The sequence below is a fragment of the Corylus avellana genome, chromosome 10 (genome assembly GCF_965113065.1).
Source record: "Corylus avellana chromosome 10, dhCorAvel1.hap1.2, whole genome shotgun sequence".
NCBI lineage: Eukaryota > Viridiplantae > Streptophyta > Magnoliopsida > Fagales > Betulaceae > Corylus > Corylus avellana.
Genome location: NC_142499.1, coordinates 16,156,737 through 16,227,749, shown reverse-complemented (window position 1 = coordinate 16,227,749; position 71,013 = coordinate 16,156,737). Strand labels below are relative to the sequence as shown.

The following is a 71,013-nucleotide window of genomic DNA, read 5'->3' as shown; positions in this document are numbered from 1 at the left end:
CCTTATTTCTCTTACCCAATTTTAAAAAAATAATATCTATCTAGGATCAGGATAACATCAAAAGAACACTAGGAAAACATCTAACGTTTCATTTATATGTGTTACAATGTGAGACTCTCTGATGAGAGCACTAGCAGCAGACTCTCTATACCCCATTCCCTTCCCAATGTTTAAGAAAAATGTCAAAAAATACCCACATCAGAAGCCTTAAATATAACCAATATCAAAGAACATCTATAATGTTTCCCAATGTATTAGGAAATACGGTAGATACTCAATGCATTATTAAATTATAAAAAACTAATTCTCTCTCATCTCTCTTTCATATGTCCCAACAATTCTCTCTCATCTCTCCTTCTCATTGGTTGCAATGGTAAAAAGAAATAGTATTTAATTCATATAGGAAAAAATAAGAAAATTTTTTGTGAAGTGTTTTTTTTTATAAGGAATCAAAAAGTAGTTTTATTCTCTAAATTGAAGGAAAATAGCTAGAAAGTTGCTGCTAGTACTATGAGATGGAAGTATATGATATGATCAAATAACAAGGCCTGGCCCTTGCCATACGAGGGAAAACGATGCATGAAAATGCCAAAAGGAGAAACATCACACGTTTTATGGATGTTATATATCTTTTTAATGTGATTTGTTTACAAGTCATCATCTGATGGTTATTGAAGTGATTAAACAAGCGACAGATCAACCAAGAAAGCACTGATTTGAAATCCTTGTTTAGTTGTTCGTTTTCATTGCAACTTCTGGTGGGTGAGATCTCCAAAGAGATTTACCTTTGATGCTTGATCTCATAATGCCATGCTATGAACAATTTCCCTCTTCACCAATCAGGGTCCCTGGAAGGAAACCTCAAATTTCCACCAGTAATTCTTCTTCTGCAGAAGAATCAACAGCTACCAGCTCTACATCTTAGGAAAAAAAAAAAAAAAACTAAATAGGTTTATTCTCTTCTTATTTAACCTAAGGTTTCCTGTTCATTACTCTCGGCCTTTCTATAAATAGCGACAATTGTTGAAAATTGGCTTGCAAGAAAAAAATAGTGTTTAAAAATTTATATACACATGGTTAAGATTAGACCTAACTTTTATAGGACACAACGATTGTAACATAATAACACTTCAATATATTTAAGATGTAGCCTAATGGTTTTTGTTGATCTCTTTTTCTCTAAGCTTTCGCTTCTTTTTTTTTTTTTTTTTCGTTTTTTGTGTAGTTTTTGTTTGAATATAATACAATTGATGAAGCATGAAAGAGTGAATTATGCAGGGCATGTGAAACAAAGTAGAGGGCAAACAAGTCAAGGCAAGGACCAAGGGAGAGTGAAATGAATGGAGCCTGAACAAGTTAGTTAAAATGTCTAATTGAGGACCAAGGATTAAAAAGCTGAAAAGATTGGACAAAGTTTTCAAACATCTCACTCTATCAGAAGAAAAAAAAGGTTGCCGGGTAGTACTGGTGCATGTGCTCAGCTGAATTATTAAGTTACATATATAGGGTGGCATGTCAAAATCTTTGGAGGAGATGGGAAGTCTCCAAACAAATTTAAAAGCACTTGGACCCCATTCTAAAGGTTTTTGTGATGAATTTATTTACCAGTCTCTTTGGCAAATCATTCTATTTTTTGTTTTTCTCAAATAGTAAGAAGATTTGATTGATCCATATGAACGTGAAAAGTGTTTCGAATTTTTTTTTTTTTTTTTTTTTTTTTAAAAAAAGGTAAAAGAAAGTTGTTTGGTAACCGAGAAAAAAAAATTTGTTGAGAAAAAATAAAAATATTTTGATGCAATCATTAACGCAGAAGATAATTGAGAGTACTTAGCTTTTAGGGCTGAGCATCATCTGGGTTGGCTTGCCAACACTTTTGTTGTGCATTGGGCTGCCGACAGTGACCCCTCACAAGTATAGGCCTGCGCGAAAAAGACCAATAATTATAACAAATTCTGAGTCCGTAAGCCGTGCCAGAAAATGTCGATTTAACTAAAAAAAAATATAAAAGAATAGTTACTTAAAATACGCTATATTAATTATTGGTGTGAAATTGGTCGGCTATAATTATGAAGAGTCGTTCGAATATTTTAGAAATAATTGATAATTTATTTTAACTATTCTATATATTCAAGGATTTATGAGCGGTTAAAGGTAAAGCTTTTCTTGAAGAGTAATGTTACGGACATATTGGGTGTGTTTGCGTATGGCACTGTTTCAGAGCCTCCCTCAATCCCAAAAAAAAAAAAAAATTTCACCTCAAAATTAATCTCAACATCTCTACTTTTTATACCACATCAATCAGTTTTATTATTATTATTTAAATAAAAAAAATCTCTACAAAACAAATTTTTTACATTTTTCCATATAAAAAATATATTTTTTTTCACTTTTCCCCACAAAACCTTTTCACTAAAACCAATCAAACACTTATTCATAAAAAAAGGCTACAATACCGGCCTTGGAACAATACCGTTCCAGGGCCATTCAACTTTTGTTATACTCTCATTCCACAAACTAATGGGTATGGTCATATCAATCTAATGGGATGAGAGTCGAGAATTTAGAATTACTTAATTTTTAAACTCTCAAAGTTCTTCTCAGTCAATTGAATCCCAAATAACTTCATTATAAAAATTGAAAGTTTCTATCTACCATTGTAATTAAGTTGAGTTGAATTGAGATTTTTAAGTTTGATTTGTTTGTTTGTTTTGTTTTTGTTTTTGTTTGTTTTGTTTTTTTTTTTTTAATGAGTCGTGCTTGAACTCATCATGGAACTATATTTAGAAGCATTATAGAGAGCCTCGTCCTAATGTGATTGGTTTAGACATGCAACCGAGAGCTCTATCATCAAGAAATAGATGGTTCAAAGGACTTACAAAATGTGCCATCACTAAGACGCCATGAGGCGAGGACTTCTAGAGCTCCGTCAACATGTCTAAACGCCTCAAAATATACTATTGAGACACAATAAACCTGAGAGGCATTCTAACGGGGTCAATAATGCATCAGGACGCCTCTACTTGATTTACATGAGTTTAAAGGTTTCAACATGCAATTTTTAACCTTAATCTATATAAGGATAATCTAGCACGATTTTTGGGAGCGGAAGCCATTAGAGCCATCCTAATATTAAGTGCTTCACCTCATTGTTCCATTGTGTGCCAAGAGATATCTTTTTTAATTTGTTGCGAACTTCTGTTGATTAATCTCTTGTAATAGATTTGTTCAAACCACATGCTTCGCCATAAACAAACTAAGGTCTAATCAGAGTTCCAGTTAAGGAGATAAGATAGAATAATTGTCCGAAGATTTTGGGAAAACTATTGTGATAATGTGCAAGTAAGTCACTTGTTTAGTAAAATAGAGTTATCTAGAAAGGTTTTGTGAGTATGATCTTATTATAAAGTTCTTATTCTTCTATGGAAAAAGTACACTTTACCCCCCAAAGTTTGGGACGATTTTCAATTCGACCTTCAATGTTTCAATTTTTGCAATGCGCCCTCTCAAACTTGCAAATTTTTTTCAATTCAACCAATGTCATCCCAAAATTCCCATATTGCTCCTAATTTATTTTTTTATTTTTTATAAAAAAAAATAAAAAACAATATTCGGGGTGGCCGTAGCCACCCCTTTGGCCATTTGGCCATTTTTGCACCCCCCAATTTTTTTATTTTTTTTTATAAAAAATAAAAAAATAAAAAATTAGGGGCAATATGGAAATTTTGGGATGATATTGGTCGAATTGAAAAACATTTGCAAGTTTAGAAGGGTGCATTGCAAAAATTGAAACATTGGTGGTCGAATTGAAAATCGCCCCTAACTTTGTGGGGGCTAATGTGTAATTTTCCCTTCTTCTATAGTAAAACTAGTTTTTTTGGTTTGGCTGCCTTGAAATGTTTTACTTTTGAAGAGTTTCATTTCGTCAACAAAAATTATTGTGTTGACGTGTGATTGTCTATTATCATTGTGGTGGTTTGATATTTGATGTTGCATAAATTTTAATTTAATATTTATTGTTGTACATTAAATGCGCCATTCTTTAAAATACATTAAATGGATTAAAATACCCAACTATAAAATACCCCTCTAGGTGAGTGCTTGGGGGTCTAAACTTGGTTTTCAAGGACATGTACACATTTGGGGTTGTCAAGCGAGGCTAGGCTATAGCTAGTGGCTAGTGTGTGCAACCCATAGAAGAAAAAGTTGGACCCAAGAACCATAAGTGATTATTTAAATGGGTATCGGAAAAATCACAGAATATAAGTTTTATTGTCCTGATTATTCATTACAGAGTATTGAGACTAGGAATACCAAGTTTCTTGAAAGTGACCAAATCAGCCTTACAAGATTGTTTTTGAGGATGATCAAACTCCGTATGTTGTTGAGAAACTTTATTATGGGACTAAAGGTTGTGGACTATATTTCGAGGCCCATAAATATGTTATGTGATAATCAAGCAACACTGTGCTCAATAAATAATGACAAGGTATTTTAATGGAGAAATGTAATGAGCATAATTTTTCAATAGAGTTCGGAGAAATTGTTATCATGGGACTGTTTATGCCATTCATAGATATACCTCTATGATGGTTCATATTATCATTCTTTGGTAACCAAGTATAAAGTTTGGCCCAAAATTATATCAAGATAGTTTTGATAAAAAGTGCATGTATAGTTATATTTTAAATTTACTAAGTCCAAGTGTTTCACTATTATTAGTGAGAGAGAATGTTAGAACTTAATTATTAATTGGGCTATATATGGATGACATTTGACAAGAACGCACTTGGTCTTGGGCTAAAGAGTTGCGATATTTAAAGTCAAAATTAATTAGTGGGCCTAAATAGGTGTTTTAATTTAAAGGGTATCAATGAAATAATGTCTTTGATATAAAGTAACATTTCATAAAAAGCTGAAAAAAAAATATAATAATATATATGCCTCAGAAACCCATCTAAGGATCATATGTTATCTTAAAGCATAAAGCATTCTTACAATCCAAATATGATTAGTAAAATTTCTTAATCGCTTCCGTTAATTTCATTAACCACCTAGGTGGTTCAACGACGTCATTTATATGGTAATATGTTAATATTCTACTATATATGACATCATTTCTAAATTTTTATATATATTTAAACACAGAAAAGATGTCGTTTCATGTATATATATAGGGATTAATGCAAATGGTCCATGTGGTTAGCCTAAATTACCAATCACTCCCTGTAGTATAAAATATAATTTATAGATCCCTGTATTTGACCTAAATTACAAATCATTCTATTTGGTATGAAAAATAATTGATAAGTCCTTAAGGTAGGCCGAAATAACAGTTTATTCCCTAAAATCAATTTTCGTTAAGTAACTTATCAAAATCTGTTACTTTGTCACGTCATACTGCTACAATAAATTAACCTAATCTCTATCCCTGAAATTTTAACCCTCGCTCATTTCGTCTTCCTCGCCACGATTTAGGAGCATTTTGCAAGAATTTGACCGTCCCATTTTGTGAAGTAGCTGAGGAAGATGAAGACGAGGGAGGGTTACGCTCGGGGTCAAATTTTGGAGATATAAGAAATTAGATTAATTTACTATAGCAATATTAGGTTAATTTACTATAGCAGTATGAGGTGTAGTGAGGGCTGCTGTGTAATCTTACCAGGCGTCGTAAAATGATGTGAAAAATTCTAATTGTTATTTTTGAAGTGATAAATTAATAATAACATGTGTTGCCTTTTTATTGGATATGACGTGGCAAAGTGGCATATTTTGTTAATTACTTAATGGAAACTGATTTCATGAAGTAAACTGTTATTTTCGCATACCTTGAAGACCTATAAATTGTTTCTTATACCATAGCGAGTGATTTGTAATTTAGGTGAGCTATAAGGACTTCTAAATTATTTTTTGGGTTAAATATTTTTTTGCCTTTATGGTTTAACAACTTTATTTTTTGTCCCTTAGGGTTTAGTTTTTATCACATGAGGTACCTCGGGTATACATAAAGACGAAGATGGTACCTTCGTCTAACTTCCGTCCAAAATTTGATGGAAATCCACATCTCCTAAAAACTCGACACGTGTCCTTATGCCTATATATATATATATATATATATATATATATATATATATATTAAAAAGAAAAACAAAGAAAGTTTGGAAAAGGGGAGGCCGCCCACCCCTAGCCGTTTTGGGTAGTTCGGCCGCCCCAAGTTGCAAAATGGGGGTGGCCGAAACCAAGGTTGTTGAGCCACCCCCATTTGGCCTGGGGTGGTTTTGCCTGCCCCAAATCGGTGTGGGGGTGGCCGAACCACCCTCAGGGCCAACCCTATATATATATATATTATTGGCCTTTTGGGGTGGCCGAACCACCAAGGTTAGCCGAAACCACCCCGGGCCAAATGGGAGTGGCTGGGGTGGCATCCGGCCACACCTTTTCCAAACAATTTTTTTTTTTTTTTTTTTTAAATTTAATTTAATTTAATTTTTTTAATTTAAAAAATATATATATTATTTTTATTTTTAATTAGGTATATGGATACGTGTTGAGATTTTAGGGGCGTTAATGTAGATTTCCGTCAAATTTTGGATGAAAGTTAGACGGATGTATCATATCTATCTTTTTTATATACACATAAGGTACCTCTTGTGATAAAAACTAAACCCTAAATGCAAAAATAAAGTTGCTAAACCATAGGGGCAATAAGGTATTTAACCCTATTTTGTTATATCACATGCAGTGATTTGTAATTTAGGCCAACTACAATGACCAATTTACATTTATCCCATATAAATATAATATATATTATATAATATACATAAAGACGGTTAGCGGTTAGCGTTTTTTTCAAAACCTAAAACCGTTAACCATAATCGCTTAGGAAGTTAACGGTTTTTCCTAATCTTTTTCAAAAGCGGTTAGCAATTAGTGCGGTTAGCGGTTAACGGTTAGTGCGGTTGGCGGTTAGCCATAAATGCTAAGTAATTTTCTAGTGTTTTCTCAATTAGGTGAATATTATTTTTTAAGAAAGCAAAAAAAAAATGTGGCCCTTATTTTTCTAACTCGATTTTTAGAAACTAATATTCACTTGGGACTGGAAGAACATCAAGAGAATATTTAACATTTCTCATACGTTAAATCTCTTTATAGGAATGAGAAATGCTATGTGCTTGCTTGTTGTTCTCCTAATTTTAAGTAAAAATTATTTTCTAAAAATTAGGTAAAAAAAATAAGGATCAATTTCCTTTTTAACTTTTTTATAAATTAATATTCACCTAAAATCAACAAAAACACCTTACATTAGTCAATCAGTCTCTAACCATAATACAAAAAGGAGGCAGACTTTGGTCTATACCTATTTGCACGAGTTGTAAAAAGGCCCTTGAAAATGTGAAAAGAAGCAAAGTTAGAATGGACAAGACGAGGGGTATCTTTCTAATGGGATCGAGCAGCTGAGCTATGTCACCCATGTCTGCGAATCTTCATCTTCTTCTTCGTCTGCCACAGCTGAAAGTAGTGGTAGGCAGAATTGTACAAGTGTGTCAGAGTATAATTGGATCTTCTGCTCCCTCTCTCGTAACTCTTCATTTCAGTTATTCTTCACCCGACATTCACCAGCTTTTTCTTGTCGACAATTATTATTCCCTTGCCCTTCTGCTATACACTCTGTAAATATTATTCATTTTTCTTTTTCTGTATTGATGAGAGCAATCAGTTTAAAATCAGTCAGTCAACGGCCAAAAAAAAAAAAAGGAAAGGATTTTTTTTTTTTTTAAAGGTTAATTACTCTTTTAGAACTTAGGTTTTATATATATATATATATATATATATATATATATATAATTTTTCACCTAAGTTTTAATTAGTATTATACATGATATTTGACTTATGAGTAAATACAAATTTAATATCTCTGTTACCATTCTGCCAATCAAACTAACGGACACCTATTAAACAGTATCGAGGGTCACAGGAGGTGGCTAAACCACTCTTAAGGTCTTTGGGAGTGGTTCGGCTACTCCAATGGCCAAAAACAGGTGGTCGAACCACCCCATTGGAGGTGACTGAGCCACATTCAGAGGCCATGAGAGTGGTCGAATCACCTCTAGATCGGCCGCAGGGGTGGTCGAAACGATTACCCCCATTGCAGTCCGCTAGTTTAGTTGATAGAATGATGACATAAGTACTAAATTAGTATTTACCCATAAGTCAAGTAACATCTAACATGTATAATACGAATTAAAACCTAAGTAAGAAAAAAATAAAAATGTGAAACTGAGGTATTAAAATGATAATTAACTATTTTTTTATTGGCTTAAAATTTTAAAATAAGAGCAATGGTTGCCAGAAAAAAGTGCTGTTAGCCTTAAAGTAATTAGTGATTTAAATCGTATCATAGTGAAAAAGTTTTGACGTAAAACCTTTTTTACTTCATTTATTTATCATAGTGAAAAAGTTTTGACTTAAAACCTTTTTTACGTCATTTATTTATTCTAGTATTAAAATATTAATTAAATAATTGAATTTATAATTTATATTAACTTAAATTATTAAAATAATTGGTGGATTATCATATCGAAACAATATACGTGTATTTTTGGATGTGGTTGTATATAGCACCGAATTGAGTGAGCTTTCTTCATTTGCTTGTAAGCACGTCTTAGCCCATAAACCCAGTTCGTTCATTTGCTTGTAAGACCTTTGTAGTCAGATCTATGTTGGTGCCTCTCTCTTAAGCAATTCTTGATTCGGACTTTGACATTGTTTTTACCATTTCAGCTTCCTTCTAGTGATTGTTGTTGTTTTCAAGTGGAGGTTTGGATTGGTTCGCTATAATCCATACCTATTTTGCTTCCGCTTTATGTGGCCATATTGAGAAGATTGAGTCACTTATTTGTCTTATTTTCTGCTGTTTGTTTGTATTTCTGCATTGTTGTTTTAGATTTGGGTCTATTGTTAGAGAACCCACCTCTTTTTCGATTTTTTATTGTTTAAGATCTTCAATTTTCTCTTCCTTTCAGATTAAGAACGATAATTGCATCTCTCATGGTACCCGCATAAACTACTTACAATTCAAATAGATAATTGCCATGAATTTCAATTTGCATGAGGACAAAAAGGAAGGGCGACATTGATGGTGTGGGTAGTGTAGGGGGAGAGAGAAGTGTTAACATGAGTAATTCTATTCATCAATCTCTCAAAACTTATGTGGTATAATTTAACCAAAAAATCAATCTGTATGCACCAAATGTTATGAGAAAGCACGCCATATAGACTTTAAGAAATATAAGAGAGAGACGAGAGGATAATGTATAGCATTACCCGTGTTAACAGTTTATACTTTTTTAAAAAAACATAAGCCGTCTTGGACACAGTCCAGCACCCATTGAGATTTAAATATAAGCCCAAACCCTTTCAATGAAAAGGGGCTCCTCCCTAGCCCACGGTGTCAAGTCCATTTCGAGGGACCCCCATTAGACCTGTAACTACAAGTTCAATAATTATCAATTTGAAAAAATGAAAAAGGAAAAGAAAAGAAAAGAAAAGAAAAAATCATTTAATTCGAGCTTAAAATAAACTTTTAATACTTAAAAAATTGTGCTAAAAAAAAAAAAAGTTGAAATATTTGATAAAAAAAATCCAAAAACATTTCTATAACTTTTTTACTCAAAAAATGGACAATGCACTTTTGAGTATATATATATATATATATATTTCTAAAAATTTATTTTTTGTTTTAAAAATTATATTTTCAAACACAATTCTAAACATGTTTTCAGCTATCAAAAGTGTATTGATTAGCTCAGTCGGAAGTACCAACTAGGAAAAAGGAGAGGACGTTTGTGTCATCTTAACCCGAAATTTTGAATGTTATATATATGCTATACATTGCATATTTGATCTTAATTTCAGTGTTTGCAATTGGTAGGAAATTTTTTCAAATAAATACATGAATCTCAATTCATATAATTCATTTGTTAAAGACAAGCGTGACCTTTTCTAACACTTGAAGGGACATGACCCTCTTATATAGCTCTCACTGGATAGATACTACTATAATAATGCTCACATATAATGAATTCAATTGGTTTCTCCTGTCTGTCTTATTTGCTCAAAAGAACAAAAAAATAAAAAAAAATAAATAAAGGGGCAGGGGGATGACCTTTCTGAGCTTAGTAGGAATAATAGAAGCTTGGTATCTTATATTTTGGATCGGAGTTTCTCTATGAGCTCTCTTCTTGAAATCTTTCCTGAAGCTGTCTTTGGAACACTTTTTACAAAAGTTACTGCTCTTAATCTTTTGTATGGCGCCACCTGTAGAGGTAAAAGTAACTGATCAAATTTCTGGAAATGTCCGAGCCTATTCAGCAAGTGAATACAATGCATGCATTCATTAAGATTGCAATTAAGCATCATAAGTAGAAGCAGAAACAGCAGTAGAAAAAAAAAAAAAAAATTATATGATTAGGATTGCATTATATTAGATTAGTAGTTGAATTAGAATAGAATTTCAATTAATTAGGATTAGATTTATTTGAATATTATCTGATAAGCGCCGAATGTTGCATATTCAAGCCCCTTAATTTGCATATGTTAATTTCTTAGCGTTGTTATTTGTTTGATTTTGTTTTGTGTTTATTGTTTTTAGGTTATAAATAAAGATGCAATTAATTCCATTGATTTTGGACTTAAAAGCACACTTTGAGAAGACCTAGAAAATATGATTAAGCTTAACCAATCATTGTTAAGTTTAATCAAATAAAGGAAGGGATTAATTCGGAATTTCTCAAATTGGAGTCAAAATTAGGTGTGATCGGAGCATTGACTCTATGATGGCAATGCTTTGTCACCATGCAAACACACACCTGTGGGAACACTCAAGTATGGTTATGTAAATCCAAGATGTTTCCATAATGGCCTTATAGAAGCATGCAGCTAGCATTCAATCCAAATATCAACAGAGTATTGTCTCTGTATAAAATCATTTGGTATGGTGTTGAGCATCTCACTAAATGATCAAACATGCAGGAACATTCATTTGGTAAGTCATTGACTAGAGATGATTGCATTTCCCTGGACAGGAATATAACCCAAAACGATACTGCATCCTTGATTTCTCTAAGATCAAAATAACCATAGAAAGATGCCTTCTTTGGGGTGTTTTTCTTTCTTGTCTAAAGAATGATGCATTGCAGTCTGCAGATCCCCTTACCTGCTTGGCAATAAATTGCAGAACATCTTCTTCTGTTAGCAAGCTGTTTGGCGAGCGAACAACATAAGCAATTGGGACCTCACCAGCTTTACTGTCAGGGAATCTACAAATCGAAATTAACAAAAACTTACATAATCGAAATTAGGCAATAGAAGGAGCCTTGTATGACTGCTCATAAAGCATGGAAAAAAGTATGGTATTCAAACTTACGGTAACACAGCAGCATCTAATATTTCATTATGAGAAAGAAGCAGCCCTTCAAGCTCTGCAGGTGCCACCTAAAGAACATTCATACTCATGTTTGAGACTGGATTCCTCCACAGGCGTAGAAGAGTCAACAAAGTTTTGCCATCATTTCAATGGAATCCCAACACTGGAAATTAGATGATAGTAGAAATATAGAAGAAACAAGAATCTAAATATTCCCCACAATAAATGGTTAGCAAATATCAAGGCTATATTCATCTGCGTAATATTACAACTAATTAACAAAAATGCCAAGTGACCTGGAAAGCATAACACTTGATGAGCTCTTTAATTCGATCTACAACAAATAATTGTCCCTCTTCATTGAAGTATCCAAGATCTCCTGTGTGTACCCATCCTTTTCCATCTATAGTTAGCTTTGTGGCTTCTGGATTGTTGAGATAACCTGATGAAAGGATTTTCATACTTGCAAATATGAAAGCTATAAGATAAGGAAGAATAAACTGAATGATATAAAATTATATCAGAAAAGAGCGAAACTAAGCCTTCTTTTGAGTTTAAGTTTCTCCTACTCAAATCGCTAGACCGCTGCTAGAGTTCGTCGGACTTCCGTTGGAGGTTGTCCGAAGTTGCCAACCATTTTTTTGCCGAAAATGCTTAAAATAATTTCGTTGAAAATGTTTTCAATACGTGGAAACAAACTGAGACTAAATCAGAGACATCAAACAAAAACTCTACCTTGCATGATATTAGGTCCTCGAACCCAAATTTCTCCCAATTGATTAGGTGGAAGAGATTTTAATGTATCTGTGCAAACTATCTGGGATTCAACTCCTGAAACAAGTGTTCCAGTTGATCCAGAGAGGGGAGATTGTTCCAATGAAACGAAACCACAAGTTTCTGTCATGCCATATCCCTGCCAGAATACAACGACATCAAGCACTTCCAAGTCAAAACAGAGCAAAACAGAGCCATATAACTGCAATTACCTGACAAATCTCAGCATGAGGGATGTTCTTTGCACACTTCTCCGTCACCTCTTTCCCCAGAGGTGCCCCACCATACACAATTTGCTTCAACGACGACAAATCATGCTTCTTCACCGCAATGTGTTGATTCGCCAGCAAAAGCATCACCGGCGGAACAATGAATAGATGGGTCACCCTGTATTTCTCCACCGCTCCCAACACCTTCTCAAGTTCAAACTTCCCCATCGAAACCACCGTGTTCCCCCTCCGAAGCTGCGAATACGAGATCACCGACAGCCCGTACGTGTGAAACATCGGCATGAAACACAAAAACATGTTCCTCGGCTCGCCGTGTTGGTCCTGATCAGCTGTCATCATAAGCGACGTCGCGATGAAGTTCTTATGAGTTAGAATCACCCCCTTGCTCGTCCCGGTCGTGCCGGATGAGTACAGAAGGGCGGCTGCATCGCTCTGCCTCACATTCTTAGTTGAGAAATCACATGCTGGGTTCGATCTTATCAATTTAGAGTAGAACCAAATTCTCGAATTTGACGTTATTTTGATGGAGTTTGAGGAACTTAACATTATGGAAGGTAAATTGAATTCTTTGATTTTGTGCCAGAGTTCAGGAACGGTGATGATGAGCTTTGGGTTACAGTCCGAGACTTGCTTGGAGAGTTCGGAAATGGTGTAAGAAGGATTACAGGTTGAAACGACGGCGCCGAGGGCGGCGACGGCGAGGAAGCATACGGGGAAGTAGATTGAGTTGGGGGCAATAATAAGGACGACGTCGTGTTTGTCGATGCTGAGCTGGAGCAAAGAGTGTGCGAGCTTGGAGACGTGGAGTTTGAGCTGGTGGAAGGTCAGCGTTTCACCGGTGTCAGCGTCGATGAGAGCGACGGTTTGAGGAAAAGAGGAGGTGCTTTGGAAGAGGAAGGAGGTGAGGGAGAGGTTGGGGTTGGCGGGGAGGTGGATGGGCGGTCGTGGAGATGAGTAGGTTTGTGTCTTGGGATTGAAGGTTTTTGCCATGCATGGGTGTTTGGGGAGTGAGAAAGAGTGGGAAACGTCCGAACTTGAAGTGGCCGGGGGAACGTCTTTATTACTATCGACGAAAGCAGTTATTTTCTTAGGTGGATATTATTTTGTTAAAAAAAAAAAAAATCTTTATTTCTCTCTCGGGGTTAAATACATCAGACCTCTTTGGGGTTTGTCAATTTTATTTTTTCTTCCTTGGGTTTCATTTTTATCACATGAGGTCCTGTGGTTTTGATAATAGACAAAGTTAGTCCTCTGTCAGTTGACCGTTAGTTGACTTAACGGAATTCCATGTGTACCAATCAAATGTTGACTCATAGCACATATTTAATTTTTTTTTTTAAAATTAAAAACAAATGTATTTTTCAAAAAAAACAAAAAAGAAAAGAAAAACAATTGGGGGTAGCCGAGCCACCCCCTTTGGCCATGGGGGTGGCCTGGCCACCCCCATCTGGCCCACTGGGGGTGGCCGAAGCCACCCCCTTGGGCCGAAGCCACCCCCATGGAGCCTAGGGGGTGGCTGAAACCACCCCCAATGGTGTTTGGGGGTGGCTCTTGGTGCCAAGGGGGTGGCCGAAACCACCCCCAGTGAGTCCTGGGGGTGGCTCGGGCGCTCGGCCACCCCCTTGGGCACCAAGGGGTGGCTCAGCCAATTGTTTTTTTTTTTTTTTTTTTTTTTTTTTTCTAAAATACTTTTTTTTTTTAATTTTAAAAAAAAATTTTAAATAGGTGCCACGTGTCAACATTTGATTGGTCCACGTGGAATTTCGTTAAGTCAACTAACGGTCAACTGATGGAGGACTAACTTGGTCTATTATCAAAACCACAGAGACATCCTGTGATAAAAATGAAATTCCAGAGGGGGAAAAATAAAGTTGGCAAACCCCAGGGAAGTATGTGGTATTTAACCCTTTAGAAAATAATGTCTACTTAAGATTAGGAAAACAATAAAAAAATACATAGCATTTCTCATTCCTACAAGGAGTTCAACGTACGAAAATGCTATGCGTTTTTCTAATCTTAAGTGTATATTATTTTCTCAAAATCGAGCGAGAGAAATAAAGGCAATTTTTTTTTTTAAAAAAAATGATATTAACTTACGACTCCAAGAACTAAAGTAGCACCTAATATTTTCTTTAACGTATCCTCATTTACCATTTTTGGATTGTAAGAATGCTTTATGCTTTAAGATAACAGATGATCCTTAGATGGGTTTCTGAGGCATGTATACTATTTTTTTTTTTTTTTTTTTTTTTTTTTTCAGCTTTTTATGAAATGTTTTTTTTTTTTTTTTTTTTTTTTTTTTTGAAGCAATGAAATGTTACTTTATATCAAAGACATTATTTCATTGATACCCTTTAAATTAAAACACCTATTTAGGCCCACTAATTAATTTTGACTTTAAATATCGCAACTCTTTAGCCCAAGACCAAGTGCGTTCTTGTCAAATGTCATCCATATATAGCCCAATTAATAATTAAGTTCTAACATTCTCTCTCACTAATAATAGTGAAACACTTGGACTTAGTAAATTTAAAATATAACTATACATGCACTTTTTATCAAAACTATCTTGATATAATTTTGGGCCAAACTTTATACTTGGTTACCAAAGAATGATAATATGAACCATCATAGAGGTATATCTATGAATGGCATAAACAGTCCCATGATAACAATTTCTCCAAACTCTATTGAAAAATTATGCTCATTACATTTCTCCATTAAAATACCTTGTCATTATTTTTTGAGCAAAGTGTTGCTTGATTATCACATAACATATTTATGGGCCTCGAAATATAGTCCACAACCTTTAGTCCCATAATAAAGTTTCTCAACAACATACGGAGTTTGATCATCCTCAAAAACAATCTTGTAAGGCTGATTTGGTCACTTTCAAGAAACTTGGTATTCCTAGTCTCAATAGTCTGTAATGAATAATCAGGACAATAAAACTTATATTCTGTGATTTTTCCGATACCCATTTAAATAATCACTTATGGTTCTTGGGTCCAACTTTTTCTTCTATGGGTTGCACACACTAGCCACTAGCTAGCCTAGCCTCGCTTGACAACCCCAAATGTGTACATGTCCTTGAAAACCAAGTTTAGACCCCAAGCACTCACCTAGAGGGGTATTTTATAGTTGGGTATTTTAATCCATTTAATGTATTTTAAAGGATAGTGCATTTAATGTACTGTCATTATTAAAACTTTTGCGATGTACACTACCTCCTTTTCCCAAGCACTCACCGGTGAATAGGTGATGTACAACAATAAATATTAAATTAAAATTTCTACAACATCAAATATCAAACCACCACAATGATAATAGACAATCACACGTCAACACAATAATTTTTGTTGACGAAATGAAACTATTTGAACAACTCTTCAAAAGTAAAACATTTCAAGGCAGCCAAACCCAAAAAACTAGTTTTACTATAGAAGAATGAGAACTTTATAATAAGATCATACTTACAAAACCTTTCTAGATAACTCTATTTTACTAAACAAGTGACTTGCTTGCACATTATCACAATAGTTCTCCCAAAATCTTTAGACAATTCTTCTATCTTATCTCCTTAACTAGAACTCTGATTAGACCTTAGTTTGTTTATGGCGAAGCATGTGGTTTGAACAAATCTATTACAAGAGATTAATCAACAGAAGTTCGCAACAAAGATATCTCTTGGCACACAATGGAACAATGAGGTGAAGCACTCAATATTAGGATGGCTCTAATGGCTTCTGCTCCCAAAAATCGTGTTAGATTATCCTTATAAAGATTAAGGTTAAAAATTGCATTTTGAAACCTTCAAACTCATGTAAATAAGGTAGAGCCGTCTGGATGCATTATTGACCCCGTTATAATGCCTCTCAGGTTTGTTGTGTCTCAATAGTATATTTTGAGGCGTCTAGACATATTGACGGAGCTCTAGAAGTCCTCGTCTCACGACGTCTCACTGATGGCACATTTTATAAGTATTTTGAACCATCCATTTCTTGATGACAAAGTGCTCGGTTGCTCGTCTAAACCAATCACATCAGGACGAGGCTCTCTATAATGCTTCTGAATATAGTTCCACGATGAGTTCAAGCACGACTCATTAAAAAAAACAAAAAACAAAAATAAATCAAACAAATCAAACTTAAACATCTCAATTCAACTCAACTTAATTACAATGGTAGATCGAAACTTTCAATCTTTATAATGAAGTTGTTTGAGATTCAATTGACTGAGAAGAACTCTGAGTTTCAAAAATGCTCATCCCAGTAGAATGATATGACCATACCCATTAGTTAGTAGAATGAGAGTATAACAAAAGTTGAATATGTCCGTAGCCTTACTCTTCAAGAAAAGCTTTACCTTTAACCGCTCATAAATCCTTGAATATATAGAATAGTTAAAATAAATTATCAACTATTTCTAAAATATTCGAACGACTCTTCATAATTATAGCCGACCAATTTCACACCAATTAATATAGCGTCTTTTATATTATTTTTTAAGTTAAATCGACATTTTCTGGCATGGCTTACGGACTCAGAATTTGTTATAATTATTGGTCTTTTTCGCGCAGGCCTATACTTGTGAGAGGTCACTGTCGGCAGCCCAATGCACAACAAAAGTGTTGGCAGCCAACCCAGATGATGCTCAGCCCTAAATGCTAAGTGGTCTCTATTATCTTCTGCGTGAATGATTGCATCAAAATATTTTTATTTTTTCTCGATAAATTTTTTTTTTTCTCGGTTATCAAACAACTTTCTTTACCTTTTTTATTTTTTTTTTCTAAAAAAAAAAAAATTCGAAACACTTTTCACGTTTATATCGGATCAATCAAATCTTCTTACTATTTGATAAAAACAAAAAATAGAATGATTTGCCAAAGAGACTGGTAAATAAATTCATCACAAAAAACCTTTAGAATGAGGTCCAAGTGCTTTTAAATTTGTTTGGAGACTTCGCATCTCCTCCAAAGAATTTGACATGCCACCCTGTATATGTAACTCAATAATTCAGCTGAGCACATGCACCAGTACTACCCGGCAACCTTTTTTTTCTTCTTATAGAGTGAGGTGTTTGAAAACTTTGTCCAATCTTTTCAGCTTTTTAATATCCTTGGTCCGACAATTTTCAATTAGACATTTTAACTACTTGTTCAGAGGGTCCATTCATTTCACTCTCCCTTTGGTCCTTGCCTTTTGTTTGCCCACTACTTTGTTTCAGATGCCCTGCATAATTCACTTTTTCATGGTTCATTAATTGATTATATTTATAAAAAAATTAAAAAAAAAAAAAAAAAGCGAACGCTTAGAGAGTCTTAAATATATTGAAGTGTTTATTATGTTACAATTTTTGTGTCATATATGAGTTATGTTTAATCTTGTCATGTGTATATAAATTTTTAAACACCCTTCTCTTCTTGCAAGTGAATTTTTAATGGTGTTTTACTAAAAGGTTATAACATATTAACTACGTTACAATACAATTGTCGCTATTATTTATAAAGAGGTTTAGAGTAATGAACAAGAAACCTTAGATTAAATAAGGAGAGAATAAACCTATTTAGTTAATTTTATTTTTTATTTTTATTTTATTTTTATCTTTTCTCTAAGATGTAGAGCTGGCAGCTGTCGATTCTTCTGCAGAAGAAGAATGACCGGTGGAAATTTGAGGTTTTCTTCCATGGACCCTGATTGGTGAAGCGGGAAATTGTTCATAGCATGGCATTATCAAGCATCAAAGGCAAATCTCTTGGAGATCTCTGTAAACAATATATAAATTAAAATGCTAATTAACAATATAAATTAGCAGCGGAATAATTTAATTATATAAATACCTCCGGCTATTACTTTACTCAAGCGTAATGAAGAATATATTTTTTGAACAATTAGAGAGCCTGACAAGAGAAAAATATAGAGAAATAGGTTCTTTTGACCTATGCTTACGAGTGAGTACCGTGTAAAATGATGTAATACACATGGCTTTTATAGGTAGGTTAGGGACCTTTGTTCTTAATTATTATTGATTTTGTTCTTCTCAACAAGGAGCAAAATCACTCAATAAAATAAATTTCATAACATCCTTTTGAATTCCATAACATCTTTTGCTAGAATAAATTAAGTGAATATCGTAACCGAAACTATAATAAATATAATTGTAAATAAATGTGGCATAAAGGTCATACTTCATAGAATTTTTTTACATTCTCCCACTTGACCCTTATGACACATAAATTTCTTATACAGTTCAGTTCTATAATATGGCTAACTTTATGAATAAACTTCCCATAAGCTATTCAGGTCTAACTTTACTTTTATCCCTATGAATAAAGTAATAAATGTTATAATATGTGTGTTACAAACATGATTTCCTTTTCAGCCTTCTTTAAATGATTATTACCATTTGTTGTTAAGACATATACAAGAGTTTTATGAGAAAAAATCAAATGAATTTAAAATATTGATTTTGACCCTTTTTGACCGTTAGCCTTTAACAAATTGTTTTGCCGTCATTAACAAATATTTTATGGTTTTGACGTTTTGACCGTTTGGTCATTATATTGTCTTCAATGTTTTATAGGAAAAAAAAACCACAAGCATTCACTTCTATATATATATAACAAAATCCCACTCGTACGTGGATACAAAAGCATATTCTTCTTAACAATCAAAAGCCACCTTTTGTATAAAGTTGGTTTTCTATTCTTTTTGAGAAAGAAGAAAAACTATTGTTGTTTGGATTTTTACTTATCACTTCCCCATTTTATTTGGCGAAATCATGAAAGGGTTATTCTATTACTCTTTGTTATTTGGAAGTGCGTCCTTACTGAAGGTAAACACTATAGTTTAATCTTGGGAGGTTGCGTATCAAATGATTCGATCGCGTCGAGTTATATACTCCGAGAGGCACAAATTAACCTGTAAGGACAACGCTCTTGCATGATTCTATAGCATATTGTGAGATCTTTTTATACTCTATTTTTCATCTATTTTATTTTATTGTTAATTTCATATTGTAATTCTTTTATATCAATGAGAATTTGTTCACCTTCAAAATTATTTCCAACAATAAATGTGCACAAAAACTTTATAACAATAATTTGATGTATATAGACTAAAAGAAAGAACTAAATCAATGAGCCACATATGCTCCACATGACTTTTAAATAGCTTTACCGGTAAACCTTTAGTCAGAGGATCCGCAATCATCAATTCAGTACTAATATGCTCAATGGACACTTCATGTCACTTAATGTTCTCTTTCATAGTGATACTTTATGTCGATATACATACTTCTGCATCTACTCAATTTATTCTTAGAAAACAGAACTGTAGTATAATTAACTCAGAAGATCTTTATGAGTCTAACCATAAAATCGACAACCTTGAGACCTTTAACAAAAAAAAGTCTCAACTATAATGCCAGTTGTTGTACCAAATACCTACTTAAATTAATAAGCAAATGCTTAGCACGTTTTAACTCTCAAGTGCACGAAATCAACTAGTAGTATAGTTGGGCAAATACGAGATCATCCCACGAGGACTGTTGATTTTTTTCTAAAATATATTTTTCCAATTAATATTGCAAAATTATCACAGAGTTGTAGTGTTTGAAAAGATAAAAAGATAATAAAGAGGTTAGGGTTTTGATATCTACCACAAATAAAAAAATTGGGATTAATTTGCAAGCTTTCTGACTGTTATCAATAAAACCCTTAGGTTGTCTTATGTAAACCTCCTCCTTAAGATATTCATTCAGGAAAATTATTTTTCACATCCTTTTGATATAGCTCTAAATCAAAATGAGTTCATATCATGATAATCAATGCCTTTCTTTTGAGTAAGATCATTGGCTACAAGTCCAACTTTATATCGTTCAACATTACCCGCAAGCATCCCTTTAGGTTTTGTAAACCCATTTGCAGCCTATGGCTACAACTCCTTTTGGTAAGTCAACAAGATCGCAGACTTGAATTAACCAAGGATTTCATTTGCTCCTTCATGGCATTGAAATACAATGTGAAGTTATCTCCACTCATGGCTTTGTGAAAACAATTTTTAGATTGTCCTTAGGCCCAATATAAAAATTAGACTCTTGAAAGTATACAACATAATTACTAGGGATTGTTGGTCACCTTATTCTAGAGGATCTTCTTAATCCTACTTTCTTTACATTTGGCAAAGTCTGAGTAGTTCATTCTGAACTTGTTCCTCATGAGTTAGCTGTTCTGAAAGTGGTTGTGGTTCAAGATAATAAATTTGATTTTTCCTAAGCCACAATCAAACACCATTTATATGAAGGAGCTTTAGTCAACTCTCGTGCTTCCTCTAATTCAATCATTTGAGGATAATCACTCCAACTAAGTTCAGCATCCTCTAGAAATTTTGCATTTCTAGATTCAACAATTCTAGGATTGAATGAAGGATAGTAAAAACTAAACTCCTTAGAGTTTACTGCATAGCCTATTAAATTCCGCTAGTTATCCTTGAATCTAATTTCCTTAGGTGTGGATTATAAATCCTTACTTTAGCAGGACAACCCTATATATGTAAACAATTTGAACTTGGTTCCATTCATTCCTTAATTTAGGTGTCTTAAGGACAACCTTGAATAGAACCGAGTTAAATATATACATAGCGGTTTTCAAGGCTTCACTCTATTAGGAGAATAGAATATTAATATTATCTTTCATGTCTCCTTTTTCGTGTACTTACCATAATACTCTCTGCCTCTATCAGATCTTACAATCTTGACTTCCTTTTGTTTTGTTTCTCTACTTCTACCTTATAGGTACTGAAAGCGTTTAATGTCAAAATCCTATGATTTAGAAGATTGAGATACATAAACCTTATATGGTCATTACTGGAAGAGATATGATATCTCTGACCATTTAGGCAAGAAGTATGGAAAATGTCTACATTTGTCAGTGTACATGATCTAAAAAATCTCATAAAAAAAAACTTTTGGTGGCACCTTTAGTAGTATAATTGGTCTGCTTTTCCTTAATGCTGTCCAGATAAATAATAAAGACAGTAAAATTCAAGAGTTTTAAAAACACTATCATTTATCAACCTTTTACTCTTCATAGAGATGTATTCCAATCTCCAATGCCATAACATAGAGGATTTTCTCATTCACAAACTCTACTTTATGTCAACATTTATATGCAGGGATTAATTTTTAAAAAATTGGGATCTAGATCAATTTTAAATAGACCATCAATTTAATATTCCACCAAAAAAAAAAAAAAAAAAGTTCAAACTTAATTTAATGAACTAAAATAGAAACTAAATTTCTAAAAATTGTGGAATATATAAAACATTATTAAGGTTAAAAAACATAAATGAATTTTAAAATTAATTAATCTATAGATCCCAACAACCTCCAATTGTAAACATGTATTATCAATTTAGAAATCACTGCATTGTGTTGATAACATGGATCGCTAAACCAAATTCAATCCACACCGTATTTTCAGAGAGTCAATAAAAGAGATTCATGACACAGTAGATATATGAAATTACCTTTATTTCAAGTCATTTATGATACTTTATGCAATCATTCCTTATATGCCCATAATTTTCCTTATTGCAAGAGAAACAAGTATCTTAATTGCCATAACACTTTGTTGGCACCTTGTTCTCATTCATTAAATATTGGACATGATTGCCTATCAAGGTCTTTCCTTTAACATGAGTAACTTCTGGATTCTCATGTCTTAGTCTCTCATCCTCTTGAACACACATGATCAAAAGTTCCTTTATTGATCAGTTATCCTTATGTGTGCCACAAGATATTTGAAAAATATCATATTTAGATGAGAGAATTCAAAATAAAATTGACCAAAATGACTCAAAAACTCAACTTTAGGGACTTAATTTGAGCTTTTATGTCCTTCATTTTCATTATGTGCTTAGGCACACTTTTGAAACTATAAAAGGTTTTGCTTTAAAAATTTTATATTAGGGTGCTGGCTAAAACCTTATTAGAACTCACTAAATGTTCCTCAATGGCCTTTATACAATCTTTGGCCCAAAACATTTAGGATTTAAACCCTAATGCTTTTGCTGACATGAGATTTCATGAACATCAACCTTAGGCGATTAAATCGCTCCCACCGTTCATATTAATAATCTCATGGGATCACTTGATTCCGTGGGAGAAGGTGATTTGTCCATAAGAAGCGCCAATTCCGTCTCCAAACACCCCAAAGTAAAAAGCACATTTTTGTTTCAGTCAAGAAAAATTACCACTAGGAATTATTGGAACATAAAATACTAATAATTAAGCAATAGAAATACATATAATGACCAAGGAAAATAATATACTTAAATGCTATGAAATAACTTTATTTAAATTAACCAATGTTAATTTTAATAGTAAATTTCAACCTCTCTCTGGGCAAAGGTTACATCACGCATGAAATTTACTCTTTATTAATAGGACTAATAAATTTAATATTAATAAATAAAATTTTTCGTACCTGTGGGCCTAAGAGAAATTTTATTTTTAATGTTAAATTTATTATCTTATTCTAATTAAGTCATAAAAATAAAAACGTCCTTGTGGGGATTAGTAATTAAATTTATGAATTAATTACAACATGATGTTAATTTTTTTTATGAAGTTCACATATATAATCTTGATGCAATTATCATTATAAAATCAGGATGTCGTGGTTCTCTAAAAATTATTATGATAATCACGACTTCACTAACATCTAATAACTGTATAGATGCTTAAATAAAGTTCCCAAGAATAAAGACCAAACCAACATGGAAATGAGTAAACAATATTTTCCAAATTACAACCGGATAAGTTCCCCAGTGAGTGAGGGGGCGCACAATGGCACACTTAAATCCCAAGACTTTCCTAGACATTGCAATTTTGGAGTGTGCCATAAACATTCACCAACATATGTGGCTTAGTTAATTATTCTCAGGTCTAGGCATCAAGCAATATATATTTAAATAATAAAAATAAAAATAATAGATTTAATCTTAAGTCCATGCATTAAAGAAATAATAATTTTAATACTGAACAAGACAAATACAATTGTAATATGAAAACATATTAAATTGCATAGCTTAATGGTCTTGAAAGTAGCAGTAGACCCTTTATACATTGAGGACCCAAGTTCTAAACCCACTTATACCCAAATTTTTATTAAAATCGGCTAGGCTACTTGAAATCGGCTAGGCTACTTGAAATGGGTTAGGCTACTTGAAACCGGATGGGCTACTTGAAACCGGTGCTCCGGCCAGACGACAGACGGTCGTGTAGGGTTGCTGTCGTCGTCCTTTCTAGGTGACCCCGGCTAAGAGCCACCGCGAGCGAATAGTGGAGATAGAGTTCCGGTAGAGCCTTATGCGAGCAATGGTGGAGATCGAGTGTTCTTTGCCTGGAGCGGCATCCTTACAATCGCCAGGGTGCTTGTTGTGTCAATGTATATTAATTCGCAAGTGTACGAATCAATTGTAGTTAATGGATTGCAAGTGCGAGGTCGATCCCACAGAGAATTGTATTTTTTAAAGCAATTTTAAATCTAAATTAATTGAACCCTAACCTAGTTCCAAATTTTGAAAGATTATTATTTGAATGAAAAATCAAAAGCATAAGCAATTTAATTTGAATGTAATCTAATGACGAAACACTAGGGTTTCAGAATCCGCACTCACAAATTCATAGCAAAATAATTCCATAAACTATAATATTTTCCAAAGTTCTCACGTATAAATCTTAGATTTGTTTTACTATTGCATCAAAGAATTAATCCAAACATCCCATGTATCCATACATAACCCAAATCACAAAAGAAATCCAATAAATAATTAAATCATTAACTGTATCTATAAATCACAAGAAAATATCCAATTTTTTTCAAAATATCAATTGTATCCAGAGAATAAATCATAAGGAAAATCCAATTTTTAACAAAGAAAACTAAGCAATCAATTGTATTGAATATTCTTAAATCATCAAGTATATCCTTGAATCACAAAAAATATCCAATAATTATTCTATCAAATTGCGTTAAAGTAAAACAATAAGACAATTAAATCATTAAATTGAGAAATATTACATACAAGGAATGATGTACTAATCATAAGTGAGGCTTCATCTTCAACCTTAGTTGAAGGTTTAGCCTCTCATGTTATTGAAAGACAAAACAAGATTAATTAAATTCATAATAGAAAATTTAGTACTTACAAATATGGAATCACAAAGTTGAGATCTAAAAGCTAGAAAACCCTAAAACTCTCTTCTTTCTCCTCTAAAATCTCGAAATTCGCAGCCTCTCTAAACTCATTTGATAATTATCCATTTATAGACTTAAAACTAGGGTTTTACAAGTTGAATTTGGATAAAACTGCTGCCAGATCGAATAGGTGCGCCCGATTGAACAGTTGGTGTGCTCGAGCGCACTTGAGCATCACTTCTCCTATGCGGTGCACACATGCCTGCGCGATGAGCTTTGGACTGGGCGCGTATGCGCTAGATCATAGTATCTTGCGCTCGATCGCAGGTTCGTTAACTGTTTTTCCAAAGTGTGCAAATTTTCATATAAATCCTACAGTTTTCCCATAGCAACCTACAAAACACTAAAGACACAAAACTAACACAGAATATCAGATAATAACACAGTTAGAGGAACAACAAAAGTAAATTAAAGGGTCCAAATATAAAATATTTGGCACATATCAAACACCCCCAAAATTAACTTTTGCTAGTCCCTTAGCAAAACAAAACAGAAAAAAAAATGAAAAAAGAAAAAAAATCATCTTTCGCGGGAGAGATGGTTGCATTTAGCAACAAGCCTTTTAAACTCCTAGGCATCCCTAGAGGACAAGTGAAGTCTCGTGAGGGTTTAACATGAATGATACCCACAAATATTGAAGCACTATGTTGTCATTAAAAAAGAATTTTCACACAAACCATGGTTCTTATTTATGAGCAAGCTTAAAAAGACAAACACCATCATCACAATCAAAATGAAATCTATAATCAAATTCTTATAGGGAAAATTACAGTTTACCCTCCTAAAGTTGACAGCGTTTTTCAATTCGAACACCAAAGTTTCAATTTTTGCAATCCACCCCCCTAAAGTTTCAAATTTTTGTAATTTGATCAATTGTATCCAAAACTTCCCATATTGCTCCTAATTTTTTATTTTTTTTATTTTTCATAAAAAATTGAAAAACAAAATTCTGGGTGGTCGTAGCCACCCTTTGCCCATCTAGCCATTTTTGCACCTCCAAATTTGTTTTTTTTTTTTTTTTTTTCATAAAAAAAAAAAATCAGGGGTAATATGGGAATTTTGGGATAATATTAGTCGAATTGAAAAAAATTAGAACTTTGTGGGGGTGGATTGCAAAAATTGAAACTTTGATGTTCGAATTGAAAAACGCTGTCAACTTTTGGGGGGGGGGGGGTAAACTGTAATTTTTCCTTACTTATAAATGGACAAATTAGACATCATATATTTTGAAAATTGCAAAGTGAAATTTAGCATACAAACATGAAGCTTTCAGTTTAAACTTAAGACAAGTCCCATAAAATTTGTAAGAATCCCTAACATATAAAAGAACCAAGGCAAGTTATGCATTTATTTATTTATTTATTTTAATTTTTTTTACAGGCTCTGCAATGTTTAGCTCCCTTAAGCTTTCTAATTGACCCATGTAACAAGTGTTAGCCCAATGACTTCCAAGCTAGGTGGCTTTAGGGCACTAGACGTAGAACATCCATAAGGACTTATTAACTTAAGTCAAAAAGGCTACGAAGCCGGACTAGCCATATCTTAAATCAACACTGAACTTTACACCTTTTGACGCGAACACTTAATGCTTAGTGGGGTAAGAGTTCTGGTTACTCAGTGGAAACTCAACATAATCTTTCTTTTCTTTTTCCTTCTCTTTTTATTTTTTATATTTTTTATTATATATATATATCTTACAAGCCAAAGTTGTTCATCAATAGATCCAGTGGTGGAGCCAGGAATTCAGTATACCAGGGGCGTCAATAAAATAATAAAATATAATGATAAAATAATTTTTTTTTTTGTTCTCTTTATATATTATATTTTTATTATAATATGGTAAATATAATCAAAAGAAATTATACCACAATATATGTATCACAAAAAGCATATTTATCTAGCTTCATAAATATATGCTAAATTCATATATCAGTTACCATATAGGCACTAGTACAAGAGTAAAGGAAAATACAAAATACAAAGTGCCTAAAATTGCATTCTACGCGGTCTTAGAGAAACAAAATCATCAAGTATCAAATCTGGATCGAAGCTTTTAGCAATTTCTCTTTCAATGTAGATAAGTAAACTATTTCCAAGAAACTCATCTTCCATTTTGTTACGAAGTCTTGTTTTAATAATTTTCATTACTGAAAATGCTCGTTCGGTAGTTGCTGTAGACACTGAAAGAGTCAAAACAAGACGAACTAATCTATCAATAAGATAATATGTATCTGATTTTCCTGCCTCTATCAATCCTCGACTTAATTCCACAATGGAAGACAATTTTTGTAGTTTCGGATGATTAAGCATATCAACTTCAAAATGCTTCAACTGAAATCTCAAAATAATTTTTTCCTGCTCAGAAAAATCAAGAGAATAGTACTTCTCTGCAAGACTACATATATCATCAATATTAAATGCTTTATAAGCATCATTTGGATCCAAAGCTGAACTAAGTGTCAAGAGTTCCATTGCCCTTTCACCAAATCTACAATCAAGCTCTTGCAATTGAAAGTCTATAGCAGCATTGAATACATCAAAATGATAATAATGTTTCATCGTAATGTGATCCAGTGGAAGACGACCTCGGCCTTTAACATAACGAGCACGAAAATCCGGAATGTCAATTTCAAATTTCTTAGAGAAAGAGACTACTTTCTCAAGAAAATTATCCCAATCTTCATTTCTCAATTTTTGGTGGAGTACTTTTGTATTAGAAACTAATTGCATAGCATTCAAGATGTCTTGAGATTTTTGTTGCAAATGTTGACAAAGACAATTAGTGGTACCCATGATTTCCCTCATCAAATGTAAAATGAATATGAATCTGAATGATGTAATTATTTCATAAGCAGCTTCCGCATCCCCACGTTGAGAGTAAGTGGATCCTCATTTTATAATCTTTTCAAGCACTGAACAAGCAGGATTAAACAGCCTTCGTAGGCTACAAATAGAATAAAAATGAGAACCCCAACGAGAATCACCAGCTCGTTTCAAAGTGCCAATTTGGTTAGCTCATTTTCCAGTTTCAAGTTCCTCAATGGCTATCAAATATGCGATATCTGCTTCTTGAGCATCTTGCAGATCACGATGACGTTTACATGAAGCACTAACCACATTGATAATGAAATTCAAATTTGAGAAGAAATCATGAACAACAGTTACCTCTCGAGATGCAGCAACTAATACTAATTGTAATCGATGTGCAAAACAATGAACATAATATGCACAAGAACATTCATTAAGAAATAATGCTTGCAATCCTTTCCATTCACCACGCATATTGCTAGCATTATCATACCCTTGTCCACGAATACTTTGAATATCAAGACAATTTTGAGAAAGAACATTAGATATTTTATTATTTAAAGTCAATGCCGATGTATCTTTAACTTGGACAATATCAAAGAAGTGTTCTTGTATAAAACCATATTTGTTAACAAATCTCAAAACAATAGCCATTTGTTCTCTCTTAGACTCATGTCGTGCCTCATCAACAATAATGCAAAATTTTGAATCACCAATTTCTTCACGAATTGCATCTCGCACTCTTTTTGCCAAGACATGTAAAATATCTTTTTAGACTTGAGGTGAAGTATATTTTGCATTTTGTGGAGCATTTTCGAAAAGAACCTTAGCAACATCGTCGTTGAAATTGGACACAAGTTTTATCAACTCAAGAAAATTGCCACGATTTTTAGATTCGAGACCTTCATCATGACCTCTATAAGGACATCCTTGATATGCTAAATACCGAATAGATTCGATTGAAGTCTTCAATCGCAATCGATTGTTCAATTTTTCTCCCGAAGTTTGCTTATCTATCACCTTATCAATATGTTGAGATTGATTCTTCAAATTGTCACAACACTTAACAACATTATTATGAGGTGAACATGGCCCATTTCCCATGTGGACCAAAAAAGAACAATTCGTACCATCATTAACTTTCTTCCAATTGCGAAATCCTTCAATAGTAAATGCACTACCTCCAAACCGCCCCGTTGGCTTTTTAGCAAAAAGAAAGCAAGGTAAACAATAAGCAGGATCTTTATCCTCAGAATATTATAACCAATCAAACATCTTATACCAAGATGATTGAAATCTTCGGCGGTTTTTTTTCAGTTCCCGAAAACGGGTATCCAGAACTACTAGAAGGAATGAACCTATTCGGACCGGCTTTAAGATAAGCACATCTAATTTCATCCCGTTGATTAACAGGATATTCCCATATTTGAGGACGTAACCCGGGATCATGTTGTAGAGTAGAAATGTCAATTGACTCACAACTACTTGAGATTCAATTCTTGGCATCTTAGAAGGGTGTTGCTCAGGAGCTAAAGTTTGAGGATTGGATGTCGATGAAGACATTCTAGAATTGAATCAGCATATTTTTTCCTAAAAAATGCATCAATTGTTTTTGGCTTGCTCATAATGTAATCTAAGAATTTTCAGAAACCTGGAAAATTATTTATCTATTAGTTTTTATTCTCATACTAAACAATTCATGTCTAATGAAACATATTCTAAGTCTCTAATAATATTATAATAAAATTATTAGCATATTCCGATAGCTATTAGCCTAAAATGAATTAATAAAAAGAACAAACTTGAGATTGGCAATAATCTTCTGAAACTCGTTGATGCTTGACAAAATCCCAAAATATATAAAACACACCTAAAAAAAAAATAACAATATTGTTTTTATTAGAATAAGATAAACAAAATGATGAAAATAAGAGATATATCACAATTAAAAAGCTCCATAAATTTCAGACAATCATATTAGAGTTTGCAAATTGCCCAATTAAAGATGCCTAATCACCTTCCTCATGGGAATGTCTGAGAGTGGAGAGATGTTGAAAGGTTCATACCCTTATCCCCTACATTTGATTCATTATAAGGGGATTGTAATGTTTTCAACCTCATCATCATTGCAGCAGCTTTGGTAGTCTGCATTTCTTTTCTTTTTTTCTATTTTCTTTTTTATTGGGAGTGAAAATTTGTCCTCTTTCTTATCATTGTAAATCTGTAGCCTAACTGATGCATATATTCTAGTGGGGAAGGTTCCAAAGGTAGGTGATACTTTTAAAGCCAAGGCCAAAGATATCATTGAATTTATATACTAAAAACAAATTAACTACTGTGAATAATATACAAAGTATCTCTTGAGTCTTGTCGTTTTTATGGGCCAAATATAAATTAGTAAAAGTAAGCAAAGCTATCATGTGGTCAGAACTCAGGAGAGTAGCAAAAAAAAAAAAAAAAAAAAAAAAACAAACAAACAAACAAATAAATTTGATGCCTTAATTATTCATGTATCTCGTGTCTCTAGGAACCAAATATATTTATAAACATAAAGCAAGTTAAGCAATACTCATTACTCACAGTCACAGAGTCAGTCAAAAGTGGAGTGTGGAGCCTAATTCAAGTTTTGTCACTAATTGTTGGCTTCAAGAGTGTAGTCACAGACTCACAAACATAAACATGAAACAGCCTTCCCGTTCCCAAGTTCTGATTCTTCTGAAGTTCAAGTTCCCATCTCTCCCAACTCCCAAGTCCCCACTGCAGCACCACTACCAATGATCAATCTCTTATCCTTATCCCTCTGCTTCTCACCACTCACACACACAATCAAACTTTCTTTCTCTTTCCCTTCTCCAGTTCTCCTTCTGAGTTCTAAACCACCAAAAACCAAATCACCATGTTACACAAATGAGTTAAACCAACAAAACCCATAAACCAAAATGAAACAAAGTTCATGAAAATCAATCAAAGAAAACAAAGAACGAAGATCAGTGATGGGTTATCACCGTGGGCGGCCGTCGAGCCGTGGCATGAAAATGTCGGTGGTGCACTGGTGCGGCTAAGCAATTCAAGGTCGATGGGCAGTGGCGTGCTGCACAGTCAACGCTTGAGCCGTAGGAGCAGGACAAGTTCAAGTTGGAGTTTGGAAGAGCCGAAGAGGGGTTAGGGATTTAGGATAAGATTATTTTATTTTATTTTTTGCCTTTTGTTTAGTGTATAAGTGTACTGCCGTATGCTGTTGAGACTTGAGATAATTTTTTTTTTTTTTTTCTTTTGTTTGGTGTATAAGTGTATTGCCGTGTGCTGTTGAGACTTGAGATTTTTTTTTTTTTTTTTTTTTTTTTTTTTTTTTTTTTAAGGTGGTAAAAATATTTTGGAGGGGTATTAAAATTTTTTACTAGGGGCATCTTCCAACTTTTGACTTAAAATTACTCTTTTTTTTTTTTTTACTGGGGGCGCCCGCCCCTGGGTCGCCCCCTGTCTCTCCGCCACTGAATAGATCATCCACCAAATCTCAAAAGGAACATGCTTAAGTTCAAACATCATGCCTCACAGAAAACATGCTAATGTGCTCATAAATTCTTTTTTCAAAACAAATGAAATCTCTTTTCCCCAAAAATAAGTTTGTTAGTATCTTGTTGGCTTAATTCGGTTCCAAAATACAGAGGCTGCTGTCCATAGGGCTCAAACACTAGTATAGAATGCTTAGAATCCAATCTCCACCGTTCACAATAAGGATTCACGTGTCATGAACATCCCTACAAAGTTTCAGCTCAATCGGACCACCAATGGCCATCGATCGGAGCTATTGATCAAGGCTGGACAATATTTCCATAATGCAGGTGTCACCCATTGCATGCCCTGTTCGGACAGGCCTTCCCCATGTTCGGACAACAATTCCAAAAACTCAATTTTTGCTTCGCAAGGCCCTGCCCGGAAAACCCATTAACCTGTCAGGATACCCCGTAAGTTTTACTCTCCAAAACGTGATTTTTAGTGTGTCAGGTCTAGGGTATTGTCGGAGGTTTATATACATCTTTATAGAGAGAGAGAGAGATGTACGAAATTCTACCCCAAGTTTCGTGAGAGGCTGTGCTTAGGGAGAAAATCTGTGTGAGCCTGATTATTCCTCTTAGAGGATTTTTGTTAGTTTCGTGGTGCTTGATTGAGATGTCTATCGGAAGGGTTCGGTAAAGGAGAATCACGTTGAAGAAGATTGTGAGCAAGGAGACGAGTTGTAGGTGTGTCGATCTTACAGAGTCAAGGTCTTGCAAATGGTTGTAAGTGTTACTAGTGTCTGTAATCTCTGGATAATATTTTGATAGTAATTTCCTGAGTTTTGCTGCCCTAGAGAAGTTTTACTTTTAGATTATTTTTTAAAAGGTTTCCTCTTCGTCAACAAAATATTTGTGTCTGATTACTTTATTGCTTTACACATTTTTGGTGCTTGAATTATTTGTATATTGATTAATATCTGTTAATGGTTTTGGAGTCATTAAGCGTTTTTCAATTGGTATTTGTAACGACCTAGATTTTAAAACTCTTATTTAAATAATATTAAATAGATTAAAAATATAATCGATAAATTAGAACAATGATATGTTGATTAATGATATTAAATAACTATTTAGTGTTAAAGGTATATTACATTGATTTTTGACCTCTTATGTATATTACTTCAATTCTAAGAATTTAGCTTCACTAATATGTTTATGGGCATAATCAAACCCAATCTAGTGAATAAATTATTTATATTGGTGTTTAGCGAAGTCATAAATTAATTTGAAGCTTTGTAGTTTTTGGCCTAAAAAGCAGTGTCTTAATTTTCATACTGTCTAAATGGGATTAAAACTGCTAAAGAAAGATATCAAGGCTAGCCACCTTTGTTGAAAGCTTAAAGTCTTCTAGTAATGATGATTATAGTAAATATCATGATTATAATTATTTAATAAGGCAAGTGGCCAATGCAAATAGATTAAAGCCCAAGTTGAATAGGAAACTTTGTATAGGCCAAAAATAGACTCAAACGAACTCGGATGAAGTCGAACTAAAAATATAAAATGTTTGTCTCGGAGTCCTCTATCTACTCTCAAAATTTCATGTCAATCGGAGTACGTTTGGACATTGAAAAATGGATCGGAATACACTGCCCTCATTTTGGACGAAAATATCAATTGGTATAGAGCATGAAATATGGACTAGGTTCATTCTTTTGATTAAATACATCTCAACCCTTAGATCAAATGTGTAAAAATAAATCCTAACTATCCATTCTCTTATAAATAGAGCCTATAGCTAAATTCACTTTCACTTGAGTTTTTACAATCTTAGAACAAGTAAAATTGTTTGCTCCTCCTTTCATTTTATTTCTTAGTTCTACTCAAATACCATATAGCCTAGATCTTTCTTGTAGTGTTCAAGCGTTTTTCTAAAACTAGCTACCTAGAGAAGATTTGGTGGAGTTTTACTTCTAAAGGATTATTGGGTAAGTGTTTCATGTATAAATATCATGATTTATTGCTTTTATTACTTGTCCTCATTTAATTGTTTAAAGACCCAATAAAGCGTATAATGTAAAATAAAGTAATGGAACAAGTGAATTAATAATAAAGAGTTAGTGGACAAAATCAATTAAGGACTTATAATATTATCTATATATTATTTACTTTACAGTATTTACATTCAGTCATTTCTTTTATGTCATTTAAATTTCTGTTCATATTTCTGGCGGTAAAGACTATTTGAGGTCATCCCCGAAATATGCATTTAACATTTACATTCAGTCATTTCTTTTATGTCATATTTCTGGCGGTAAAGACTATTTGAGGTCATCCCCGAAATATGCATTTAACATTTACATTCAGTCATTTCTTTTATGTCATTTAAATTTCTGTTCATATTTCTGGCGGTAAAGACTAATTGAGGTCATCCCCGAAATATGCATTTAACATTTACATTCAGTCATTTCTTTTATGTCATTTAAATTTCTGTTCATATTTCTGGCGGTAAAGACTAATTGAGGTCATCCCCGAAATATGCATTTAACATTTACATTCAGTCATTTAACTAGTTATATATGACTATATTATATTAATATAATAAAATGAGTAAGTAAAGATGAAGTGACGGATAATAAATAAATATAAAAAGATGAGTGTCTTTAAACAATGATATTATTGGAGAATGAACTAAGTATTGTTTGTATGTATGTATTATATGCAGAAGTGGAGCAGAATACTACACTAAGGAGTGTAAGTATGGATATACTTACTGTGTACTAGCTTTGTTTTATTGTTATAGGAATTCTTATTTTGTCTTATTGATATAATTTTGCAATACAACTACTGCATAATGTGTCTAATAAAATGGGCTGATAAGATAGCCACCTTAAGAACAAGCTGGGTGGATTGCCGCGAGGAACTGTCGGTATCTCAGTGGATGGGGGTATATAACCGTCCAAAAGGCCTAATATATAACTAAGCTGGGGCGGTGTAGTTACCAGCACCAAACAAGTAAACCTCTAAAGTGTGAGGGACATAACGGACGTAAGCGGGCTGAGAGCTCATGAGAAGAGGTCTGAAGAAAGATTATCATAAAACACAAACTAATCTGTCATTACGCTGCATTCACAACTCATTTATTATTATATATTTTAGTCTTTAATCTTATTTGTTCAAATTAGTCTTTTTAGTCTTTATATCTAGGAAAATAGATTACTCACTTGTTTGCCTATGTAAATATGATAACGTCATCTTTACATAGATCTTGATGCAGGGATAGAAAGTGAGGACGATGGTCCTTTTACTGGTTTTGATGGTTGATAGACCATCTGCTGCAGGATTTATGCTTACTCTATGGAGCAAGTCTCATTTATGTTAATCGCTTTTATTATGTATGGTGATGTGTGTAAACTTAATAGATATTACTATGTTAATTTAGGTGCCGTCTGTGGCATATATTTGGTACACCTAGTGTATACATATGTTGTAATGAAAACCATGTTTCTATTTTATTTAATAATATATCACCTCGAGGTATTTCAGTCAGCTCAACTGTGTTGTGTAAGTTATTCCTAGGTCATAGAAAAAGAAAAAAAATATACATACTCCGCTGTAAGATTGTATTTTCTAAAGTTGCAGCGTCACGACTTCGATATTTGCTAGCTCAAATATCGGGGCGTTACATTATGGTATCAGAGCGGTTTGCTCTATGGGAAAGTTAGTATCATACTAGACTAGGGTATACAACACAAGAGCTTCACTAAATAAAATACTCATAACTTTTTATAAAAACTTTTGTTTGAGAATAAAGTATTAGCGATAGAAGCACAACTATGTTATTTACATATTTGAGTGATTTTGTTGTTTGCTGTGATATAGATAAGTCGTTAATTAATTTGTACAGAATTATGGTACGAAGACGTGATCTCCCTGTCGTTGAGGAAGGCGAAGCACCTCATAATGAAAACAATGAAATACCACCTCCACCTCCACCTCCACCTTCGCCTCCAGCATTCCATGATGGTGTACACCCAACATTAGTCCAATTTATGGGAGATATTACTAGGCAATTCACGGAAGCAATTTCACGGATGTCTCAACCTGTTGCACCAGTCGAACGTATCGGTTGCTCGATGCGTGACTTTACTGATCAGCAGTTTCGTACTTTCAATGGGACTCAAGGACATACAGTAGCTGAAGCTTGGATTTCAGATATCCAACTGCTGCATGACACGCTCAAGTGTACAAATGAGGAAAAACTGACATACACCGTATTAAGGCTAACTGGTGAAGCCCTTAAATGGTGGAAGTCTCAGGTAGAGCTGATAGGACCTGGTGTTGTTATCACGTGGGAAAGGTTTGTTGAGGAATTCAACAGGCAATATTTCCCAAGGTCACAAAAGCAGTTAAGAGCTATTGAATTTCAGAACTTGGTGCAAGGTACTATGTCAGTGGAACAATACTCAATTAAATTTACTGAGTTAGCTAGGTTTGGTATTAATCTTATTCCTGACGAAGTATCAAAGACAGAACGTTTTGAAAATGGTCTTAACTCTCGTATCAAGGAAAGAGTTGTTTGCCATGAGATCAAGAACTATGCTCGATTAGTAAACGTAGCATCCCTTGCTGAGAGGGCAATTCGTGAGACATCTGCAGCTTACGAACATAGGAAACGGTCAATGCCTCAGGCATCCTATCCATCCAAACAATTTGTCGTAGGGACTGGCTCCAAACAGACGGACCACAAGATTTTTCCTCCTCCTGTAGGAAGTCAGAAGGTTGCTTGTCCCAAATGTGGAAGAATGCATTTTGGAGATTGCAGGAGCGAAAGTACCGGCTGTTTTCGATGTGGTCAAAAGGGGCATTTTAAGAAGGATTGTCCGATGAATACTACAGGGGAAGCTGGAGCACAAAGGAATGACTTCCAACAAAGAAGGCCTGCTCAAGCGAGAGTATATACGTTGACCCCCGTAGATGACGATGAGAATGATGAAGCGAACAATGATATAGTGACAGGTACCATTTCTCTATTTGGTACTCTTGCGTGTACTCTCTTTGATTCTAGAGCTACACATTTATTCATTTCTGCATTATACACTAAGATTTGCCATATAAGTACACGACCATTTGGGCAAGATTGGTCGGTACAAACACCAGGACGAGAAAGGATAAATGAATTACTATCATCATTGAGGGATGAGCATAAGCATAGTCATGTAGAATTAAAATAAGTATATGATTGTTTTGTTATCTTTAAAGAGTTATAGCAGTTGTACCTAAGCAAATAACTAATCATGGTACCATATAAGGATTGATATCTAGCTATATTTTGAGGAAAATGATAATCATATTAGTGGTACATGATCATGAATATTAAGAGATAGAGATGTTGAAAAATATTATTGTCTTACAGCCACTTTGACAAGGCTGATTAAATAAAATCGAAGAAACGTAGTGAGCTCGAGAAGAAGGCTACGACATTTTGAGGTATGAACTAGCGATTGAATAATTGTTTGAAATTGATGTTGTTAGGACTTGATAAGAAAAAAAAATAGTGAATGCGATCTAAAAAAGGAAATAATGATGCTTAGCTCATCATAAGGAGATTGAGAAAATGCTATGAAGTATTAGGTGGTGATTACTTAAGGGAAGAAAATGATTATAGAATTACCTACAATTAATGATATGATAAATTGCACATAGCACAAATTGCGAGCTTGATGAATACTAAGTGTAGGATTAGAATTGGTCTATCCAAAATAGAGTGCAGGGTAATTGGATTCGTCAAGGAAAGTACTAAGTGGATCCAATAATTACCTTTTGTCGAGTTTGCTTATAACAAAAGTTTCCAGGCAACTATTGGTATGGCACCATACGAAGCCCTCTATGGACGCAAATGCAGATCGCCACTTTATTGGGATGAAGTTGGTGAAAGGCAATTGGTAGGACCAGAGATAATCCAAGACACCAAAGACAAGGTGGTATTAATTCGGAAAAGGATGTTAACAGCTCAAAGCCGTCAAAAGAGTTATGCTGACAAAGGACGTCGCCTGGTGAATTTTGAAGTTGGCGATCAAGTATTCCTGAAAGTATCACCAATGAAAGGCGTGATGCGTTTCGGTAAAAAGGGAAAGTGAAGTCCAAGGTATGTTGGCCCCTTCTTAATAACCGAAATTGTAGGACCAGTAGCATACCGAGTTGAGTTACCATCTGAGCTAGCAGAGGTGCACGACGTGTTCCATGTATCAACATTAAGAAGATATGTACATGATCCCCTGCACGTTATTGATTTTGAACCACTTCAGATTCAAGCAAATTTAAGGTATGAGGAACTACCGGTACAAATTCTGGATCGAAAGGAACAGAAACTCAGAACAAAAACCATTGCTCTAGTTAAGGTTCTCTGGCGTAATCACGACGTAGAAGAAGCTTCTTGGGAACTAGAACGAGAAATGCAGGACAAATATCCACATTTATTCTAACCGGATATATCACTCGGTAAGTACATATATATATACACGGTAAATGACATTTTATGATTACTTATATGGCTATTGTTCAAAACTACAAAAGTTTAGGGATACCTTGGAGATAAGAAGTGATATTATTAAATGCTCCGATTGATGTTTTGAGTTGGTAGATAAATCATGATACTGTATAAAAGTGTAGTACCTAAGTGTAAAATATGACTAAGGCTTAGACGTTACAGTAAAATTTGAGTCGCTCATATTGGGGTTATGTGATAAATTGAATGCCGTAATTTCGGGGACGAAATTCCAATAAGGTGGGTAGAATGTAACGACCTAGATTTTAAAACTCTTATTTAAATAATATTAAATAGATTAAAAATATAATCGATAAATTAGAACAATGATATGTTGATTAATGATATTAAATAACTATTTAGTGTTAAAGGTATATTACATTGATTTTTGACCTCTTATGTATATTACTTCAATTCTAAGAATTTAGCTTCACTAATATGTTTATGGGCATAATCAAACCCAATCTAGTGAATAAATTATTTATATTGGTGTTTAGCGAAGTCATAAATTAATTTGAAGCTTTGTAGTTTTTGGCCTAAAAAGCAGTGTCTTAATTTTCATACTGTCTAAATGGGATTAAAACTGCTAAAGAAAGATATCAAGGCTAGCCACCTTTGTTGAAAGCTTAAAGTCTTCTAGTAATGATGATTATAGTAAATATCATGATTATAATTATTTAATAAGGCAAGTGGCCAATGCAAATAGATTAAAGCCCAAGTTGAATAGGAAACTTTGTATAGGCCAAAAATAGACTCAAACGAACTCGGATGAAGTCGAACCAAAAATATAAAATGTTTGTCTCGGAGTCCTCTATCTACTCTCAAAATTTCATGTCAATCAGAGTACGTTTGGACATTGAAAAATGGATCGGAATACACTGCCCTCATTTTGGACGAAAATATCAATTGGTATAGAGCATGAAATATGGACTAGGTTCATTCTTTTGATTAAATACATCTCAACCCTTAGATCAAATGTGTAAAAATAAATCCTAACCATCCATTCTCTTATAAATAGAGCCTATAGCTAAATTCACTTTCACTTGAGTTTTTACAATCTTAGAACAAGTAAAATTGTTTGCTCCTCCTTTCATTTTATTTCTTAGTTCTACTCAAATACCATATAGCCTAGATCTTTCTTGTAGTGTTCAAGCGTTTTTCTAAAACTAGCTACCTAGAGAAGATTTGGTGGAGTTTTACTTCTAAAGGATTATTGGGTAAGTGTTTCATGTATAAATATCATGATTTATTGCTTTTATTACTTGTCCTCATTTAATTGTTTAAAGACCCAATAAAGCGTATAATGTAAAATAAAGTAATGGAACAAGTGAATTAATAATAAAGAGTTAGTGGACAAAATCAATTAAGGACTTATAATATTATCTATATATTATTTACTTTACAGTATTTACATTCAGTCATTTCTTTTATGTCATTTAAATTTCTGTTCATATTTCTGGCGGTAAAGACTATTTGAGGTCATCCCCGAAATATGCATTTAACATTTACATTCAGTCATTTCTTTTATGTCATATTTCTGGCGGTAAAGACTATTTGAGGTCATCCCCGAAATATGCATTTAACATTTACATTCAGTCATTTCTTTTATGTCATTTAAATTTCTGTTCATATTTCTGGCGGTAAAGACTAATTGAGGTCATCCCCGAAATATGCATTTAACATTTACATTCAGTCATTTCTTTTATGTCATTTAAATTTCTGTTCATATTTCTGGCGGTAAAGACTAATTGAGGTCATCCCCGAAATATGCATTTAACATTTACATTCAGTCATTTAACTAGTTATATATGACTATATTATATTAATATAATAAAATGAGTAAGTAAAGATGAAGTGACGGATAATAAATAAATATAAAAAGATGAGTGTCTTTAAACAATGATATTATTGGAGAATGAACTAAGTATTGTTTGTATGTATGTATTATATGCAGAAGTGGAGCAGAATACTACACTAAGGAGTGTAAGTATGGATATACTTACTGTGTACTAGCTTTGTTTTATTGTTATAGGAATTCTTATTTTGTCTTATTGATATAATTTTGCAATACAACTACTGCATAATGTGTCTAATAAAATGGGCTGATAAGATAGCCACCTTAAGAACAAGCTGGGTGGATTGCCGCGAGGAACTGTCGGTATCTCAGTGGATGGGGGTATATAACCGTCCAAAAGGCCTAATATATAACTAAGCTGGGGCGGTGTAGTTACCAGCACCAAACAAGTAAACCTCTAAAGTGTGAGGGACATAACGGACGTAAGCGGGCTGAGAGCTCATGAGAAGAGGTCTGAAGAAAGATTATCATAAAACACAAACTAATCTGTCATTACGCTGCATTCACAACTCATTTATTATTATATATTTTAGTCTTTAATCTTATTTGTTCAAATTAGTCTTTTTAGTCTTTATATCTAGGAAAATAGATTACTCACTTGTTTGCCTATGTAAATATGATAACGTCATCTTTACATAGATCTTGATGCAGGGATAGAAAGTGAGGACGATGGTCCTTTTACTGGTTTTGATGGTTGATAGACCATCTGCTGCAGGATTTATGCTTACTCTATGGAGCAAGTCTCATTTATGTTAATCGCTTTTATTATGTATGGTGATGTGTGTAAACTTAATAGATATTACTATGTTAATTTAGGTGCCGTCTGTGGCATATATTTGGTACACCTAGTGTATACATATGTTGTAATGAAAACCATGTTTCTATTTTATTTAATAATATATCACCTCGAGGTATTTCAGTCAGCTCAACTGTGTTGTGTAAGTTATTCCTAGGTCATAGAAAAAGAAAAAAAATATACATACTCCGCTGTAAGATTGTATTTTCTAAAGTTGCAGCGTCACGACTTCGATATTTGCTAGCTCAAATATCGGGGCGTTACAGTATTAGAGCGATGTCTCTCGTCTATGTGAGGTTAAAATTCCTCTTGTCCTGTGAGGGATAAGGTTAGAAGACGAACTATGGAATAAATTACTAGTTAATTGACTTGCCCATCGGAATCATTACAGTTCCTCACTAAGCATTGGGTATATAATTGCAGCATATGCCTTCTTCTAAGTCTCTATAGTAAAACATTCATCAACATAATCCTCAGGTTCCCCACAATCGGAAAGTATAGCAGCCACTGCATGGGGACATGGGATTCTAGTAAGTTTCCACTGATTGCAGCCACACCTCCTTCTACCAAGTCTACCGCAAACTGTTTATTATCCGGACAAGTAATTTCAAGCATCAAATCACCAACATACTGCGCAATGCAATCCACTGCATCTAACCCATTTGCTTCCAATTTTGCAGCAATCCTAGGGCATAGCTTTCCATTCAATTTCTCTATCCCTTCCCTCTTATTTTGATATTGCCTAATCAACTTCTTCCTTATCATCTCCAACATGGTCAAAATGGGATTGTCATGAGCCTTCAGAATGTATGAATTGAAACATTCACAGATGTTGTTTACTAGCAGGTCACACTTTGGGTAGTCACTAAACCGTACCTTAGACCAAGAAGTAGGGTCAATTTTGTTCAAATATTCGTAGGCATCTTTATTCATTTTCTTCAACTCATCCTTATGACCATTGAAATCATACTCCGTGTATGAAGATGTTGCAGCCCATAATTGATCCTTTAGTGCCAATCCTCAATGTCCCCCAATGTTTCTAAAGTTGGCATATAAATGCCTAACACATATCCTGTGATCAGCCACTAGCATAACAGCCTGAAAAGTTGGCATAAGACCCTGCAAAATAATAATAATAATAATAATACCTTAAGTATCGTACAATAGTCAAACAAATTGAATTAATACTTTTAAGTGTGACAAAAAATTTACCTTCTGACAATCTGAAATGAATGTAGGCCTAGCATGCCTATCATGGGTACCAAGATCAGACACTAGGGTTTCAAGGAACCACATCTAACTGTCTTTAGTCTCAGCTTCAACAACCACTTAAGCAATTAGGTACATGTTATTGTTCCCAACTGCAGAAAGGAGTTGGCCCTTGAATGGTCTTTTTAGAAAACACCCATCTACCCCTATGACATGCCTACAACCCTCTCAAAAGCCTTTCTTCATGGTTGTCAGAGAAACATACATTCTTCCAAATTTTGGAGCCAGATTTGGGCTTGGTCTGTCCAGATTTGGCCTTACTCCTAGCTCTATACATCATGCTTGGATTTACATCCACACTCAATTTATTCTTCACTTCATATTGGATTACATCCAAAGGCATGTCGGGCCGAAGCCTAAACTTCTCAATTAGCTTATTGGCTATCCAACTTGAGTTGACTATGCTATTTCTGAATTTATGACCACAAATGTGTTTATCCTGTAAAGATATAACTTTAAATGAGTCTTCATCAAGCATCTTTCTTGCATATACCCGGTACTTACATTTGGCATCTCTACATACCGCTATGCACCTGCTGCTTTCATTTTTTTTTATTTTTTATTTTTATTTTTTAAAATCTAATGTCCTTCCCCCTCTTAAGGTTATACACCCTAACAACTTCCCTAAACATTTTAAGGTTTGAGAATTTCATCTTTAGATTATTGACTGGGTTACCTAGATCCATGTTAAGTGCCAAAATAGGGAACCAAATAGAAAATTCTATCACAAACCAAAACTCTTAGGCACTGCAGCCAAACACACTCCATTTGGTTATAAAGAAAACAGAGTGTTGAAGAAAAAAATTTCAAAATAGATTTTTGAAGCTATTAAGATTATTCTAGCATTCAATCATACAAGCAAAGTGGAAATCATAAGCTTGAAAAAATAACGACCAAGATGTATGCTGTCTTCACATAAAAATGTCCAATTAGATTTGAGAAACCTAATTGATACAAAAAATCATGGCAAGACAAAGCAACTGGTTCCCAACCAACCAATACTTCACAAATAGTACAGAAGAACTCCAGAATTAACATGGAGTAATTGATTCAAATAGACAAAACTAAAGGTAGCAAAATAAATTATTCTTTTCCACTTTAGATCTATCTGTGAATCATGAGACAGATGAGCGGAACGGAAGACTGTGAGAGAATGAAAAGTAAAATACTACAGAAAATGAAAAACAAAATCAGAGCAAGAGAGAGAGACATACCGTGAAGGAGTGAATCGTGATACCGAAGATGGAGACTCGAAGACAGAGAGTGCAGAGAGAGAGAGAGAGAGAGAGGTGTGGAAGATGGTGAAGAGAATTTCAGAGACGAGAGAGAGAGAAAGAGAGAGAGAGGTGTGGAAGATGATGAAGAGAATTTCATAGACGAGAGAGAGAGAGAGAGAGACAGAGAGAGAGGTGTGGCATGGGTTTGGGGGCTCTGGATCCTCTCCAGTTAATGGCAAGATTCTCATGCCAAATGTCCCACCTATTAAAATATTATTTTTTATTTGAAAAATAAATAAAAACTAAAATAATATAATATATATATATATATATATATATATATATATATATATATATATATATATATATATTTTTTTTTTTTTCAATTTTTTTATGTGGCCCAAGGGTCACCAGACCACCCCCAAGGGCCACCCGTTTGGCCTGGGGGGTGGCCAAAGCCACCCCTAGGGGCCGGTTGGGAATTGCCAAAGCCACCCCCATGGCCCTTGGGGGTGGATCACTTTGGCCACCCCCCAAAGGCAAAACGGTGCCCTTGGGGGTGGTCTGGCCACCCCCAAGGGCCATATAAAAAAATTGAAAAAAAAACATTATTATATTATTTTAGTTTTTATTTATTTTTAAAATAAAAAATAATATTTTAATATATTTTAATAGGTGAAACACGTGGCATGAGGATGGCCCTAGGATTCTCCTAGGGCCATCCTGGCCATTAACTAGAGAGGATCCGGATGCCGGTTTCGGGGGGGGGGGGGGGGGGCTAGGTCAGCTAAATCACTGATGCAATGAATTGTTTCGGGTGAGGAACTTAGGGGCTTTAGTTTTTAGGGTTTTTTAGATTTTTTTTTTTTAAAAACGGGTTTGGCGGGTCACTCGGTTGACCCGTTGAGTCGACTTGCCAGACATGATTGTTAATCGGGTCTTAGTCGATTGACCTGATTAAGACCCGAACCCGATAAGTCTAAACTCAATACATGTTAAATTCACATCAAACTCACCGGTCGCGTCAAAATTGTCAGCCCTAGCTACAGCCACCCAGGTAAGAATGGAGGTAAAGAATTGAATAATTATTTCATTCAAATTTCTTCTTTTTCTAGTAATACTTCTTTTTTTTTTTTTTTGGTAACAAACTGCTTCATAGAAAAACCAAGCGGACTACAAACACAAAAAACACATCCCTCACAAGGAGGGGAGGGTGGGAGGTGGATCTTTTCCACTACAGATGGGGATGGAAATGGGGGGAGAAAAAGGAGAAAAAAAGGTGGGAATGTAGCCAGAGAAAACTCTAGCTGCGGCCCAATATGCCACGTAATGGGCGCAGAAGTTTGCACTTCTATTAACTTTCCTTGCCTCCCAGTGAGAGGAGGAAGGAATAAGAGAAATAACATCCGAAATTAAGCTAGCTATTTGCCAATCCAAAACAGTGGTAGGTTGCTGCAAAGAGGAAATTACAATATCAGAAATTCCTTCTAAAACAAAGGATTCTATCTTCAAAGAGGTGGCCAGTTTTGCAGCCAGCAGGGCTGCTTGAGCTTCTCCATAGGCGTGCTCATAGGTGGGGCTGAATTGATACAAGGTCTTGATGATTTGGCCATTAGCATCTCTGCATACAGCAGCTTGAACAGAGAAATGGTCAGCAGTAGCAATGTCGAAGTTGACCTTGTAACTGCCTTGTTGAGGGGGATTCCAGCTTTCTTTCATTGGTTGAGAGGTGGTGTTCCAGGCTGCATAGTGTTCTAAGGAGAGCCTCATGATATTGTCAGCAAAATTAGAAGCTTTGGGGAAAACTCCATTGTGAATAGCTTGATTCCTGGCAAACCAAAGAGAATCACACAGTACAATAGCAAATATTTGGAAGAGATGAGTGTCAACTAAGGGGATACCAAAATATTTGTTAGGAGATAGAATACCGATAATCCAATTTGGCAAAGTAAGAGTGGACCATTTCAGAGAATCAAGAGGCCAATGGGAAGATCTCCAAGAGATTCTAGCAAAAAAGCATCTGAAGAAGAGGTGATGAAGAGAGTCCTCTTCTACTTTGCATAAGGGGCAGATTAAGTCTGCCTGGGGAATGGGGAACACAGCATTGATCCTAGTCTTGGAGGGGACAATGTCCCAAGCAACTTTCCATAGGAATAATTTTAGTCTATCCATCAGCTTTAGTTTCCAAAGGGCTTTCCATTGGGTGGGGGTTAGAGGAGAGGAAGCTATGGAGATCCTTGGGGTGGTTATGAGCTTGTAAGCAGATTTTGATGTGAACAAACTAGAGGGGGAGGGAGTCCAAATGTACTCTTCAGAAGGAGAGTTTGAAATCCTGATTTTCTGTATCTCCCTAGCACTAGAGGAATCAAAAAGATAGTTTATCAAGGGGATGTTCCAGTAGGTTTCAGGGGAATTTAAGGTGTGGGAGAAGAGGTCAGTGATCAAAAGGTTTGGGAGAGGCTGGATCAGATGAGGAGAGGGAATGGGCATATAAGAATTTAGAGTGGGAATCCACGGGGAGCTCCAGATGGGGAGAGATGATTGTCTGTGAATTTTGAGACAGGCACCTTTTGAAATGACAGAAATGGAATTTGTGATGCCTTTCCACAGCCAAGAGGAAGAAGAAAGGGGAGAGGGGGTGAGAATAGAGTTTGAGTGAAGATACTTACCTCTGAGTTGGGCCACCCACATCGAGTCTGCCTTGCATAAGAGGTTCCATCCTAGCTTAGAAACCAGGGCAAGATTAACTTCTCTCATCTTCTGGATTCCCAAACCTCCCAAGTCTTTTGGAATGCATAAAGTGTCCCAAGCTTTTAGAGTGAGGTTTCTGGACTTTGCTGGAGGGAAACCCCACCAAAAGTTTTTAAAACTCCTATCCAGCTGAGAGCAGAAAGAAGAGGGAAGCAAAAATGTACTCATTGCATAGGAGGGAATGGTAGCAGCAACTGATTTGATAAGAACCAGTCTGCCTGCTTGGGATAGTGTTTTTGCTCTCCAGCCCTCCATCTTACTTAAAACCTTGTCAAGGATAAAGTTGAAAGCATCTCTTTTCGAGTTTCCCATCAGAATAGGCAGGCCAAGGTAAAGTGACTTTGCTGGGTTGGAAGTGTATGGTAATATGGATGAGATGGAGGAGATTAAAGAAGGATTAGTGTTTTTGCTAAAACGGATGGATGACTTGAAGGAGTTAATTTTCTGGCCAGACCATCTACAATACTTCTCAAGGCAAGAGTTTATGCTAGTGGCTTCAGCTAGGTTGGCTCTGCCAAAAATGAGTAGGTTATCAGCAAACAGCAAATGATGAATAGCTGCATTGTTTCTAGAAATCTTCAAACCTCTGATAGCACCAGCACATTCCTCTCTGTACATCAGTCTAGAGAAGACCTCTGAGCCAATGATGAAGAGGAAAGGAGAGAGAGGATCTCCTTGCCTCAAACCTCTCTCAGGGGAGAAGAAATCAAAGGGGCTGCCATTTAAGAGAATGGAGAAGGAAGCAGAAGAGATGCAGGCTCTAATCCAGGTGATCCAGTTTGAACAGAAACCCAGTTTCTCCATGATAGCAAGAAGAAAATTCCATTCCATTCTATCAAAGGCCTTTTCCATGTCCATTTTTAGAAACAAAAACCCCCCTTTACGTTTCTTGCTCCTAAAAGTATGAAGAAGCTCATGGGCCAGAATGGTGTTATCTTGGATATTTCTTTTGGGGATGAAGGCCGACTGGTTAGGGGAGATGAATTTATGGAGCAGGGGTTTTAATCTGTTGGCCAAGATTTTTGAGATGATTTTGTAGACAATGTTACAAAGGCTTATAGGTCTAAATTGATTAGCAGTATGAGACCCACTAACCTTTGGAATGAGGGCTAAGAAAGTGTGGTTTTGCTCCCTAGGCAAGTGATTATTCATGAAGAAGTTCCAAATAAATTTCATCACATCATCCTTAACATAACTCCAGTATTTCTTGTAGAAGAGGGCAGGGAAACCATCAGGACCTGGGGCTTTGGAGGATCCTAGACTGGCCAGAGCTTGAATTACTTCCAATTCAGTGGGAATGGAGCAGATGGTTGAGTTGTCCTCCTCAGTGATAACCTTTGAAAAGAGGTCCAGCATTTCAACTTCAATGATGGGGTTAGAGGTGGAAAAAAGAGAGGTGAAATGATTGGTGAAAGATCTCCCAATATCTGCCCTTGAGGACACACAATCACCAGAATCTGTGTTGAGAAAGTTGACAGCATTTGACCTCCTTCTAATGATAGTAGAGGTGTGGAAGTATTTTGTATTAAGATCTTTGCAAGTCAGCCAGGAACCCCTGGATTTAGAACGCCACAGAGTCTCTTCATGCTTGAGAAGCTGCTCTAACTCAAGCTTCAATTGTATTTCCTTATCAACAAAGAAATTGCAAGGAGGGGTTTGCTGAATTTGGTCAAGCTTAAGAAGAGTGGCCTTTATGTTTTTTTGGATGTTACCAAAGTGAGAAGCATTCCATTTCAACAGAGCATTTTTGGTATGTTTGAGCTTTTTGGGAAGATAGATGGCTGGATTACCATAAACAGGAGCTTTCCAAGCAGTTTCTATCACCTTCCCACAAGAGGGGTCTTTGGACCAAAACTCCTCAAATCTGAAAGGCCTAGGGAGGAAAAAGGAGTGGTTGTTTGTGTTTAGGGATATGGGATTGTGATCAGAGTTGAAAGCTGGAATATGAAGGAGGGAGTATTCGGGGTGTAAGTGGGTCCAATTTGGGGATGCTAGACCTCTGTCTAGTCTTTCTTTAATGATATCAGGACCATGTCTGTGATTACACCAGGTGTAGGGGTTTCCAGCAAACCCAAGATCAATCAAACCAAATTGATTAATGAAATTTCTGAAGTAGGAGTTACCAGAATTAACAACAGGTCTACCACCAAGTTTTTCTGACTGGTTCAAAATGGAGTTGAAGTCTCCAATACACAGCCAGGGGGCCTCAAAAAATTCACCAACAGAGGTGAAAGAATCCCAGAAGGCCTGCTTGTCATTTCTGTAAGGGGGGCCATAGATACAAGAGAGAATCCAAGGAGGATGTGGTGGATCAGAGTAACACCATGCAGAGATGTTGTTCTTGTTTGTGATGAAGCAATCAAGATCCACACCAGTCCTCCATGTAACAACTAATCCACCACTAGCACCACACGCAGCAACTTGAGACATCTGAAAAAAGCCAAGTCTGTTCAAAGTAGCAGATACTTGGGGAGGGGGAGTTTTGGTTTCAGAGAGAAAAAGAACATCTGGGGAGTGATCACGGATCAGCACCCTCAAACTACGAACTGCAGCAGGCCTGGAGAGCCCCCTGCAGTTCCAAGAAAGGATCTTCATTTGTGCTGGGGAGGCTTGACACAGCCTCCCTTCAAGTTTACATCAACTTCAGCCTTCTCCCCTGCTATGACCATTTTGTTTTTTCCTTTGCGAGCTGCTTTGAACATTGCTCTAGCTGGGGTCTTTCCAGAAAGACCTGGAGCAAAGGGCATAGGATAGTCTTTTGGTTGGGGTGTGAGGGTTTCTTGGTCAGTGAGAGATCCAGGACCTTTTTTTGAGGGGGTGAGCAAAACATTTGATCTTGTTCTTTTCTTATTCTTTGGAGAGGAGGAGGGAGAGCTGGGGGAGGAAATGGGGGAGCTGGTGTTAGAGAGCTGGTTTTTATCCGAGATAGTGAGAGAGGGAGTTTTAGGGGCATGGGAAGCTTTTCTGGTTGAAGTGAGGATTTTTTTGGCGGGAGTGACCAAATGATCAGTGTCTGTTAATTCCGTTGGGACAGGAGAGAGGGTTTGATTAGACTTGGGCTGAAGGTGTTGGGCGGAGAAGTCTAAGTGGGCTATAATGGGCCTGGGAGGAGTAAGGTCCATTAAGGAGGATTCAGGATATTGGTTGATATCCAACTTGTTGTTGACAGGTGGTGTAATGGGTTTTTGAGAAATAGAGAGAGCATTTAATGGGATGTGAAGGGGTATGTCCATGTTTCCTGTAGTAGTGGAGGTGGGATTGCTGACATGTTTGGTAGGAGAGGCTGTTTGTGATAGGTGGTGAGCTGACTGTGGCGTGTTTGAGGAGGGCTTGGGGTAATGGTATGTCAGGTTAGACATAGGCTTGAGGGAGTGTTCAGGTTGACTAGCTTGGAGCTGGGTTGACTCATGGCCACTGCTTAACTCGTGAGAAGAACCCTGTAGGGTTGTATTTACTGTACGATGTTCATAGGATTGAGTGGGAAGGAGATTGGAGAGCATATTGACTTTGAGGGAGGATTTGTACCTGGCTGGTGATCTATCAGCTTGAGGAGTTAGGCAGGTGTGCTGTTTGTGCCCAATCAAGCCACATTCAGTGCAGTAAACGTCAAGCCTTTCATACTTTAGGCTCACCCAAGTAACTCCACTATCAGGTCTTGCAAAAGAGAACCCTGGATTCAGAGGCTTTGAAGAGTCTATCTCTACCAGAATCCTAAGGTAGCTACGAAAAGTTGATGTTGCGCCATTGACCTCATCAACTTTCAGGAGATGGCCCAATCCTTTCCCAATGGCTACTGCATTTCTGGATGTCATATTGCATAGTGGCAGCCCATGCACTTGTATCCAGAAAGGAACTTCTTTCAGGATTAGTTCTCCTATTGTAGCAGTAGGAGACCACTTTTGAAGAGCTAGGAGGGAACCATTGACATTCCAGGTGGTCTGAACTAGAATCCTGGTGATATGCTCCTGTTTTGAAAATTTGAAAAGAAAGAGATTTGGTCCGAGCACTGCAAAGGAGAAAGGGACGGCAAAAGACCAGGCTTTGGTGAGGGAAGCATTAACAGATTGGTTGTTATGAGTTTTCTGAGAAATGATATGCCCTACAAGGGGAAGATATTCATCAGTTACTTGCTTGAGGGGGAGGGTTTCTAACTGGGTGGAGGGGTCCTCCCAGGATAGAGCTTCAGTTTGGGCAATGAGAGATTCCATTTTTGTTTGTGGGGGATCCATGATGGAAAGGTTGGAACAGGCTGAAGTTCAAAGGAAGGAGGAGAAGCAAAGTTTCTAGAGGAGCTCAGAGAGCGAGATTCTTGGCTTTGGATTGATTTTCTAGTAATACTTCTTCATTTTCCTACTTGAATAGCTATTCCGCGAACGAACGGTGGTAGGGTTTTTTCTTTTTCTTTCACTTTCTCCTCTCTTTGCCGACACTCGCAACATCTATTCCTTCGCTCTTCTTTCTTTCAAAGAACACGGAGTGAGAGAAAGAGAGAGAGAGAGAGCGATTTTGACGCGCTTTGTCACAAAGTCATGGATTTGCTTCTTAGACTTGACTCTATTAAGGTAAATCGTTCATGGGTATTTGTTAATTTGTCCAAAATTTCCGCTCGTTTTTCTTTTCAAAACCAAATTTCTTGTGTTCAATTGTCTAGAAGAAGAGTAAAGTACTTATTTTTGCGCAAGTTCCTGTGGTGGGTATGCAGCAAACTGCCTTTTTAGTCTGTCGGGTGTTTTGTTGTTTATGGTTTCATGCTGTTTCCGGCACTTGGCCGGTGGAAAATGGTGTCTTTTGTGGTTGGTGGGTATGCAGCAAACTGCCTTTTAGTCTGTCGGGTGTTTTGTTGTTTATGGTTTCATGCTGTTTCCGGCACTTGGCCGGCGGAAAATGGAATCTTTTGTAGTTGCAAGCCGGAATTGTAGTTGACTCTGGGATGGGTTTGTTCACTTAAACCTGATTGTATAGTTATATGTGTATTTGGTTTTATGTTATTCAGGAAAAACATAATTTTGGAAAAATTACTTATATTAACATTTTTATTGCAGAAAATTTGGTACTCAGCAGCCAAACATGGGCCTAGCTAAAGCAAAACTTGACTGAAAAATGGCCTCAGATCTGAAGGTTCACGTTCTTGAAGAAGTGGCAAAGCACAACAGCACCAAAGATTGTTGGCTTATTATGTATGGGAAGGTCATATCTTTATCATGAACTTTTCTCTTTTCTCAGTTAGTGTTCTTTTCTCTGAATGGTCTTATATCTGTAGATTACACTGCCACACGTGTAAATTATGTGGCTTTTGGTTTGAAACTATTTATGGGAAGGTCATATCTTTATCATGAACTTCTCTTTTCTCAGTTAGTGTTTTTTTCTCTGAATGGTCTTATATCTGCGGGTTTGTTGAATAAGTTCGTTCATTATTAAAGTAGACTTAAGAACACTATGCAGAAACATAAGAAAGATTTGGTCATTCATTCAATTCGTTAAACCACTCTGAAGGTAGATAAAACACTATATAGAAACATAAGTCAGCACAAAAATGAATTGATTTAAAAGATAAAACTTCAATAAAGATATAAGATAGAAAGGATATCGAATTATACGCTACAGTAATTTGATTTTCCATTGCGTTGATCATTATTGCAGGTATTAGGCCATCGGATGAACTGGGTTTTAGGCATTCTATGTTTCTAAGTTTCTGTTTACCCAAAAGAGGTACTCTCATAAGCAGAGCTTTTCACGTTGGTAAGCACTTCTCAAATCCAAGTACCGAGGACATTTTCTTTAGAGCAATTTGTGTTAATTTAAAGCAGAGGAGATGGAAACTCTTGGAACAAATGTCTCCGAGCCTTACCAATTCATTAGTATGCCGTGTCATTCACAAATTTCGGAACTCGTCACAGTTAGCTTTAGAGTTTTACAATTGGGTTGGAGAGAAGAAGAGATTTTCACACTCATTGGAATCTTGTTGCACTGTAATTCAATTGTTGGTCAACTCAAGGAGATTTGATGATGCCTTGGCTATTATGGAGAACTTAATGTGTGAAAGTGGTGTCCCTCCGTTGGAGATTTTGGAAGGGTTGATTAATAGTTATGAAGGATGTGATCCAAGTCCGGCAGTGTTTGATGCATTGGTAAGGGCTTGTACTCAGTTTGGGGCCACTGATGGTGCTTATGAAGTCATCAAGAAGCTGAGAATGGAGGGTGTTTGGGTTACAATTCACGCTTGGAATAACTTTTTGGGTCACCTTTTGAAGTTGAATGAGATTGATAGATTTTGGAAGTTGTATAAGGAAATTATTTCATATGGGTATATTGAAAATGTGAATACTTTCAATTTGGTTGTTCATGCTCTTTGTAAGGAATGTAGATTACTTGAGGCAATCTCAGCATTCTATCGGATGTTGAAGAACAGAATTTGGCCCAATATTGTTACTTTTAACATGATCATAGATGGAGCTTGTAAGATGGGTGACTTGGAACTTTCCTTGAAGCTTGTGAGGAAGATGGGAGTGATGTCAGGGGGGTGTGTACAACCCAATTCAGTAACTTACAATTGTGTCATAAATGGGTTTTGCAAGGTTGGGAGTGTAGCATTGGCGGAAGATGTGCTTAATGTAATGACTAAGATGGGTATTGAGTCCAATGAGAGGACCTATGCAACTTTGATAGATGGGTATGCAAGAGGAGGGAGTTTGGATGAGGCTTTTAAGTTGTGTAATGAAATGGTAGAGAGGGGCTTGATTCCTAATACTGTTGTTTACAATACAGTCATCCATTGGCTCTATAAGGAAGGAGATATGGAGGGAGCTTCTTTTCTATTGTCTGACATGATTGATAAGCGTATATGCCCTGATCAATTTACCTACTCAATCCTTGCGAAGGGGCTTTGCAGAAATGGATATGTGACTGAAGCTCTTAAACTTAATAACCAGATTATTGAAAAGAACCTCATTGCAGATGCTTTTATTCACAACATTCTCATCAATTATATGTTCAGAAACAATAATTTAGCAGGAGCCAAGCAACTGTTGGGCAGTATGTTTGTTCACGGTTTAATGCCTGACCTTGTTACCTATGGTAGCTTGATTGATGGGTACTGCAAGGAAGGGAATGTAGACGGTGCAGTTCAGGTTTATGATGGAATGATAAAGGTGGAAGAAAAATCAAACTTGGTAATATACAATTCTGTTATAAATGGATTATGCAAAAAGGCATCAATGGATGTTGCGAAACTTTTGATAGATATTTTACAGAGGATGGGTGTGTTAAGCTAACTGATGATCCAGATGAAGTTCCAGCAACACATTGTGATCGATCGCAGCCTTCAGTCAGTAGCGATCCTACATCATAAGACTTCTATTCCTTCTCAACCTCTCTTCTATCTGTAAATACAAACAGAACATCATCTGTTTGTATTATATCTCTTCTCTTGTAGTTATTTCTAATTAGATTTCTTTAGTATATTAAGTCTTCCATTGTAAATAGGTTTCTTAGATAGTTATCTTATCACTCTTATCTTGATAAGATTAAAGTTTGATTGTAATTGTAACTCTTTCATTATTTAAGCTAAATGAGAAGGCTGATGAGATTATTCCGCCAAATTCTATTTCTCTAAGAAATCTTTTATGGTATCAGAGCCATTGTAGGCACACGCCCCAAGTTTCTTTCTTTTCTTCTTCTTCCCTTTACTATACACCAACCTGTCTTTTAATGGCATCTTCTTCTGCATCAACCTTCTCTCCACCTACCCTTTCCCAATTCAATGGAAAGCTTGAAGGTCCAAACTATCTAGGTTGGACCACACAATTTCTACCCATCCTGCGCACCCATGATCTGTTAGGCATAGTTGATGGATCTGAACCATGCCCTCCCAAACTGATCATAGATGACAAAGGTGTGGAAACTCTTAATCCAGAATTTACCATCTGGAACAAAAAGGATCAATGTATCCTCAGTTGGATCAATCTGACACTCTCTGAAAAAGTTCTGTCCACAGTTTATGGACTTAATACTTCCAAACAAGTCTGGTCCACTTTAGCAACCAAGTTTGCTAATGATTCTAGGTCTCGAATTGCCAATCTCAAAAGACAATTGATGAGTCTCCATCAAGGCTCCTTGACCTGTTCAGAATATATTCAATCAGCCAAGGTATGGTCTGATCAATTAGCTGCAGTAGGGAAACCTGTTCCTGATGAGGACCTGATTTCTTTTCTTCTCAATGGCCTCAATCCTTCCTTCAACACTTTTGTCACTACTGTCTCTCTTCTAACTAGAGAGAAACAACTCTCACTGGATGATTTTCAAGAGGAGCTTGTCAATCATGAAACACTATTGAATCAGCAGCTAGTATCATCAGCAGACACCTCAAACTTTGCCTTGTTTACTCAACAACGAGGACAAAAATCCTTCAGAGGTCATGGACAATACCCTGCCAAGTTTCCAGCAAGAAACTTCAGTCCCAGATCACTTTCTTCTGCTACTAGAAATTTCAGCCCTAGACCTTCTCCTCCTGCTGCCAGGTTCTTCAACAACAACAATTACAATGCAGCATCAAGGTACAATACTTCTCCTGCTCCAAGGTACAATACCTCTACTGGGCTACTACCACTACCAAACTCAGGCCAGACATCTATCAATTCTGCTCCTCGAGTTCCATGCCAAATATGTGGGAAGGTAAACCACCAAGCCTTGGATTGCTACCATAGGATGGACTATTCCTTCCAAGGGAGACGTCCACCTCATCAACTCGCTGCAATGGTGGCCCAATCCAACACTACCTATGAAGATCCTCAGTGGTATGCAGACAGTGCAGCCAATGTGCACATCACTCAAGACTTAGAGAACCTTAACATCCAGCAACCATTCCAAGACAATGAAACTGTTGCTGTGGGGAATGGAACAGCTCTTGCTATAGCCAATTCTGGTTCTACAACTCTTCAATCTTCTACCTTTACTTTTAAACTTAATAATGTCTTGCATTGTCCACAATCTGCTGCAAACCTTGTTTCCATTCAAAGATTTTGTCATGATAATGATTGTTTCTTTGTTCTAACCTCCTCTAATTTCTATATCATTGATTTTCAGACCAAAACAATCCTCCTGGAAGGCAAGAGTGAGAATGGCATGTATCCTCTACGGTTAGGCAAGAAGTCTCACAAGGGCAGCAAGTCTTTCATAGCTTTGTTAGGAATAAGAACATCTTCTTTAGTATGGCACTTTAGGTTAGGCCATCCTGCTAATGATGTAGTCACTCGAATTGTTAGAGATAATAATCTCCCTGTTTTATTTTCAAATTCTGTTTCAGTTTCAAATATCAATAAAAGTATCCTTTGTGAGTCATGTCAATTGGGCAAAAGTAAGAAACAACCTTTCTCTGCTTCTAACCGTATATCTTTATCCCCTCTACAACTCATTCACACTGATATATGGACTTCTCCAGTAATGTCAAACACTGGTTATAAATACTACATTATCTTTATAGATGATTACTCCAGGTTTACATGGATTTATCCCTTACACACCAAGTCTGAAACCTATGAAACATTTCTCAAATTCAAAATGCTTGTGGAAAACCAATTCTCCACAACAATTAAAGAACTCCAATCTGATGGAGGAGGTGAATATACCTCTCTTCAATTCCAATCTTTTCTCAAAACCAATGGCATTGTCCACAGAAAAAGCTGTCCATACACTTCTCCTCAAAATGGCCTTGCAGAAAGAAAACTAAGACATGTCCTTGAAACTGGATTAACATTGTTAGCTCACTCTCATCTCTCCAATAGGTATTGGGTAGATTCTTTCCTCACTGCTGTATACATCATAAACAGATTGCCTACACCTGTTCTCCAAAACATGTCTCCATACTCTAAACTTTACACCAAAGCCCCTGACTACCAAAAACTCAGAGTTTTTGGATGCTTGTGCTATCCTCTCCTGCGGCCTTACAATGCTCACAAACTAGATTATAGGTCTAAACCTTGTATCTTTTTAGGTTATAACTTTGCAGGTTACAAATGTCTTGATCCGGTAACCAATAAGGCCTATCTTTCAAGACATGTTGTGTTTGATGAGACTTCTTTTCCAGCCAAGGATCTTGCTACATCACACTTTCCATCCAGGTTACACTCCACAGGTGATTCTCCTTTCCCTTTGCCTACTATTTCTTCTTTCACTAATGAATCATCCAATTGTTCACATACTGCAGTACCCCCAACCCTGCCTCATACAATTCAGCAGTCATCTACTGCAAATTGTTCCCATACTGCAGATCCAAATCATACTTTGCCTCCTGCACCAATACCATCCCATCCAATGACTACAAGATCTAAAACTCAACTGTTAAGTACAAACACTACTGCATCTACTGCAGCACCCTCCTCAAATATAGATCATCTTTCCCAACCTACTACTGAACCCATTGCTCAACCTATAACTGAGACACCCTCTCCTCTCCCATCTTACCCCATGACCACTCGGTCCAAAACAGGAAGTCAAAAACCCAAAAACTTCTCAGATTTCAAAATGTTTCACTCTAGGTATCCCCTTCGAGGCTATCATACTTTTTTACCTGAAACTGAACCTTCATGCTATAGTAAGGCTGCTCCTGACCCAAGGTGGCAGGCTGCTATGTCTCTGGAATTTGAGGCCCTTCTCTCCAACAAAACATGGACTCTTTGTCCTAGGCCGTCACACCAACATGTGATTCATAACAAGTGGGTGTACAAGATTAAGAGAAAATCAGATGGTGCAGTAGACAGATTTAAGGCCAGACTAGTTGCTAAGGGATTTGAACAAACCTCAGGGGTGGATTATACTGACACATTCAGTCCCGTTATTAAGCCATCCACTATTCGGGTTATTTTAGCACTAGCAGTATACTTCAACTGGATGATTAAGCAGTTAGACATCTCTAATGCTTTTCTTCATGGTTCCTTATTAGAGGAAGTTTACATGGAACAGCCAAAGGGTTTTGTTGACAAAAACCATCCTCACTCAGTGTACAGATTGCAGAAAGCTATTTATGGTCTTAAACAAGCCCCACGAGCTTGGTTCAAAAGACTTTCTACTTATCTATTGGATATTGGTTTCACTGCATCTCTTGTGGATAACTCTTTGTTCATTTTTATATCTGGCAGTGTTCAAATATTTATGCTAATCTATGTAGATGACATTATCATTACAGGGACACACTCTGATATGATTACATCTATAGTACAACTCATGCAGCAGGAATTTCCTGTAAAGGACTTAGGACCACTAAGCTTCTTTCTTGGCATTCAGGTCACTCGAGGCCCTGCAGGTATTCATCTCTGCCAATCCAAATACATTTCTGAGCTTCTCAACAGAACTCACATGACAGGAGCAAAGCCTGCAAAGTCTCCTTGTTCCTCTGGTTCCCAACTTTCCAGATTAGATGGTGAAGAATTACTTGATCCCTCTGAATACAGAAGTGTAGTAGGAGCTCTGCAATATTGTACATTGACAAGACCTGATGTAGCTTTCTCAGTGAACCAGCTGTGCCAGCATATGCACCACCCCACGGCCACTCATTGGTCCGCAGTCAAGAGAGTCTTACGGTTTCTTAAGAGCTCATCTGACCATGGCCTGTTTTACTCCAAGACTAATCTCCAACTGAATGCTTTCTGTGACTCTGATTGGGCAGGATGCCCTGATGATAGACGATCAACCTCTGGTTTTGCTGTGTTTCTTGGTGATAGCTTGGTATCTTGGAGTGCCAAGAAACAACCAGTGGTCTCTAGATCAAGCACTGAGGCTGAGTATCGATCTCTAGCTATTGCTACAACTGAACTATATTGGTTAAGAATGCTCTTTCATGAACTTCACATCTCTCTACCAATTGCTCCAGTTGTCTGGTGTGACAATGTGAGTGCCCTATCTTTGGCAGCCAATCCAGTTTACCATGCTAGAACAAAGCACATTGAAGTTGACTATCACTTTATCAGGGAAAAAGTTCTCAACAGAGATATCAAAATCTCCTTCATCTCTACAGCAGATCAAATAGCAGATGTCTTTACCAAAGGATTATCATCAGCCCGTTTTCTCTTTCTCAAATCCAAGCTCAAAGTGATTCCATCCCCTTTTTGCTTGAGGGGGCATGTTAAGCTAACTGATGATCCAGATGAAGTTCCAGCAACACATTGTGATCGATCGCAGCCTTCAGTCAGTAGCGATCCTGCATCATAAGACTTCTATTCCTTCTCAACCTCTCTTCTATCTGTAAATACAAACAGAACATCATCTGTTTGTATTATATCTCTTCTCTTGTAGTTATTTCTAATTAGATTTCTTTAGTATATTAAGTCTTCCATTGTAAATAGGTTTCTTAGATAGTTATCTTATCACTCTTATCTTGATAAGATTAAAGTTTGATTGTAATTGTAACTCTTTCATTATTTAAGCTAAATGAGAAGGCTGATGAGATTATTCCGCCAAATTCTATTTCTCTAAGAAATCTTTTAGGGTGTACTTGATGTCATAACCTATAATACTTTGATAAATGGCTATTGCCTCAGTGGGAAGACTGATGAGGCTTTTACATTGTTTTCGGAAATGAGAAAGGTGGGGATTTTTGAAAACAGAGTTACTTACAATACATTAATCAACTTCTTGTGCAAGTTTGGGTGTTTTGAACAAGCAAAAGACCTTATGAAGATGATGGTTCTGCGTGGAATTGTTCCTGATATCATAACATACACAACTCTTGTCACCCATTTCAGTAAGTATCGCGGTCCAGAGGAGGTGATTGAATTGCATGATGAGATGATGCTTGAGGGAGTAATCCCTGATAGAGAAACATATAATGCCATTGTTAGACCACTTCTTCTTGAAGACCATCTGTAGACTTGAGAGAGAGAGAGGAAGATTAACCCTCAGCTCTACTACTTCCCAACCTCAGTTCTTGGGATGAAAAGAAGATTACTCATCTCTTTGGCCAAAGCTGGGTGGGAAATATTTTCAATACTCATGTTTCTCGAAGTTCCACTGATGATAATGATCTTCTGGATTCCGGTCAGTAATTTTACGGTTAAATCGGTGTACAATGTCCTCCAAGAGAGTCCCTCACCTAATGTTCCTCTTGACTCCAAAGCTCGGGCTAAGTTGTGAAAGGCAAAGATTCATGAGAGACTTAAGCTGCTAATCTGGAATATGGTAATGTATTTCTGAACTCCGGTATTGTCTCCTTGATAGCTATGGTAATGTATTTCATTAAAGTACTTTCATGTGTATAAGTTTCTTAATCCATATAATTTTTAGGGTTAGAAACGCTACTTAGAACCTATTTGGGCTTGTGTTGGGAAATAAAGCTTTTGTCTATAGAAAAAGCCTAAAAGAGCTTTGTAGAAAAAACCTCAGTTTCAAGCTTCCCCTACAACGCAGTTTTGAGAAAAAAAAAGCTTTTTACCAAACCAGCATTTTTTTTGCTTGAAAGAACTTTTTAAGTATTAAAAGCACCTTTTAAGCTCATTAATGTTTGGGCTGGTCCCGCTTTAAAGCCCTCATTGCCTGTAACCTGCTGTTTATTAAACTAAGAATCCACAGTCCTGACCAATCCCCTCTTCGTTTGTTTCCACATTGGAACAATTGGTGGTGGCACAAGTTATCCATTGAATACATCCTATTCCCATCACTAGCTGTTTGGTTAACCATTGCTGATACATGTGGTTTTTTTTTTTTTTTTTTTTTTTTTTTTTTCTTCTTTATGAGTGTGTGTGTTTGATATTTATCGTGTGAGAGTGAAAATTATTTTGTAGAGCTACTTTTTAAGAGTTTTTTCATTTGGTAATGGATGTGAATATGATAATTTTTTTTTTGAATTATGATTGCAATCAGTTTTAAAGTTTCATGCGCCTTATGAGTAGAGGAGTTGTTCTTTTTGTTACTTCTTGCAAGTTCTGAAAGAAAATGTCATGTAGACATGAGATGTGTTGTAGTTCATCAACAAAAATGTCATGATTGAGCAATAGTGGGCCACTTTAATTTACATGTTCTTCTTTTATTGCAGATTTTTGTTAGGCAAAAGAATCGCCTCTCATCTAAAGCGCCAGAAAATCCCATTAAGGTATCTCAACAATCTTGAGCACAACAATGATAAATTATCTTGATTTCTTCTCTTCTCATTCAAATTGATTTCTTCTCTTCTCATTCGAATTGATAGTCATCTTAGGCAGATTTATTTTTTAGATAACAATTATACCCTTAAGTTGTGGCTGCATCTCTAATTAAATTGATTGGATGGCAAATTAACTATGAATGGATTCCCAAGCAATTCTCATAAGCATTCTTGACTCTTCAATCTTACATTTCATAACATTGACTGGTCGAAAGAAATTGACGGTAATCGGATGTTCGAACATTGTAACTGGTGATGAATTAGATTGGATGTCTGTGTGGTGATTTGTTGTCCCACATAGAGATCCATCCTTATTACCTCGACAGTGGCGCATTGCCCTTGGAACTCAGAGGTCATATAAGCAGGATGCAACAAAAAAGGAGAAGTGGCGGTTATATGAATCAAGGAGAAGAAAGTGCAAATCTGCAGAGTTGGCGGGTTGGCGGCAAGTTGGATCTGAAAAGGAGGTTTGTTATCTGCACAAAAGATGTTACATTGGAGAAACATGCTATGGACATGGAGCAACAGCTCAGCCTTTGTAGCACCCCATATTTTAAAACCCTCATTTAAATAGATTACTTTGATGATAAAGATTATTTTAATATTCATATTAGGTAATGATATTTATTCATAAGGAATTTATGAGATCATATGAATATTATAGGTATGCAAATTGGTTTGAGATTATTATGTCATAAGCCTTGATTTTATGAGAAATTATAATTTGATAATATTATTGGGTGATTTGAGATTTTAAATTATAATCGTAATTACTATTAAAACCTATGAAATTGAGGGTAATTACGTAATTATGTAATTTCATAGGTTTTAACGAGGGCAAAATTAGAATAGAGGGCATCAAAATCCTACGCAAGATGCACGTGAGATGATTTTTGTCCAATTAGACGTTAATTAGTACTGAAGGGTCTGAATTGAAAATTTTTGAAACATTAGAGGGTACATTGTTAATTTTTAAGCACTGAGGTTTGAATTGAAAAATCAGGTAAAGTGAATTTAACCCTTTTTTGTTCCAATTATATACAATAAAACAAAAAGAGTCCACGGTTGACGGTACATTCTGAACCTCTCCATGATTGCTTAAACAGACCAACTAAATACATGTCATTGCATAAACATTAAGCTTAATTGGAAGAGTACTGTGAGTACCAACTGCCTTGGTTAAGGCTTGAAGGGGGGCAGGAGCTTTATGAGAAGCTTGGTACCTTTATATATTGGATTGGCCTTTCTCCATGAGCACTCTTCTCAAAATCTTTCCTGAAACTGACTTTGGAATACTCTTCACAAAAGTTACTGCCCTTAATCTTTTGTACGGCGCAACCTGTAGAGGGAAAATAAACTCATCAAAACTTTTTTACTTTGAAATTATAATTGCCAAAAAAAAGTCACAAAATGACCCATAGTATTCACTCTATATGATGGAAGTGCTTTATCACCATGCAAACACACCTCTAAGATCCCTTGTAACCTTTTCCCCATTTCAATTAAAAAAAAAAAAAAAAAAAAAAAAAACCACCTCTAAGAAAAATAATAAAAAAATAGAAAATAAAAAGTAGGGCCCACACCTTCATTTATTGGATTCTACATATCCAATTATTAATTTTTAAAAAAAAAAAAAATAAAAAGGTGAAGATATATGAAAAAAAAGATTGAGATAAATGCTACCTGTAGCATTTTTCAGGCCCCCCCACCCCATCCTTACCTGCTTGGCAATAAATTTCTGGACATCATCTTCTGTTAGCGAGCTGTTTGGTGAGCGAACAACATATGCAATTGGGACCTCACCAGCTTTAGTGTCGGGGAATCTACAAATAGAAATTAAGTTATAACTTTGATTTGATGCAGTGTTAATTTCAAAGATAAAGGCAATAGCAGCAGGGGAAAAAGGATTCTCTATGATTCTCCTACTTACGGTATCACAACAGCATCTAATATTTCATCATGAGAAAGCAGGAGCCCTTCAAGCTCTGCCGGTGCCACCTAAAAAACATTCATGCTCATTTGTGATGCTGGAATAATGAATATTCCTCCACATAAGTAGAAGAAATCAACAGAGTTTTGCCATGATTTCATAGAAATATAGAAGAAACAAGTAACCTGGAAAGCATAACACTTGATGAGATCTTTTATTCGGTCGACAACAAATAATTGTCCCTCTTCATTGAAATATCCAAGATCTCCTGTGTGTACCCATCCTTGTCCATCTATAGTTAGCTTTGTGGCTTCTGGATTGTTAAGATAACCTGAAAGGATTTTTAGACCCTACATGAGCCATACTAGCAATATGGAAGCTATAAGACAAGGAATATATAATAATAAACTAAGTGATATAAGATTATTTTCAAGATTAAGTTATCTTGTTTTTTTTTTTTTTAATGAGCAAATGGCCATGTGTCATCTCATCCTTTGGCCACATGGATTTTTGTTAATTCTATGGATGGAAGTTGAACTGAAGTACCATCTTTACCATTTACGATACGATACGAAACCGAAGTGGTTTAAAATAAAGTCTTTAAATTACATGTACTAAAAATGCGTTTAACCCTAAAGTTTATTTATTTGCGAAATTCCACATAGAAAGAGATTTAGCAATGAAAGCATTATAATTCAGAGTTATTTTATATCACAAGAAAGAGAGTTTCTACTATATATGAAAGCATTACAATTTAGTGATATTTTTATTTAAGAGTTATCAAAAAAAAATTATTATGAAAATTTAAAAGTTTCTACATACCTTGCATCATGTTAGGTCCTCGAACCCATATTTCTCCCAATTGATTAGGCGGAGGAGGCTTCAATGTTTCTGTGCTGACTATCTGGCCTTCAATTCCTGAAGCAAGTGTTCCAGTTGATCCAGAGAGTGGAGATTGTTCCATTGGATCTTCTGTTGAAATGGTTCCACATGTTTCTGTCATAGCACATCCCTGCATACATTGCCAGAATAAGATATGAAGCACGTCACATCAAGATGAAGCTTTCTTGCAAAACAACACTACCAATAATGCACAGAAAATGCTAAGCTTACAAACACATGTTTAGAAACTGATGTGACACAAAATGATTGAATTTCTCAAAATTTAAATTTATCTTATATTTAATCATGTTGTGCCACATCAATTTATAAAAATTTTACTGTGTAATCGAAAAACATTATTACTCAAGTAACACACAAGGTTAACTTCTCATAAAACAGTTTTGAGAGTAGGATCTCCCCTTCCCCTTCTACTCCCCGCTCCTATCCTCTCTACCTATCATTTTTTTTTTTTTTTTTGAGTTTTTCTTAAACTAGATCAGCAATTTCGGCATATCTCTCACGGCTGGTTCAAATAAATTTTTTTAAGAACTTTGACTACCCATGTTTTAGATTTAGTCTTCTTGAAGTATATTTGCTATTTAACTGTATTTATAGCTGAGTTAGTGAAAGATTGAAGTCATAGATAATACCTGATCGTAAGAATTTTTGTTTGTACCTATAACTTTGTATTTCCGTTAAAAAAAAAAAATTACCTGAGTAATCCAAACCCCAGGGAAATTCCTCGCAATCTCCTCCATAACATCTTTCCCCAAAGGTGCCGAACCCGAACCAATCCGCATCAACGACGACAAGTCGTATTTCTTCACCGCAGTTATATGCTTCGCCAGCAAAATCATCACCGGTGGAACAACGTACAAATAAGTCACCTTGTACTTCTCCACCGCCCCCAACACCTTGTGGAGCTCAAACTTCCCCATCGAAACCACCATGTTCCCTCTCCGAAGCTGCGAATACGTGATCACCGAGAGCCCGAACACGTGAAACATTGGCACGAAACACAGAAACACATTCCTCGGCTCGCCGTCTCGGTCCTGGTCTGCTGTCACCATCAACGACGTCGCAATGAAGTTCTTCTGCGTTAGAATCACTCCCTTGCTCGTCCCGGTCGTGCCTGATGAGTACAGAAGGGCGGCTATGTCGCTCTGTCTGACATTCTTAGCCGATAAATCAAAAAGCCGGTTCGATTTTATCAATTCAGAGTAGTACCAAATCTTCGAATTTGACTTTAGCTTCATAGAGTTTGAGGAACTTAACATTATGGGAGCAAGGCTTAGGTGCGGTAGTCTAAAACTACCGCACCCTGCGGTAGCCCAAAACATAGTCGTTTTGGGCATTAAACGACTACCTTTTGGGCTACCAAAATGAAAGAAAAAGAAAAATATTAAAATATTAAAAGTAATAATATAAAATTCATTAAATATTAAAATATTCAATAATTAAAAAATAAAAACTATTAAAAAAATAAAAGATAAAGAAAAAGAAAAATTAAAAAGCCATGGAAATGGAAGATGATCTGTGGCTGCTTGTTTCCCAAACTTCTCTTCGACGGCCACGATTCGTCAGTGGTGATGGGGTCAGGGCGTGGATGTCCCGGATTTGTTCTTCTTGATCATGGCTAGTGCTTGTGAGTCTCTAATCATTCAACATAGCAACAGAGGTGGAAGTGAAGTGAAGAGAAGAGTTTTTTTGGGTATTTTTTATAGTATCAATCCGCTCAAGGGTACCACAATAAACTTGGGTCTTTTGCGAAGATTGAGAATGACTATGTGGGAGTGAGATATGGGGCAAACTGAGAAATGGGTTTTGGTGTGAATGAATAGAAAGCAAAGAAATGTTAGAAATTGAAGGTTTTGCAGAGACCCACATAGTTATATCAAAGAAAGCAACAATTTTTGATGGGTTATATTAGTAAAGAGTTTGATTTAGTGGGTGTGATTTGGGTCACTGCAAAACCAATGGGATGGGAAGGTTTTAGCGATTTAGATTGGGGTTTTTTGAGCTTTGAAGATTTTAGGTTTTTGGAGTGTGTGGCTTTGTGAAGGAAATTTGAAGAGACTTACCTGAAGGAGATTTTGGAGGACTGGTTCTGTGTTTTCCGGCAAGGCAAACCAACCATTTTGTGTGTGTATGTGTGGGGGGTGGTTTGGGGGTGGTCCGGCCACCCCCAAAACCCAAACCGTTTTTTTTTTTTTTTTCTTCTTTTTTCTTTTGGCCTTCTGGGGGTGGCCGGACCACCCCCCTTGGCCATGGGGGTGGTTCGTCCACCCCCAATCCGTTCATGGGGTGACTCCAGCCACCCCCTTGACCAAAATGGGGCGGTCCGGCCACCCCATTTCGGCAAAGGGGTGGCTTTAATTTTTCAATTTTTCAATTTTTCTTTAATTTTTTAATAGCTTTTGTTTTTTAATTATTGAATATTTTAATATTTAATAAATTTTATATTATTACTTTTTAACATTTTATTATTTTTCTTTTTATTTCACCTTGGTAGCCTAAAACGTGGTCGTTTAATGCCCAAAACGACCATGTTTTGGGCTACCGCAGGGTGCGGTAGTTTTAGACTACCGCACCTAAGCCTTGCCGCAGTCAGAGACTTGCTTAGAGAGTTCGGGAATGGTGTAAGAAGGATTACAGGTTGAAACGACGGCGCCGAGGGCGACAACGGCGAGGAAGCATACGGGGAAGTGGATTGAGTTGGGGGCGACGATGAGTACGACGTCGTGTTTGTCGATGCTGAGCTGGAGCAAAGATTGCGCGAGCTTGGAGACGTGGAGTTTGAGCTGGTGGAAGGTTAGTGTTTCATCGGTATCGGAGTCAATGAGAGCGACGGTGTGAGGGAAAGAGGAGGTGCTTTGGAAGAGGAAGGAGGTGAGGGAGACGTTGGGGTTGGCAGGGAGGTGGATGGGCGGTCGTGGAGACGAGTAGGTTTGGGTCTTGGGATTGAAGGATTTTGCCATGAATGGGGTGTTTGTGTTTGGGGAGTGGGAAAATGTGGGAGATTGGAGTCAATAACGAAGAAAGTGTGTGCAGGAGAATAATTAGTGTCGGGGAATCTACCGCTCGATTAGAATTTGGCGTTAAACCGTCGTTAAAATAATTGTCCCTTTTCATTGAAATATCCAAGATCTCCTGTGTGTACCCATGGATCCATGTACATCAAGAATTAGCTTTGTGGCTTCTGGATTGTTATGATAACCTGAAAAGATTTTTAGACCCTATATGAGTCATACTAGCAATATGGAAGCTATAAGACAAGGAATAATAAACTAATTAAGTGGTATAAGATTGTTTTCAAGATTAAGGAAGTTATCTTGTTTTTAAATTTTTTAATATTTTAAATTTGGAGAAACTTCACTTACCCCCTATACTTTTGCGCTTTTTGTAGACACCCCCCCATTGTTCAAAAACTCTCACTTTGATGTATCCAACTTTTGTTTCCTTCCACTTTGCCCCTTCCGTTAGGATTTTCTGTTAAATCCTAACTGAGAGGTGTAAAATTACAATCTTGCTCTTATTTTTTATTAAAAAATAATTTTTTTTTTTTTTAAATCTTGACCCGTGGGTTTACCTGTGGATCTAACCCATCTGTACTGTGACCCACGGGTCAAATTATTATTATTCTATATTAAAAAAAAAAAAAAAAAACACCTGACGGTGTGTGAGCCCCGTGACCCTCCGGGGGTCACAAAGTGACCCACCGTGGGTCACGTCACTTCTTTATCTTTTTTTTTTTTTTTTCAATATTTTTTTTATATATATTTTTTATATTTTTTTAATATAATAATTATAATAATAATTTTTTATTTATAAATAAGGGTAAATTTGAAATTATAAAAAAATTTAGGAGTATAAAGGTCTTTTACTAAATTTACCGTTTGATTTAACTGCAAAAGCTAATGGTAGGGGGTATTTGGAACGAAACGAAAGTTTGATACACCAAAGTGAGAGTTTTTGAACAATGGAGGGGTGTCTGCAAAAAGCGCGAAAGTATAGGGGTGTAAGTGAAGTTTCCCCTTTAAATTTTTAATGAGCATATGGCCACGAGTCATTTCATGCATCTTTTGGCCACATTGTACGAAAGGTATCATCCATCTATGATTGATATATACAATATAATAACCGAGGTGGGTAAAAAATAAAGTCTTTCAACCACATGTACTAAAAATGTGTTTAACCCTAGCTATAATTTATTTATTTATGAAATTCCGCCGAAAATTGAAAGAGATTTTTCTATGAAAGCATTATAATTCTGAGTTATTTTATATCACAAAAAAAACGAGAATTTTTGCTATGGAAGCATTACAATTTAGAGTTATCAAAGAAGAAGAAATTTTTTACCATACAGAGCCTAAAAGAATTGTCATTTATGGATTGAGAAATGAAGATATTTCCCTTCAAAAGTAGGAAAATAAATGGGAGACATGGAATCAAAACTCTACCTTGCATCATAGTAGGTCCTCCAACCCATATTTCTCCCAGTTGATTGGGTGGAAGGGGCTTTAATGTATCTGTTCTGCGCTGACTATCTGGGATTCAACTCCTGAATCAAGTATTCCAGTTGATCTAGAGAGTGGCGATTCCTCCATTGGATCTTCTGTTGCAATGATTCCAAAACCTTCTGTCATACCATAACCCTGCCAGAATAAGACATGAAGCACTTCACATCAAGATGGAGCTTTCTTGCTACACGCTACTACCAATAATGCATAATAATTCTTTTATCATTCGGAAACTCCAAAATTATTTCTGGTCATGATATAAATTAGGTCTTTTGCACCATCGAATTAATAGGAAGCAGACATTTAAATTTGAAACATAAAAAAATAACATAACCCTTTACACCAAATAATTTTTCTTCTCTTAAAAAAATATTTCATAGACAAAATACCCAATAACTCTAGTGTCAGGGGCTTGAAGGTGCGTGGAGGTTTGGTCGTAGGTGGTGGGCGTTGGGTTAGAATGAATGAAAAAGTTTACGGTATTTATTTAAATTAAAAATAGGGTATTTTCATATCTATTGTTTATGGTATTTATTTGGTGTTTTACCTGATATATCAAATTTTTATTGAAGGTTGTAAAATAAGGTTTTACACCACATCATGATAGAAGGGACTCTCTAATTGCTATACTTAAGTTCCGTTTGTTTTGGCGTAAAATGATTTCCAAAAAATGTTTTTCGTATTTTCGGGTGTAGTGTGACGACGAAAAATAATAGTCAACGGAAAATATTTTTGGTTTGACTGAAAAAGCCTCTTTAATTTTTAGAAAATGGTTTCAATTTTTGAAAACCGTAAACCATTTTCTGAGTTTGATCATCTCATTCTCAAATTGACTGATCCAGTTAGAACGTTGTCGAGACCCGACCGGGACATTGCTGAGACCTGGCCGAGACTCCCCTGAGACATGATCGAGACCCAATTGGGACTTGACCGGACCCCTTCTGGGACACGACCGAGACTGCGTCGGGACCAGACCAATACCCCATTGAGACCCGATCAGAACCCCATTGGGATTGGACCGAGACTGCGCTGGGACCTGACCGGAACCTCACTAAGACCTGACTGGCACCCTGCCGGGACTGGACTAGGACCCTGCCGAGACTCACTAGGACTTGATCGGGACATCGCGACTAGGACCCGATTAGGGCACCACTAGGACTCAGTCAGGATATTGTCAGGACTCAGTTATGACACGGCCGAGAACTAGTCGGGACATTTTCGTAATTTAAAGTTTAATATAATTGAATGAAAAAAAAAAATATATATTGTTGTGAAATTTTATTGTATTCGCAAGTGCACGAATCGTTTTTAAGGTTGTGGAATCCACATCCACCAAATCATAGCAACATATTCTGATGATTGTCAATATATCCAAAATTCTCAACATAAAAACCTTATGTATGTTCTACTTTGCTTCAAAGAATTAATTAAATCATCCCAATGAATCTGTTCTTGGCACAAATTACAAAGATATCAAATTTAAATTAAATCATCCAATGTATCCGTGAAACAAATCACAAAGGATACCCAATTTAAACCAAATCATAAAATGTATCCGTAGAACCAAACACAATGGATATCCAATATTTTGATAAATGAAAACCCAATCAAATCAATTAATAGAAACTATCTTAAATCATGAGAAAAACATGATTGAACTCATTTCCAAGAATCATCTCACTAATTGAATTAAAGCAGAACAATTAAAATATCAAAACCCATATATTCGAAAAATATCAACTTACAAGAAAATATGGTTGCTCTTCATCGGTGAGGCTTCATCATCAACTGTAGTTGAGAAATTAGCTACACATAATTAACTATGGAAAATAAATCCTAAACATAAAGGAAAAACTAAGCTAAAGAGAGTTTTGGTGCGAAATTTTCGTCTTTTGTCTCCAACCTCCTTTTCTCTGATTTCTCTCTTGCTTTCTATAGGGTTTTTTTAGGGGTTTTGCCCTAAAAAATGGCGCTAAGCTGAAGCTGGTAAGTGCGCTCGATCGCATGGCTGGTGCGCTCGAGTGCGTGCATGCGTTTTCCCTCATGCGGCGCTAGCGCTTGAGCATTGGTGGCTTGTCCATGGGCGCGGGTGCACTCGAGCGCACCCTGTTGGACTGCGCTCGAGCGTATGGTTGTACGCTCGATCCCTCTTCCTTAGTGGCTTTCTTCCCAACTTTGCATTTTTCACCTTAAATTCGCAGTTTTTCCTGTAGTAACCTACAAAACACTAAAATCATAGAACTAAAACAAAACGTTAGATTGTAATACGGCTAAAGGCTTAATAAATGTAAATTAAAGGGCTCAAATCTGTAATATTTGGCACTCTTCATATATATATAATTTTTTTTTTTTTGGTACTTGCCAAACAACAAAGAATAAAATAGCTGAAAATATTTTCAGACGAAAAGCAATTTACGTCAAAGACGAATAATAATGTCTGTATAACTTATCCCTGTTGACTTGCTATAGATAATCATGTTTGCTAGGATAATGGCTATCTATAATCAAGTTTGGCTAGCTAGGATGATGCTGGCTACGATCATGGTTATGAGATTTTTAATTTATTTGGATGGTGTTATCAATATCTTCGGGTAAAAGTAGAAGAAGTTCATGTCTTTCTAATTCTTTTATTTTTTAATTAGCTTTTTTTATTCTCAATTTTTTTCTACATACTCTCTTGCAAATTAGGTATGTACGTACATACGTGGTATATCCAACAAGAGGATATACTACGTACGTACGTTGATCTTTGAATTTCCACAGGAAAGAGTCATCTCATCAAGAGGATGGTTAGCTTCAACCATTCATACGTTGATCAATAATTTCTCCTTACATGATAATTAATCTTATTTTAAAATTTTCACCCAATAATGATTAATTATTCTTAAATTTTCAATAGATTTCAAATTTCCCCTAAATCTCTAGATGCTTCCTTTATTTCTAGCCACCAATTACTTGTTATAATTAAGTCACATTCACCATTATTTCATCTTGATATATTTTTTCCTGAGTCATTATTTCGTCTTTATATGCTTCTGAGTCTTTTCCAATGTTCTATTTAACGGATATCTTATGGCTTATTCATTCTAGTCTCCTTCTTTTCATCGGCAAATTCATTCTCCTTTCTGAATTAAATAATAATAATAATAATAAAAAGGAAAAAATCATCTTCCCATGAATATGTTTCTAATTCTCGATAACAAGAGAAGCAATTTGATTAGATTTTTACTGTGATACTAATTGAGACAGTCGAAAGTTGTAAGGATAAAGGGCTCAACATGCAGTTAAAAACCACTCATAATCTTGAATTTATGAGGAAAAAGATAAACTCTCCTCGAGTAATTTGATTAAAACAAAATACTAATGATGATTTTGAAGCCCAAAACATGCATTTAGATAGGTTTAATTTGAAACTCTAAACATAATTGTTGGGGAGAAAATCTCTCTCACCATATGCCATTACCCACTCACCTAATGACATGTCTCCACTTTTTTTGCATCTTTGGATAAAAAGAGGAAATAGGAAAGAGGAAAGAAAAGGAGTCTCTTTTTTCTTCTTCCTCCTCTCCCTCTGGGGAAACACCAAGAGACCCTCATTGTCTCTTTCGCACACCTCTCTCTCTCTCATAATCTCTCTTCCTCTCTCACACGCACACACACCTCTCGATCTCTCTTATATCTCTCCCTTTTGAAGACCCTCTCTCATTCTCATTTCTCGCATGCCTCACTTAGTAGTGGCGGATATATAAATTCATATTAGGAGGGGCGAGAGAAGGAGGAGTATGGGCTAAAAAAAAAAAAAAAAATACCTTATAGATTTTTTTAGAAAAAAATTTTGAGGGGCGTGCGCCCTTGCGCCGCCCGCCCCCCTTTGCATCCGCCACTACAACACACATGGGTTTACGGATAATTAGAGGCAAATTTTCATTATCTTTTTTATCAAAAAATAAGGATGCTAATTTAAGCATCGGATAGTTTTCGGCCTCAACTGAAAACCCTTTAATCTAGTTTTTGTTTTCCTGAAACTTTATCACTGTACAGAAGGTCCTTCACGGCGTAGCCATCAAGAATATCGCTGGGTAGCAAATTATTGGACTTGAAAACGCTCCAACAATAATTATTTGG

At 35.9% G+C, this 71,013-nt stretch overlaps 6 protein-coding genes and 3 long non-coding RNA genes across 11 annotated transcripts; 5 read left to right on the top strand and 4 right to left on the bottom strand.

Moving 5' to 3' along the window:
- Positions 1-9,435: 9,435 nt before the first annotated feature.
- LOC132161734 (putative CoA ligase CCL10) lies at positions 9,436-13,449 on the bottom strand. Of its 3 annotated transcripts, XM_088511076.1 has the most exons (7): positions 12,409-13,436; positions 12,158-12,335; positions 11,719-11,864; positions 11,423-11,490; positions 11,213-11,315; positions 10,163-10,314; positions 9,436-9,479 (listed from the first exon to the last, which is right to left on the bottom strand). In XM_088511076.1, the coding sequence occupies exons 1-6, from the start codon at positions 13,414-13,416 to the stop codon at positions 10,201-10,203; spliced, it is 1,617 nt and encodes a 538-aa protein (XP_088367202.1). In that variant the 5' UTR covers positions 13,417-13,436; the 3' UTR covers positions 9,436-9,479; positions 10,163-10,200. The 3 variants fall into 3 exon arrangements, with proteins under 3 accessions (XP_088367202.1, XP_059427900.2, XP_088367203.1); XM_059571917.2 differs by lacking the exon at positions 9,436-9,479 and having other exon boundaries at positions 10,002-10,314; positions 12,409-13,449; XM_088511077.1 differs by lacking the exon at positions 9,436-9,479 and having other exon boundaries at positions 10,002-10,314; positions 11,719-11,846.
- An 11,551-nt stretch (positions 13,450-25,000) lies between these two features.
- On the bottom strand, positions 25,001-27,481 carry LOC148583416 (uncharacterized). The gene is made up of 2 exons (XM_088511409.1): positions 26,837-27,481; positions 25,001-25,021 (listed from the first exon to the last, which is right to left on the bottom strand). The coding sequence occupies exons 1-2, from the start codon at positions 27,479-27,481 to the stop codon at positions 25,001-25,003; spliced, it is 666 nt and encodes a 221-aa protein (XP_088367535.1).
- Positions 27,482-32,821: 5,340 nt separating this feature from the next.
- On the top strand, positions 32,822-34,542 carry LOC148583415 (uncharacterized). The gene is made up of 2 exons (XR_015909391.1): positions 32,822-32,981; positions 34,259-34,542. It is a non-coding gene; the product is annotated as an uncharacterized LOC148583415 (long non-coding RNA).
- Positions 34,543-34,904: 362 nt separating this feature from the next.
- On the top strand, positions 34,905-37,478 carry LOC132177993 (uncharacterized). Its single transcript, XM_088511408.1, has 2 exons — positions 34,905-36,012; positions 37,177-37,478. Exons 1-2 carry the CDS (start codon positions 34,905-34,907, stop codon positions 37,476-37,478), a joined length of 1,410 nt encoding a protein of 469 aa, XP_088367534.1.
- A 987-nt stretch (positions 37,479-38,465) lies between these two features.
- On the top strand, positions 38,466-40,318 carry LOC148583414 (uncharacterized). Its single transcript, XR_015909386.1, has 2 exons — positions 38,466-38,757; positions 40,035-40,318. It is a non-coding gene; the product is annotated as an uncharacterized LOC148583414 (long non-coding RNA).
- A 317-nt stretch (positions 40,319-40,635) lies between these two features.
- Positions 40,636-41,938, bottom strand: LOC148583413 (uncharacterized). The gene is made up of 2 exons (XM_088511407.1): positions 41,666-41,938; positions 40,636-41,196 (listed from the first exon to the last, which is right to left on the bottom strand). Exons 1-2 carry the CDS (start codon positions 41,936-41,938, stop codon positions 40,636-40,638), a joined length of 834 nt encoding a protein of 277 aa, XP_088367533.1.
- A 9,139-nt stretch (positions 41,939-51,077) lies between these two features.
- On the top strand, positions 51,078-58,286 carry LOC148583412 (uncharacterized). Its single transcript, XM_088511406.1, has 2 exons — positions 51,078-52,687; positions 57,906-58,286. Exons 1-2 carry the CDS (start codon positions 51,107-51,109, stop codon positions 58,284-58,286), a joined length of 1,962 nt encoding a protein of 653 aa, XP_088367532.1. The 5' UTR covers positions 51,078-51,106.
- A 49-nt stretch (positions 58,287-58,335) lies between these two features.
- Positions 58,336-60,257, top strand: LOC148583411 (uncharacterized). Its single transcript, XR_015909396.1, has 3 exons — positions 58,336-58,595; positions 59,449-59,505; positions 59,772-60,257. It is a non-coding gene; the product is annotated as an uncharacterized LOC148583411 (long non-coding RNA).
- A 308-nt stretch (positions 60,258-60,565) lies between these two features.
- On the bottom strand, positions 60,566-63,645 carry LOC148583410 (putative CoA ligase CCL10). The gene is made up of 6 exons (XM_088511405.1): positions 63,082-63,645; positions 62,309-62,498; positions 61,672-61,817; positions 61,487-61,554; positions 61,277-61,379; positions 60,566-60,895 (listed from the first exon to the last, which is right to left on the bottom strand). Exons 1-6 carry the CDS (start codon positions 63,643-63,645, stop codon positions 60,782-60,784), a joined length of 1,185 nt encoding a protein of 394 aa, XP_088367531.1. The 3' UTR covers positions 60,566-60,781.
- Positions 63,646-71,013: the final 7,368 nt, after the last annotated feature.

Bases quoted from the DNA above. Each gene is read 5' to 3' on its own strand.
- LOC132161734 (XM_059571917.2), bottom strand. From the start codon at position 13,416: ATGGCAAAAACCTTCAATCCCAAGACACAAACCTACTCATCTCCACGA. The intron at 11,865-12,157 runs GTAGAGTTTTTG...TCCTTTCATCAG, and splicing joins AGGACCTAATATCATGCAAG to GTTATCTCAACAATCCAGAA. The intron at 10,315-11,212 runs GTAAGGGGATCT...TTACCTCTACAG, and splicing joins TGCAATTTATTGCCAAGCAG to GTGGCGCCATACAAAAGATT.
- LOC148583416 (XM_088511409.1), bottom strand. From the start codon at position 27,481: ATGGGTACCACTAATTGTCTTTGTCAACATTTGCAACAAAAATCTCAA. The intron at 25,022-26,836 runs GTAATGAAAATT...AGTGTTTTGTAG, and splicing joins CTACCGAACGAGCATTTTCA to GTTGCTATGGGAAAACTGTA.
- LOC132177993 (XM_088511408.1), top strand. From the start codon at position 34,905: ATGGTACGAAGACGTGATCTCCCTGTCGTTGAGGAAGGCGAAGCACCT. The intron at 36,013-37,176 runs GTACCATTTCTC...CCGAAATTGTAG, and splicing joins GAACAATGATATAGTGACAG to GACCAGTAGCATACCGAGTT.
- LOC148583413 (XM_088511407.1), bottom strand. From the start codon at position 41,938: ATGCTTGATGAAGACTCATTTAAAGTTATATCTTTACAGGATAAACAC. The intron at 41,197-41,665 runs GTATGTTTCTCT...TTGGCACTAAAG, and splicing joins GCTCCAAAATTTGGAAGAAT to GATCAATTATGGGCTGCAAC.
- LOC148583412 (XM_088511406.1), top strand. From the start codon at position 51,107: ATGTTTCTAAGTTTCTGTTTACCCAAAAGAGGTACTCTCATAAGCAGA. The intron at 52,688-57,905 runs GTGTTAAGCTAA...GAAATCTTTTAG, and splicing joins ATATTTTACAGAGGATGGGT to GGTGTACTTGATGTCATAAC.
- LOC148583410 (XM_088511405.1), bottom strand. From the start codon at position 63,645: ATGTTAAGTTCCTCAAACTCTATGAAGCTAAAGTCAAATTCGAAGATT. The intron at 61,818-62,308 runs GTATGTAGAAAC...AAATCCTTTCAG, and splicing joins AGGACCTAACATGATGCAAG to GTTATCTTAACAATCCAGAA. The intron at 61,380-61,486 runs GTAAGTAGGAGA...TTCTATTTGTAG, and splicing joins TTAGATGCTGTTGTGATACC to ATTCCCCGACACTAAAGCTG.